Source organism: Schistocerca americana, chromosome 6, assembly GCF_021461395.2.
Source record: "Schistocerca americana isolate TAMUIC-IGC-003095 chromosome 6, iqSchAmer2.1, whole genome shotgun sequence".
NCBI lineage: Eukaryota > Metazoa > Arthropoda > Insecta > Orthoptera > Acrididae > Schistocerca > Schistocerca americana.
The window spans coordinates 269,882,971-269,955,059 of record NC_060124.1 but is presented as its reverse complement, the minus strand read 5'-3'; positions in this window follow the sequence as shown (position 1 = coordinate 269,955,059).

Sequence of the window (72,089 nt, the reverse complement as noted above, 5' to 3'; positions counted from 1 at the left end):
ATAGTGACATCAAAACTTGTAGGCTTTTGTGGATAGCGAGGTGATGTTTACCGTTGTGATAAGTAACTGTGAAATCTAGGAAACTGATGATCATATGGAGCTCATGTTCAACGGTGAAACGCAAATCTGGTTGAATGTTGTTCAGAATAACTGTCAGGAATTCAATTTCTTCTTAGATCTCATAAAGGATGAGCGTATCATCTACATACCTTTTGTAATAGATGCTTTTATCAGTGTTGTTTTTAGAAAAAATGTGCTTCTATTTAATTAACAAATACATCTGCAATTGCGCCTGTTAGGGCCGTTGCGGGACTAGCACTCCTGGAAGAAAGAACACTGCGGAAACATGCCCTCAGTCACTGCCTGGAGAATCTATCCACAATACATTTTTCACTCTGCAGTGGAGTGTGCGCTGATTTGCAACTTCGAGACAGATTAAAACTGTGTGCCAGACCGAGACTTGAACTCGGGAAATATTCTGGTAACATCTCCCAGGCTGTGATTAAGCCATGCCTCCACAATATCCTTTCTTCCAGGAGTGCAAGTATCGCAGGAGAATTTCTGCGAAGTTTGGAATGCGGGAAGTAAGGTTTGGTGGAAGTTAAGTTGTAAAGACGGGTCGTGAGTCGTGCTTAGCTTGGTTGGTGGAGCACTTGCCCACGAAAGGCAAAGGAGTTCGAGTCTCGGCCCGCCACACAGTTGCAACCTACCATGAAATCCGTTATTCACATTGGTCACATTACTGCACTGAGTATGTGCAGAAGTCTGGTTTTGCGTGATACTCACGTTTTCTATTCAATGCCATTGAAAGACCTGGCTACCAATAGATCCCTTAGACTCCTCTTAAACTGAACTTTATTAGTAGTTAAATTTTTTATTTCTGCTTACAAGTTACTCAAAATTTGTGTTCCTTCATAATGAACATCTTTGTGCAAAAAAGTAAGGGACTTTAAATCTTTGTGGAGATTATTCTTATAGATAGCATTTATTCCTTGAACTGATTTACTCGTATTAATTTGGAAAAGAGATGTATTGTTTATGTATCTTGACTACCTAACGTAGTGAATGGTGGGAATGCAACAGTGTGTGATTAGCGGTCATAAATACCATGGTTTGTGGCTGAAATGATGATTTTTTAATTTTTTATAACATTATCTATTTCGGCTCTGCCAGTCCCATCTTCAGATATAGCTGTGCCCATAGTAAAATGTTCGAAACACAATATTACATCAATGCATATACAACATTACAGCGTTTCTCGTAAAGTGTGTGTTACAAGTTGTTAAGCCTTCCAGTATAGCAACAGGTTAAGGCTTCTGGGCTTAAGTTAGAATATACACGAAATTACAACTACTCAGCCAAGATGAAGCGAATGATACTTTCGGTCTTTGGAATGTTAACGTTATTACACATTATTGGTAACCAGTTTATCGTTGAATTAAAACGAGTTACAGTGCGAGTGTGTAACTGCTTTCTATAAGCTATAAACTTTTATGACGTTAATAAAAAACCTCTATACTGAACGCGATTGACTATTAATGTGAAGGGACACTGAGATATAATGAAATACGTTTCTTTCCCCGTAGGTTACATAGTGAGAGAGTGAAATTAGGTGAATTTTCACCTGTAAGAACGTCATACTATCGAAATTGCCAAATCACTAGAATTATCTTGTTTGAGTCATGGTGCAATTGTTCATAATCATCGAAAAATATTAATACAATAATATTTTCTACCTTATGTGTTAAGGAACATCATGTAAGGGTTTAAACTAAAGGAACACTAAAAGCGGAACTATCATCTTCCAAGATATAAACCATTTTTGTCACTGAAAACCATTACGATACAACGGAATAAATAGTATTCTGAAATTGCACCGGGACACAATAAAATACTATTGTATTAAATACTAGGCCACTTAATCATATGCTAAAAAGTATGTAATTTGCGAGAACGTCAGTGCAAGATCATAGGTACTAGAATAACAAGGAACTTTTTTTTTTAATACACGGTGCAGTTGTCTTACGCCATCTATTCAGTCTATTCCACTGTAGGTTGATTTGCACTTAAACAGCTGTGAGTCATTACACCACTGAGGCGTCGTCAAGGTGCTGGTTTTTCGCGTACATAGATAGCCGCACTGATATGTCAAAGTAGAAGAACTGGATTTGGGTACCCACTGAAGGCAAATATTGTACTTTACTTCCACCAAACCTATCTGACGACCTAATAAGCCGTGATATACAAGTACTATCCAGGTGAACGAAAACTTTTGTATCTGTATTATATATGGGTGTTAAAGGCCCAGTCTCCTATCGGATTGTGAAATAATACATCTGACAGTGCTATGAATGCATCGTTTTTTAATTGTTATTCACCCGCTCGCCCCATATTGGTGGGTATGTCCTATCGTGAAGGTAACGTCTTAGATCTCCTGGCAACAAACAGACTTGAACTTACCGAATCAGTTAGTGTAGAGAATAGTATCAGCGATCATAACGCTGTAATAGCATCTATGACAACGGATCTTACAAAGAATGTTAAGAAAGGTTGGAAGATTTTTTGCTTCCCAAGAGTGACAGGATACAAATTTCAGGGTAGCTCAGCAGTCCGCTTCAGATAATCAGTGATGAGGACGAGGATTTGGAAAACAAATGGGAAAAATTCAAAGGAATAGAGCAATATGGCCTAGACAAATATGTTGCGAGTAAGGCCTTAAGGGATGGGAAAGACCCACCATGGCTTAACTGCCCTGCTAGAAAACTGCTAAGTAAAAAAAGATAACTTCGTCTCAAGACTCAAGAGAAGTAAAAACCTAGCTGACAAACAAAAGCTGAACGAAATGAAATTGAACGGAAGGAGAACAATGAGAGAAGGGTTCAATGACTTTGAAAGTAAAACTTTGTCAACCGATCTGGTTAACACCCTAAAAGGTTTTGGTCGTAAGTAAAATCAGTAAGTGGATCAAAATCATGTATTCATTCACTCAGTGACCATACTGGCACCGAAACGGAAGATAACAGAGAGAAGGCCGAAATACTGAATTCGGTCTTCCCAAATTGTTTCACCGCAGAAGATCGTAACACACGGTCCCTCCTTTCGATCGTCGTACGAATATTGAGAATCGATCATCTGTCTGGGATCCCTATCAGGTAGGACTGATAGAGGAGATAGAGAAGATCCTATGAAGAGCGGCACGTTTCATCACGGCATCATTTAGCTGGCGAGATAGCTTTACGGAGATACCCAACAAACTCCACTGGCAGACGTTACAAGGCGTTGTGCATCACGGAGGGATTTAAAAATGGTTCAAATTTCTCTAAGCACTATGGGACTTAACATCTGAGGTCATCAGTCCCCTATACTTAGAACTACGTAAACCTAACTAACCTAAGGACATCACTCACATCCATGCCCGAGGTAGGATTCGAACCTGCGACCGTAGCAGCCGGGTGGTTCCAGACTGAAGCGCCTAGAACCGCTGGACCACAGCGTCCGACACGGAGGGATTTACTACTGAAATTTGGAGAGAGCATTCTCCGGGAAGAGTCGGACCACATATTACTTCCCCCCACACACGTCTCGCGTAAGGACCATGAGGAGAAACTTTGTAGGAATTAGAGCCAATACAGAGGCTTACCTACAATCATGCTTCCCTCGCGCTATTGGAGAGTGGAACAGGGTTAGAGGGCGGAATTAGTGGTACAAAAAGTACCCTCCGCCACACACCATCAGGTGGCTTGCGCAGTATGATGTAGATGTCAAGCTTACATACAACCTGCTCCTCAGCCAAATAACAAATAAAACTAACAAAGATGAAGAAAACACTAAAATGTTGGTATTATTCAGAAATGAATTGAAAAAATTAAGGCGAAATTTACAGAAGTTTTTATGTATAAGAAACATAACTTCCGTCGTTTTTCGTTAAAAACAGTAGTAATAAAAGAATAAGAGTCCTTAAAATATTTAAAACATGTCGCAAAACTCTGATCTTAAAAAGAAGCACTTCACTGTCACTAAAACTGAAAGAACTACTTTGCGATACGTAACCTGTTGTTGAAAGGGAAGGGAAAAGGGGAAGGGGGAAATCTCTTGTGATTATTGTAGCCTACAGCCATTAAACCAACTTGGTAAGCGTCTCAAACTATCTATGAAATTTTTTTTTTTGTCGCAACAAACCACGGTAATCCTAAACATGTTACGTATGCGATTAATATTGATTGATTCGAAGACCAACCATAGCTGCCACCGTACTGAATATACCGCAGAACAAAAGGGAGATAAAAATTGTGGTGTCACCGCCAGACACCACACTTGCTAGGTGGTAGCTTTAAATCGGCCGCGGTCCATTAGTACATGTCGGACCCGCGTGTCGCCACTGTGTGATCGCAGACCGAGCGCCACCACAAGGCAGGTCTCGAGAGACTGACTAGCACTCGCCCCAGTTGTACGGACGACGTAGCTAGCGACTATACTGACGAATCCTCGCTCCTTTGCCGAGCCGACAGTTAGAATAGCCTTCAGCTAAGTCAATGGCTACGACCTAGCAAGGCGCCATTAGTAACATTGCATGTATCTAAAGAGTCTCACTTGTATCGCCACAATCTCCAGATGTACCAAAAGGATGGATTAAAGTTAAGTATTCCAGAAGCTACGTACTTTTCTTTATAGCATTCATTACATATCCTGTTTCAGACTTCACTCTGCGTGAGCGTAGCCTTTCGGCTTCCTCTCATTGTGTCTAGGCTGTCTTGTCTAGACACAACAAAAATGGTTCTGGATGTGCCTGCCACCACTGAGCCACTGCGCCACAAAAAGAAGACAGTGCAGTGCTTCAGGTGTCAGGGCCTAAATTATATCGCCGCACACTGCACCATGACAATAAGGTGCAGAAAGTGCGCCGAGGCCCATGACACGAGGTCGTGTACACTAAAGCCCTTGGTCCCACAAATAAGGTGGGTGCTGTGTGGCAAAAACCACACAGAGTTGTATGAGGTCCACAAGAGACACTCACAGCAGGCAAAGGGCGCAAAGGCCCCCCCCCCCCCCCCACACACACACACCACACAAACAAGACACCACCACCCCATCCAGACACACAAAGAAACAAAACACATCAACACACACGGACAAGGCTTGGGTAAAACCAAGACCAGACACACCAAGGGCAACATATGGGGAAGTGGTTTCTCCTTCGAGAAGACATGAAAACGTAGCCCTATCACCATAACACCAAACACAGTCACAAGAACAATACCGGAAAAGACACAACAACAACGACCAGGTCCACTAAGACAGAGGAAGCTCTAGGGAACCCCACACTCAGTCCACCTCATCGGATCAGTTGTTAGGCATTATGGTGCAGACCATGAACCTTGTCATGGAAATGATGAAGGAATTCAAGGAGTCCCAGAAGCAGAACACTCAGATCCTTATTGCCCTTCAGGCAGAAGTCCAGCAGTCGCTCCCCTCTGCGAATTCCTCAGTAGTTTCAAAACCCGATCATGGATAGATGACCAAATATCCAAGGCCTGACAATGTGCATCTTTAACGCAGATGGCATTGTTAATCAAGAGGTCGAGTTCAGAGGACTCATGAAGGAGTTCTCCATCGACATATGCATGGTGGGGGAAGCCCACCTAAAACTGGTAATAAAAGCGACAGTTCCCAATTACGTTAGCTACTGTAAAGACAGACCAACCCAAGGTGGAGGAGTGGCTATATACATAAAAAGAGGGATCTCACACCAGCAGGTATTCTTACCAGCTACCTATAAAATCGAAGCAGTGGCGGTGGAAGTAAACACTGTCACCGGACCTCTAAGAATTGTTGAAATCTACCGACCCCAACAAGATGAGATAGACGAGGGATACATAGCTGCTCTAGGGCAAATTGAAGGTAAACTCATATTAGGAGGCGGCTTCAATGCCAAACATCCCGATTGGAATTCTAGAGTAACCTCCAGAGCAGGCGCCAAACTGCAACGACTAGCGCGCACCCACCACTTCGAAACATGAGGTCTGGTCGAGCCCACACATTTTCCCCAAAATGGAGGTAGGCCCGACGTGTTAGACATAGCTCTGACTAGGAGGATGGCGGGGTTTGTGGCCTCAAGAACAATCAACAAAATGTCCTCCGACCACAACCCAGTGATTCTAGAGGTCGATGTGGGAGAATGGGTAGCACTCCCACGGTACCAGACGACTTACAAACGTACGGACTGGGAGCGATACCGAGAAACTGTCGCCTCTGATATTGCTCACGCTCCGCCACCTACTGCCGAAACAGTAGAACAAGCACTACAAGACCTAAAAGGTACCATCCTGCAAAGGGACGGGCCGCCCCGCAAATACAGCTCCTGGGATAGTTGGTAGCTCAAATTCGACGTAAGAACAGAGTGGCAAAAGAGTGGAAGATCACCAGAAATGAGGCCACCAAGAGGCTACTCAATCGTCTAGAGAGAGAGCTGAAGGTAGCTCTCAGTGAGCACAGAAACCAGCAATGGCAAAACCGCCTCACAGCTCTCAAAGCAGACGACACACTATGGCAAGTAACCAAGCAATTCACAAAAAGACGTGCTACGATGCCGCCACTGAACGGCGAGCGGGGTCTGGTCTACAGCCATGCTGAGAAGGCCAACACCCTCGCCGATTCCTCCGAGAAGCAGTTTCAAGCGGCAGAACCCCAAGACGAAGAAATGAAGAGGTAGTCCATCGTCAACTGGCTGTCTTTCTCAATGCTGCGGAGGACCCAGAGGACGAACCCCCACTTTTCGCCCACGAAGACATGACCAAAGTAATTAGGTCCCTCCCCACAAAAAAGGTGCCCAGACATGATAGCGTCACCAATCAGTTAGTTAAAACGGCGATCACATACGTCGCGAACCTCAACGAGATTACTCGTTCTCGCGAGTTCCCAGCTTGCTGGAAAGACGAGGAAGTGGTCGCGATACACAAGCCAGGAAAAGACTCTCTATTGCCGCAGCACTACAGGCCTATTAGCCTTTTGCCAACTCTCAGAAAGATCTATGAGCACCTCTTGCTAATACCCATACAGGGCCATATTACCAGAGAGCAACTTCTGCCAGATTTCCAATTCGGATTTCGGCAGAACCACTCTGCCCCACAACAGATCATGAGAGTGGTTGAAGCAGCCACAGAGGGCTTCAACCACAGAGGCTACTGCGAGATAGTGCTATTAGGCATAGCCAAAGCCTTCGACTCAGTACCAAATAGAGGGCTACTCTACGAGTTGTACACACAAGGGTTCCCTGGGAGAATAGTTAGGCAGATCAAAAGCCATCTCACGAATAGAACTTTCTCTGTCAAAGTAGAAACTGCCACCTCCATCAAAAGACGTATTCGTGCTGGGGTGCCACAGGGATCAGTCCTGGGGTCCGTTTTGCACAATCTGTACACTGCAGACACACCAACGGCCCCCTTGTTCACACCGCACAGTACGCAGATGACACAGCCCTCTACACACGAAATGCGAACAAGGACCTGGTCATCCGTAGGCTTCAAAGGGTCTTGGATGACACAGAAACTCGAGCCCGTCGCTGGCGCATCACCATCAACTCTGAAAAGACGCAGGCCATGCTGATCACCCAGAGGCTCGGGAGGCACGGCCCATCTCAACGCCTTGCCCCCCCCCCCCCCCCCCTACGCATCCACCGTCACCTAAACGGAACCCAACTCCCCTGCCGCAGAACCGCCAAGTACCATGTGGCAGAATATCTCCAGAGTGCATAGACTTCCTCCTATTAAAATACTGACATATGACATCATCGCTCCATCCAGCGCTGTAGAGCAGACATTAAGAAACCAATCACCTTCAACCGCCAATTTCGATTACATCTGGGGTGTAATGCTTCATACTAAAGTAATATGATGCATGGCCATAGGCAGCACTCAGTTTCTTTTTTTCCTACCCGTAATATACCCCAATAGAGAATCTAGGTGCTGCTAGCTTAGTGGAGTGTACATAACGTGAAGCGCTTGTTAACACGTCATATAGTGCTCTAGAGCACAGATTTTAACAATAGTACTCTGCTGGGGGAGGAAATTTTTTAACCCATGAGAGGCTGCATATGTCAACAGAACGGTGGTATTGTATGTCAGATCCATGCTTCTGGAAAATTACGATTTTTCAACACAGGTCAGGAGGTGTCAAGATCAGAGTTTAATCATAGTTACCATATTAAGAGCAGACCTAAGTGCGACAGATGTATGGAAAAAAAGAAAAGACAGCGTTTTCAAGATAATGCTTTATTTTTCACAATGTGTATTAACAAATCATAAAAAGTACATAATAAAATAGCAGTATCTCTTAAAAAATCGTTATTTTCGTCAAAAGTGCTCTTACCGTAGCTAAAACAGGTATCTGGTACAAAGCGCTTGAGGAAAGGATAGGTCCACATTTAATGAAAGCAGCAAAATGTCTGCAGGGAAAGAATGGCACTCCCACTTCGTCCTGGAAGAATATTACACTGGTGAGCTTTGTCAGAAACTCTAACAGTCACATAGTGTTCTCTTACTGCTTTTATATTGAGGTTTAATATTAGCTACAACCTTTGGAGTAAGTTTTGCATCTCTGTTCTGACAGATATTATTCACAATACCCCTGCCCCTCAGAAGAAGCACAAACAAGCTCTTGGAAAACCACGCAGCATTTTCAACGCATGGTTTATTCGATTCATCCCATTATTTCAACCCTCCACCAAAATGAAAACACACAGTTACGTCTCCATCACCAGTATAAAAGAATCCAGCTTCACTCAGACGTTGCTTAACAGCTAAAGGCTAACTTTTGAAAGGTGCCAGCTTCGCAGTATATATTCTATATTTAGGGTGAGATAATCTAACGTCCCTCACATCATGTCTTAAACTGCATAATGATGTTGATTCCGGAGATGAATGTAGGAGTATCTCCACTCTCTACAGGTTACAAGTATCGTACAAAATGAGCAGTCTGACACACCCAGTCCTCTTCTGAACCTACCCTATACCATGAGCATAGCATAACAATTCTTTAAAGTAAGTGGTAGGGGGATAATTTGGTGCGTTATGTCATGGTACAGGTCCTTCCATTTCGTCTACGTTGGTTTGGCTGCTTGTCTTGGTGGCAGGTATCGTGGCTTCTGGCACTGCCACAACAGCATGACAAGAAGTTATTCTTGCTGGTGTTGGAGGAAGGAAAGCGGTCAGTATAGGATAAGCTGGAAGTGGGGTATAGGCAATGGGAGTGGCAAAAGGCCTGGAAGGAATCATGGGAAGGGTAGGGTATGGATGTGGACGATACTGTGGGAATGGAAGGTTGAGCATACAGTGGTGTACTGGAGGAACTGCTCCACGTAGTGATTGTTGGGGCAGGGGGAGAGGTGATATATGTGACACAGGTAATATAAATATACACAGCGGGACCAGGAGACTGGAGTTAGCAAAGGCTGACTACCGATGATGTGTTGCCAAGACGGCGGAGAACGACATGGCATAGGCGAGTTAGAGAGGGCGAATTGATTGCTGGAGTGGTGACGCAGGGCTGAGACAGCGATTCGCAACGTGTCTTGGAGGAGATGATGACGAGACACATGTACATAAGAAACTGGAGATACAACCAAACTACACACACACACACACACACACACACACACACACACACACACTTGTATACAGTATTGATTGTGAAGTGTGTTCCTACCAGACTGCACTGGAAAGGAAATGAGCGAATGCACACTATTGATCTAGCACCAGTGAGTGTCCTCGCCAAACTAGCCAGTATAGTGAAATAGCTGCTGCCAATGAGGGATTCCAATCCCCGATGAATTCATCATCTCTAGAAGGCATGTATGTGTATATAAACAGATTAATTCATTATCTGTAGAAGGTACACTGAAGAGCCAGAGAATCTGTCACACCTGCCTAATATCGTGTAGGACCCCCGCGAGCACGCAGAAATGCTGCCACACGACGTGGCATGAACTCCATTAATGTCTGAAGTAGGGCTGGAGGAATTGACACCAAGAATCCTGCAGGGCTGTCCATAAATTCGTAAGGGTACAAGGGTCTGGGGATCTCTTCTGAACATCACGTTGCAAGGCAGCCCAAATATTCTCAATAATGTTCACATCTGGGCAGTTTGGTGGCCAGCGGAAGGTTTTAACCTCAGAAGAGTGTTCGTGGAGCCACTCTGTAGCAGTTCTGGACGTGTGGGGTGTCGCACTGTCCTGCTGGAATTGCCCAAGTCCGTCGCAATTCACAATGGACATGAATGGATGCTGGTTATCAGGCAGGATGCTTACGTACGTGTCACCTGTCAAAATTGTCTCTAGAAGTATCAGAGGTCCCATATCAATCCAACTGCACACGCCCCACGCCACCTTGAACCGTCCCCTACTGCCAGGCAGGGTTCACGGGTTCATGAGGTTCTCTCCATACTTGTACACATCTATCCGCTCAATATAATTTGAAACGAGACTCGACAGACCAGCCAACATATTTCCAGTCATCGACAGTCCAATGTCGCTGTTGACGGGCCCAGGCGAGGGGTAAAGATTTGTGTCGTGCAGTCATCAAGGGTACACGAGTGGGCCTTCGGCTCCGAAGGCCCACATCGATGATGTTTCGTTGAATGGTTCGCACGCTGACACTTGTTGATGGCCGAGAGTTGAAATCTGCATCAATTTGCGCAAGGGTTGCACTTCTGTCTCGTTGAACGATTCTCTTCAGTCGTCATTGGTCCCGTTCTTGCAGGATGTTTTTCCGGCCGCTGCGATGTCGGAGGTGTCATGTTTTACCGGATTCGTGACAGTCACGGTACACTCGTGAACTGATAGTACGGGAAAATACCCACTTCATCGCTACTTCGGAGATGCTGCGCCCCATCGTTCGTGAGCCGACTATAAGGCACGTTCAAACTCACTTAAATCTTGATAACCTGGCATTGTAGCTGCAGTCACCGATCTAACAACTGCGCCAAACATACACTCCTGGAAATGGAAAAAAGAACACATTGACACCGGTGTGTCAGACCCACCATACTTGCTCCGGACACTGCGAGAGGGCTGTACAAGCAATGATCACACGCACGGCACAGCGGACACACCAGGAACCGCGGTGTTGGCCGTCGAATGGCGCTAGCCGCGCAGCATTTGTGCACCGCCGCCGTCAGTGTCAGCCAGTTTGCCGTGGCATACGGAGCTCCATCGCAGTCTTTAACACTGGTAGCATGCCGCGACAGTGTGGACGTGAACCGTATGTGCAGTTGACGGACTTTGAGCGAGGGCGTATAGTGGGCATGCGGGAGGCCGAGTGGACGTACTGCCGAATTGCTCAACACGTGGGGCGTGAGGTCTCCACAGTACATCGATGTTGTCGCCAGTGGTCGGCGGAAGGTGCACGTGCCCGTCGACCTGGGACCGGACCGCAGCGACGCACGGATGCACGCCAAGACCGTAGGATCCTACGCAGTGCCGTAGGGGACCGCACCGCCACTTCCCAGCAAATTAGGGACACTGTTGCTCCTGGGGTATCGGCGAGGACCATTCGCAACCGTCTCCATGAAGCTGGGCTACGGTCCCGCACACCGTTAGGCCGTCTTCCGCTCACGCCCCAACATCGTGCAGCCCGCCTCCAGTGGTGTCGCGACAGGCGTGAATGGAGGGACGAATGGAGACGTGTCGTCTTCAGCGATGAGAGTCGCTTCTGCCTTGGTGCCAATGATGGTCGTATGCGTGTTTGGCGCCGTGCAGGTGAGCGCCACAATCAGGACTGCATACGACCGAGGCACACAGGGCCAACACTCGGCATCATGGTGTGGGGAGCGATCTCCTACACTGGCCGTACACCACTGGTGATCGTCGAGGGGACACTGAATAGTGCACGGTACATCCAAACCGTCATCCAACCCATCGTTCTACCATTCCTAGACCGGCAAGGGAACTTGCTGTTCCAACGGGACAATGCACGTCCGCATGTTTGGGACTGGATGAAGCGTCGTCTCACGCGGTCTGCACGTCCAGCACGAACGCTGGTCCAACTGAGGCGCCAGGTGGAAATGGCATGGCAAGCCGTTCCACAGGACTACATCCAGCATCTCTACGATCGTCTCCATGGGAGAATAGCAGCCTGCATTGCTGCGAAAGGTGGATATACACTGTACTAGTGCCGACATTGTGCATGCTCTGTTGCCTGTGTCTATGTGCCTGTGGTTCTGTCAGTGTGATCATGTGATATATCTGACCCCAGGAATGTGTCAATAAAGTTTCCCCTTCCTGGGACAATGAATTCAGGGTGTTCTTATTTCAATTTCCAGGAGTGTATGTTGTCTTATACAGGGTGTTACAAAAAGGTACGGCCAAACTTTCAGGAAACATTCCTCACAAACAAAGAAAGAAAATATGTTATGTGGACATGTGTCCTGAAACGCTTACTTTCCATGTTAGGGCTCATTTTATTACTTCTCTTCAAATCACATTAATCATGGAATGGAAACACACAGCAACAGAACGTACCAGCGTGACTTCAAACACTTTGTTACAGGAAATGTTCAAAATGTCCTCCGTTAGCGAGGATACATGCATTCACCCTCCGTCGCGTGGAATCCCTGATGCGCTGATGCAGCCCTGGAGAATGGCGTATTGTATCACAGCCTTCCACAATACGAGCACGAAGAGTCTCTACATTTGGTTGCGTAGACAAGAGCTTTCAAATACCCCCATAATTGAAAGTCAAGAGGGTTGAGGTCAGGAGAGCGTGGAGGCCATGTAATTGGTCCGCCTCTACCAATCCATCGGTCACCGAATCTGTTGTTGAGAAGCGTACGAACACTTCGACTGAAATGTGCAGGAGCTCCATCGTGCATGAACCACATGTAGTGTCGTACTAGTAAAGGCAGCCGGCCGCGGTGGTCTAGCGGTTCTGGCGCTGCAGTCCGGAACCGCGGGACTGCTACGGTCGCAGGTTCGAATCCTGCCTCGGGCATGGGTGTGTGTGATGTCCTTAGGTTAGGTAGGTTTAAGTAGTTCTAAGTTCTAGGGGACTTATGACCTAAGATGTTGAGTCCCATAGTGCTCAGAGCCATTTGAACCACTAGTAAAGGCACATGTTCTAGCAGCACAGGTAGAGTATCCCGTATGAAATCATGGCGGTGAATCGAGGAAGTACAGTACATACTGACGAAACCGAAATGAGCTCTAACATGGAAATTAAGCGTTTCCGAACATCTTTTCTTTATTCTTGTGTGAGGAATGTTTCCTGATAGTTTGGCCGTACCTTTTTGTAACACCCTGTATAGGAGTAGCCAACCGCATCGCCGTTATGCTCCACCCAAGCAACTGTCTAGAGCAACCGAAGTTAAAAACTAGATCATTCCGACCACTGGTTAACATCTGAAGGTAACCTTGCATGAGGCATCACTGTAATGTATGGACGACACTGATATCGGTTTTAGCAAAACTAAGACGAGTTTTTTGACATAAATTAGAGACGGTCAACTCTGTAATGATAAAGAAGGTAATTCCTGGAGCATTTAATAATTATCTACGTATTGGTTAAAAACAGTCTAGGTTGCAATTTTATTTTTTTATTTTTCAATGACGCGTTTTGCCTTATTTGGGAATCTTCAGCACTGGTTTGCTGTATGCCACTTATGGATTGCAAGTATTTCTAAAATTATCTACGTGGTATATTCTCCAACTTTATCTCCGCGAGAAATGGAGTCAAGGTGAAGCTACCATTTCTCCTATAAGGGAACAATATTTTTAAAATCTACTCCTTCAAGAGCTTACGCCGCAAGATAACAGAATATATGATAAATATTCTTTGAAACAGTCAAGTCTTTGACGTGCGTAGTATTATGAATCGAAAAAATATATAGGAATCACACACAAGTCATAATTAGATACGAATCTTTATAGACATTCCATAGGGTGTTTACTGAAAGTCTGTAGCACCATGTCATTTAGTACTGAGAGAACCATCTCTGAAGAGGCTTATGTTAATCTAGGAGCAGCAAGAAAGTGAAAACGACCTGGAAAACGGTGCACTCATCGTTGTGATGCCAATTGACAAGTTTGTTGCCGAGTTGTAGCAGCTCCAGATCACAAAAACCTGACAACAGTTGGGAGAGCTATGTGCTGAACCCGCACTGCATATCACATCTAATAAGGCTACGGATCGAGGATGGAACAGTAGTTGGCAAGTACCTGTACGCCCGCCAGGGTTTGTGCACGGAGGTTATGTTTTTATCTCGTAAAACATTTGACAGCCATCTTGGGTCATAAATTATCCTAACTGTGTTATAAATGTCAGCGATAAAGTACCATAAACACACACAACCAGTTCTAATGAGGTAATAAATTAAATTCTTTTCGTGTTTTGCGCGCTTGCGTAGTTTAATTTTTAAATTCAAAGTGTATTTTTATGTTTGACAGGTGTAGCATCACGTTTTAGCGACGGTAACGTGTACATTCGCTTAGCTGTAGCGCTGTAGTCATTTTTTCGTTTGTTTGTTTCGGATAGCTAGTGACTTTTGAGCACAGTTCAGTTAACTGCCAGTGTCCACCGGTGAAGTACAAGGTCACTAGCAAGCTATACACCTAGGTTTTTCTCTCTGTTTCCATAGTTTAGTTCTTAACATATTACAATGGACAGGGTGTGTACATGCTGCGTGGGGACACAGGAGGAGCTGGCCACAGCTGAAAACACTTACGTCCGCTGCAAACCATCTGCATGCTGCTGCCTCAGAGTGTGGGGCCAGGGGATACACTGGCGCGACGCATGGGGCACCTCAGGTGTCGCTTGTTTCGCCTGTGCGCTTTGAATTAGGGGCCTCTTCCAGCATACCCGACATGGGGGTGAGTGGCAGGTTGTTACGCAGTTGCGTCACTTGAGACGAAGGGTCAGTGTGGAGTCTGGCCGTCTGGCTTCATCCATTCATTTTGTGATGGCTGGTGTTGTTTTACATTTTATTCATACGGGGGGGGGGGGGGGGGGGGGGGGGGGTTTATCACACAATCTAAGGGTGGGAGTCTGGCATTCTCTTCCAAGCCTCCATTTTAACTCTTCCTCACTGCTGTTTGTTTGCCTTGGTGTTTTTCTTATCCCTATGCGTGTTCATCTCGGCTTCTCTTTCAGGTTGGAGATTTTAGTGGGTTGCACAGTGGCTGGCTCATCCTTTTTTATTCTTGTGATCAGCCAGCCTCGGCGGCCGGCTATATTATTTTAATACGTTCCACTACTTTTCCTTTTAGTGTACGTTTTTCCGTTTTGGTTAGCTAATTTCGTTTTTCCTTTCCGTGTGGTACCCCTTTAGATTTCCGCCCTTTTCCTTTCCCCGACTCCTTTTGGGGATTGTTTTAACTAGAGCCTTGTTTGCATGAAGGATGAGGTACTGATGACCCTGTAGTTTGGTCCCTTTATACACCAAACCAACCAACCAACCAACCATCCACAGTTCTCACGGGTGGCTGGCGGAAGTGGTGAAGACTGATGTCTTTGTACACAGGGTTCAAGCAGAGCTCACAATTTGTGGAATAATACCCAGAGCAGACACGGGTCCTGTGGATTGGAGCTGACTGAAGCGTCTCAACCAGAGGCTCTCTAGATTTTGTGACAATCATGGCTGCAGGTTTCTGGATCTGTACTACGGAATGTAGACTCCCCTTGACAGGCCGTGGATGCACTAGACAAAAGAAGCAGCTATTTCTGTAGAAGAGCAGTGGTGGACTGCAGGTGGGGTTTTTAGGCTAGGTGGCAGTTTGAGGTCTCTGATGAACGCTCAACAGTCTATATGCAAGGAGCAAAATCAGATCGCATACAAAGGAGAGTGACGCCGACTGCCAAAATATTAACAGTTAATTGTCGAAGTATTTGTAACAAAGTTCCTGAATTTATTCCTCTCTTGGAGAGTTGTCGTGCTGAAATTATTCTCGGAATCGAGAGCTGGCTGAAACCAGAAAGCAGAGAGCTCTACAATATTTAGCGAGTAATGGAACGTATATAGAAAGACAGATTAGGTGCCATAGAAGTGGGAGTGATCATTGGTGTCGACAAAAATATTGTGTCTATCGAAGTCGAAACTGAATCTGACTGTGAAGTTATCCAGACGCAATTAGCAGGTCTAGGTGAACTCAAGTTATTATCGGATGTTTTTACCAGCCACCTGATTCCGCCTTAACAGTTGTAGAATCATTCAAGGAAATTATACACCCAGTAGCACGGAAATACCCAGAACATACAATATTAGTTGAAGGCGGTTTACCTAGCGAGTACAGCGTGCGATTTCTATGGATTCACTTCAGGTAGTATGAACATTCTTCTGAAGTATTTTTGAACACGTTTTCCGAAAACAGCCTTGACCAACTAGTTAGATTACCCACACACAGTGGAATTGTTTTAGACATTTTAGCTACAAAGCGGTCGGTCCTTACCAACAGTGCCACTATAATGACACTAATCAGTGATCGCAATGTAAACGCCGCGACAACGGTTACTAAATTTAATATATTCTTCAAGGAGGACAGGAGAGTATTTATGCTAGAGAAAGCAGTTAAGCAGTTGTTAGCATCGCACTTAGACAATGAATGGACGTTACTTAGATCCGGTATGATAGATGAATTATCGTCAAAGTTCAAACTGATGGTAAAACACGCCCGGAAAACGTATGTGCCAAGTAACGGGATTGTGGGTGGAAAAGACCCTCGGTGGTTTAATGTCAAAGTCGGAAAATGATGGGGAAACGGAGATTGTTGCAGTCTCGTTCAAAGAAAAATGCAAAACTTAGTAGAAATTCGTGAGTCCGTAAGAAGATCAATGCACCAAGCATGCAGCAACTTCCACCGTCATACCTTAGCGAAAGATCTTACGAGGACCAGAGAAAATTCCGCTCATACGTACAATCAGTAAGCGGGTCAGAGGCTTATATCACGTCACTCGTCGATCAGTCTGGGGTGCCAGCAGAAGACAGTAATACGAAAGCTGGAGTTTTAAATTTCGCGTTTAAGAAATCATTCACGCAGGAGGCTCGTAAAAACATTCCGTCGTCCACCTGTTGCACAGACTCCCTCGTGAAGGACATAGCAGTCCTGGTGTAAAGAAGTAACTGAAAGAGTTGAAAACAAGTAAGTCTTCAGGTGTAGACTGAATCCCTATTGAGTTCTACTGGGCGTTACCTGCAGCACTCGCCGCTTGCTTAGCTTCCATGTCTCTCCTAGCGTATAACCTCAGGCGAACAGAAAAAGACGCAGGTGACTCTTGGATATAATAAAGGTAAAAGAATTGACCAGCATAATTACGGACCAATAGCCTTTACATCAGTTTGCTACAGAAGTCTTGAACACATTTTGCGTTTAAAATGTGACATTTCCTTGAGACAGAAAAGCTGCTGTCCAAAAATTACCACGGTTTTAGAAAGCCATTTTCTTGCCATTTTCTCACATGATATACTACAAACCATGAATGTAGAGCAACGGGCAGATTCTATATTCCTAGATTTCCGAAAAGCGTTTGACATTGTGCCCCGTGCAGACTGTCCACGTACATCCGAGCACACAGATTAGGTTTCACATATGTGAGTGGCTCGCTAACTAACAGAAGTAACAGAACCCAGTCCGTTCTCCTCGATGGTAAGTCTTCGTTAGAGACAGGGGTATGGTTATGAGTAGCCCAGGAAAGGGTGATAGGACCGCTCTTACTCTGTATGTATATAAATTATAGGACGAACAGGGTGAGCAGAAATTTTCGATTGTTTGCTGATGGCACTGTGGCGTACGGGAAGGTGTCGTCATTGTGCGACTGTAGAAGATACAAGACAACAAAGGCAGAATTTCTAGTTGCAGTGATGAATGGCAGCTTGCTCTAAGTGAGAACAATTTAAGTTAATGCGGATGAGTAGGAGAAAGTCACGTAACGTTCGAGTACAGCATTAGTAGCATGCCGCTTACCGTAGACAGATCGATTATTTATCTAGGCCTAACGTTGCAAAGTGATATGAAACCGAATGAGTGCGTAAGGTTGGTAGTACTGAAGGCGAATGCCCGACTTCATTTTATTGGTAGAATTTGGATAACATGCAGCTCATCTATACAGAAAACAGCGCATACAAAACCCTAGTGCGACATATTCTTGAATACTGATCGAACGTTTGGAATCTCCAACAGGTAGGGTTAAAGGAAAACATTGAAGCAATTCAAGGATGTGCTACTAGATTCGTTACCGGTAGCAGAGGTTGAAAATACTGCTTCAGTTGTAAAGTTCTTTTGTTATCACATGACCGGTTTCGGCCCCTTATAAGCCCATCTTCAGGTGTCGTAACTTGGTGCTGTGGCCACGGAGCGCCGCGATGCACGTGTATTAGGCGCGGTGTGCTACCTATGAGCTCTCACACGTCCACCGCGGCGCTCCGTGGCCACAGCACCAAGTTACGACACCTGAATATGGCGTATAAGAGCCCGAAACCGGTCGTGTGATAATAAAAGATCTTTACAACTGAAGTGGTATTTTCAACATCTGGTATAATGCTCAGTTGGGGATGTTCCTCCAACATGTTGTTTGTTACCGGTAGGTCCGATCAGCACACAAGCATTATGGAGACGCTCCTTAAGCTCAAGTTGGCATTCCTGGACGACGCTCACTTCATGAGACAGAAATTTAGGGAAGTGGCATTTGAGACCGACTGCAGATCGATTCTACTGCCGCCTATGTACTTTTTGCATTAGGACTATGAAGATGAAATGAGGGAAATTAATGCTCGCTTGGAGGCTTATAGGCAGTCATTTATTCCTCGCTCTACTTGCAAGAGGAAAGGAAATGAAATGATGTGAAGTGGTATGTGGTACCTCCGCCTTGTGGCGTACTGTGGCCTGCAAAGATGTATATAGATGTAGATATAGTGATAAGGGAAAGGGTAGCACTAATTCGATAATAAATTTTAATGTAAATAAACACCAGATGACAACCCAAATTGCCTAGAAAGGCGAGGGAGGAGAAGGGAGGACGGGAGACAGGAAGTGCCTAGCCATCCAGAGCCAGCAGCCCAACCAATAGCGTAGCACCACGCCATTTATAAGTTACCAAATTGGCGAAGATGGAAAGGGAGAGAGTTGAGAAGGCGGGCTGACTTTGAAAGTGACAGGTAGGGGAGGAGGATCATAAATCATTGTGCTCGGACCGGCTGGTTCTCATTAGTATGTACTTGGTTTTTTGGGAAGGTATTTGAAAGCCAACTCTTTTAGCGCACACTTTGAGAGTTTCCATGTGCTTAGCTGCTGTCGTCTCTTCTACTACTGCCAGATCATTTGCGAAATCTAGGCAAGAAATTTGGATGGCATTTTTAGGTCTTCCAAGTCGAATAGATTTCCAGTAGTTATGGTTTTTAGCTTCTTTTTCCCATCATGAGATCTCTTTATGCAAAACCAGGAGACACATTGCCGGGCTGCTGAACGCCGTTTTCGATCAGAAATGGTTCTCACATATCGCCCATTAATTTTACGTTGGTGGCTGTACTGGTGAATCTTTTTTTTTTTTTTTTTTAATGACAATTAGGGTTTTCGGGTCGCGATCTTTTTCTTCGTGGATGAAGATTAGCCGATTAGCAGAATCATTCTCCTTCTTGAAGTCCAGAAAGGAACATACAATCGGACCATTTCTGAGCGCTTTGTATTTTAATATTGTTTATAAATTAAGTACAATTTCGAACAGCCCGCAAGCAGCCTTGGTATTCTCCAATTCAGTAGTGATCGAGCTGCTCCTAAGGTCATTGAAGGGCGTGTGTTGACACAATTTTGCTAGGCAACGTGCAGAAGGGAGGTTTCTCAATGGTTATTTAAACCTGTTTTATTGCCTTTTTGTGCAGTGCATAAATTAGGGCGTATTTGCAGTCTTCCAAAAGTTTTTTTGCCTGCAAAATGTCTCCCGTGGTCTGTGTGCGTTCCTTTGGGGAATTTGGTCCAAAATTTTCTAGCAATTCTGCGGTGACACCATTTTCTCCCTCTGGTCAGTTATTTTTTAGTGTGAAGATATGTCTGCGAATATCTTCTTGTGAGTGTGCGAGGGATTCTTTGTGGGTGCATGTGAAGATCTCCTTAGCAAATGTTGAGGGAAGTTTTGACGCTGGTGATGTTCAGAGACGATGTTGAAACTGCCGGTTAAATTTTAGAGATGTTGCTGGCTCAAGGTTGCCTAAAACGCTCAAAGCAGGTTCACGTATACTGGCTGTAAATCCATAGAGGCCCAGCAAAGTCTTTAAAACGATATTCGTCACACGGCACTCTGAACACTGTCTCTGAACATCACAAGCGCCAAAACCATGATGGACCGATAGTGGGAAACGGCGCGCCTATTGTTGCAGTTTTAACAGCCAGCGGTGTATTTTCTAGTTACACGACGTGCCCTAATCCTTGTAATTGACAAGGAAGAAAAGAAGATATGCAATTAGTATAAAAATTCAGATCGACCAGATAATCTTTGCATCAAGGCTGGAATAAGCCTCTAGTGTCACGGGAGAGGTAACCTTTACCTCAGGCTCGATAAAATAAGTTCAGTTTGTTTTGGACCTCTGTACAGGTATTTTCCTGACGTACTGGACTATTTTAGACTAACCGTTCTCTTCAGGTCACATTAGAAAATTGTATATATTGCGTCGTCGCATTTTCTCACATTCTAATTCCTTGAACTAAGTAAAGTAAAATTGGTTAATTCATTCGAGTAATTGCTGTCCAGTTACATTAACGTGACCACCTATCAAAAACCTGAATAATTGCCTTTTGGAGCGCGGACCGCTGCGAGACGTGTAGGAAGAGAGACAGTGAGGTCCTGGAAGGTACCCACAAGGATGTGGAGCCTTATTGACTCCAGAGCCGTAGCCAGCTGCGCTGTGTTTCTCAGTTGACGGGTTGATGACGGTCAGGGGCGCGAACAGCCCTGCAGAGATAGTCCTACAGATTCCCGATTCGGTATGAATTTGGGAAGTTTGGCAAACTCGTACTGGTGCTCTTCGATCCACGCATCTGTGCGACGTGTTGTGTTGTGCTGTCGGTAGACGCTGTCATGCCGAGAAAAACCAACTGCATGTAGGGATGGACGCTATCCCCAGGAGTAGATGCAAACTTTTCTTGATACACTGTGCCATTCAGAACCACGAGATCACCCAGGCAATGCCACGAAAACATTCCCCAGACCACAACGCCCCTCCTCCGGCCGCTTTTCTTTCAGACGTTTCATGCCGTCCACGACAACGACCATCTACTACAATGGAGCTACAGACCTATATCACTGACGTCGGTTTGCAGTAGGGTTTTGGTGCATATACTGTATTCAAACATTATGAATCACCTCGAAGGGAACGATCTATTGATACGTAATCAGCATGGTTAGAGAAAATATCGTTCTTGTGCAACATAGCCTGCTATTTATTCGCACGAAGTAATAGCCGCTTTCGACAGGGGATCTCAAGTTGATTCCGTATTTCTATATTTCCGGAAAGCTTTTGACACCGTTCCTCACAAGCGACTTCTAATCAAGCAGCGGGCCTATGGGGTATCGTCTCAGTTGTGCGACTGGATTCGTGATGAAGGTCGCTGTTCGTAATAATAGACGGCAAATCATCGAGTAAAACTGAAGTGATATCAGGTGTTCCCCAGGGAAGCGTCCTGGGACCTCTGCTGTTCCTGATCTATATAAATGACCTGGGTGACAATCTGAGCACTTCTCTTAGGTTGTTCGCAGATGATGCTGTAATTTACCGTCTAGTAAGGTCATCCGAAGACCAGTATCAGTTGCAAAGCGATTTAGAAAAGATTGCTGTATGGTGTGGCAGGTGGCAGTTGACGCTAAATAACGAAGAGTGTGAGGTGATCCACATGAGTTCCAAAAGAAATCCGTTGGAATTCGATTACTCGATAAATAGTACAATTCTCAAGGCTGTTAATTCGACTAAGTACGTCGGTGTTAAAATTACGAAGAACTTCAGTTGGAAAGACCGCATAGATAATATTGTGGGGAAGACGATCCAAAGGTGCATTTCATTGGCAGGACACTTAGAAGATGCAACAAGTCCACTAAAGAGACAGCTTACACTACGCTCGTTCGTCCTCTGTTAGAATATTGCTGCGCGGTGTGGGATCCTTACCAGGTGGGATTGACGGAGGACATCGAAAGGGTGCAAAAAAGGGCAGCTCGTTTTGTATTATCACGTAATAGGGGAGAGAGTGTGGCAGATATGATACGCGAGTTGGGATGGAAGTCATTAAAGCAAAGACGTTTTTCGTCGCGGCGAGATCTATTTACGAAATTTCAGTCACCAACTTTCTCTTCCGAATGTGAACATATTTTGTTGAGCCCAACCTACATAGTTAGGAATGATCACCAAAATAAAATAAGATAAATCAGAGCTCGAACAGAAAGGTTTAGGTGTTCGTTTTTCCCGCGCGCTGTTCGGGAGTGGAATGGTAGGGCGAGAGTATGATTGTGGTTCGATTAACCCTCTGCCAAGCACTTAAATGTGAACTGCGGAGTAATCATGTAGATGTAGATGTAGATGTAGATGATTCATCTTAAAAGGCCGGCTGTCAGCACTCTGTGGACGTCCAGTTGCGGTGGTGGTGTGCAAATTCCAGCCTTCGTCGGCTATGAACAACAGTCGGTGAGGTTGCACGAATCAGGCGCTTGCTGCGGGGACCCGTAGGCAGCAACGTTCGCTGAACGGTCGTTGAAGAGATGCTGTTGGTAGCTCCTTGGTTCATCTGAGCGTATATTCGCCTGTACACATCTCCGCAGCTGTCCTTCAACCCCATCATCTGTGGCCTATCTCGCACCACAGCTGCCTCGTTGCCGGTTTTGCACAGTGCCATTTCGCAGTGCACGGTACACTTTAACTACAGCGGCAATGGAACACTTAACAAACTTCGCCGTTTCGAAATACTTCCACCTTGGCCCTGAAGCCAACGATCCGTTTCCGCATTACGACAACGGGTGCACTGTCTGTCCGCATTGTCCCTAACACACTTTATGTACGAGGGTTCCCAAGAAGGTAATGCACCGTATTTTTTTCTTCAACGATTGTTTATTGAACATAATGAGAATTATACACACGAGAGAGTAGTGTTTTATCTACACATTCTTCTTTTCCACGTAATTTCCATCCTATGGCCTTGCTCCAGTGCGAAACAAGTGCGTGTATGCCCCGTCGGTACCAATCCTTGTCCTGGTGGCGGAGCCACTGCTTCACTGTGTGAATCATCTCCTCATTGACAGATGAAGCGCCAACTGCCGAGTCGTAATGCGTCTTATAATATAATAAAAAATACATAATAAACGTTTAGATATATGGAAATCATGAGATTATTTTTCGGCGTGTCGGACAAGCACAATAAGCTGGGCTATACTTGTAAATAGGTAAAGAATCTATTCATACTAGTTCTACATAGACGAAATAGTCTTTCTCTTGTTGTAGATTTGTGCTCACCAATTAATAATACTATGTCCGATCGCCGTATTCATCTACAAAATCTTGTCCATGTCCATGATATTGTAATCTTGTCTTTGTGATAACTCAGAAATACACGGGTGGGCTTCTTGGATTTTTTATATTTTACAGTACTTTAGATTAATTATTCATTCCACAGACCCACAAAAGAGGGGATCATCCTGGGTGCGGAACATGTCAGATAACCACATTACAAAAAAGTAATTAAAAAAACTTGAGTTTCATTAATTTTAATGATCCTCAGTCAATAAACAGTAAAATTACGTACATGAATTAAAATTAAGCTTCTAATATTTACAGGCTTAATGGAAATGTCGTGTGACGAAGGCCTCCCGTCGGGTAGACCGTTCGCCTGGTGCAAGTCTTTCGATTTGACGCCACTTCGGCGACTTGCGCGTCGATGGGGATGAAATGATGATGATTAGGACAACACAACACCCAGCCCCTGAGCGGAGAAAAATCTTCGACCCAGCCGGGAATCGAACCCGGGCCCTTTGGATTGACAGTCTGTCGCGCTGACCACTTTATTTTTTTTTTTTTTTTTTTTTTTTTTTTTTTTTTTTTGCGGTTCAGGACTCTTTTTTTTATATAAGAAAACAAATAAAAACCTCTTGGGTATGAAAATAAAAGACGACGTTCTTCATAAATAACACAATGTCCTTTGAAAACGTAAAACATAAAAGGTAGCTATATTTCCGCAACGGCCTTCTTTTGTATTTGTATGTTTTTTTGGTAACATAAATGAGTGTACAGTCTCACCATCAGCAGCATTTCTTTTATTTTATTTTATTTTATTTCTTTTATTTTTTTATTTTTTTATTTTATTTATTTATTTATTTATTTTTTTTTTTTTTGGAGCACAAGAGAAAGAAAACAAATAGGCTGCAGATAGAGAGCTATGTGTGAAAGGGATAAACAAGTGTAAGGAGAAAAAAAAAACTTAGAAGAGGAGGAGGAAAGAGAACTGAAATAAAATAGGAATACTTTCCGCGCCATGCCCCACTTTGGCGCGCCAGCAGAACAAAATACATTCTATCATTGACCATTGAAGGGGAACGTGGGATCGTCCAGCCTTGGCTGGCACGGTTCGTTGAGATTCCAGCTTTGAGGCGGGTTGGTGAAAATGCTCTGTAAATAGTTCGCGAAAGTGGCCCGATAGTGTCGATGCCGGCGAAGGGTGTGGTGATACACTTGGAGGCGTGTCCAAAAGTCCGCCGGATCGACGATGTCGTCTCGGAAGAGGTAGTCGACAGCCATGCCACTGATCCATGTGATGGCGTGCCACTTAGCCGATGGAAAGTAGGTCGTGTCGGGATATATCATCATAGTGGGAGAAACGTGATGTGGTGGTACTCGGAGGTAGAAAGCCACAATCTTCTGTACGAGGGTCCAGACAGCTGCTGCTGGCCCACACTCAAAACGATGTAAATCTGTATCTTCGACATTGCACTTGAGGCACAGGGGTGAGTCCACCAGTGCGATGCGATGCAGTTTCTGTCTTGTAGTATACTTGCCGTTGACGAGAAGGTACCACATAGAGGTGGTGTCAGTGGTGTGATATGGTTGGTGGATCGTTTTCCAAACTGTAGGCCATGAAACCTGGGGGTGACGTGTTTCGACGGGGTTGCGGGGTGGAGACTTTCGGAGAAGGCGGTAGATGTCGCGGGTGGTCGTCTTCCTGGTCCTGGGGAGCTCGGTGCATATGTAGCTGTACTCCAAAAAGAAACGGCCGATATGTGACATCGGAGGTGGGATGTGTGCCAAAGACGTCGGTGGGCGTCTTGAAACAGGCGCGAGCTCGGTGGTCAACATTCCAGTGAAACTAGCATTTTGACTTTTCCATAACCGGAGCATAGTATTGGTGTAAAGTGCCGTTGTCCTGGCTCTCACATTAACCAGATCGAGGCCACCGTCTCGCTTCGGTAAGGTGAGAGCTTCATACTGGACTTTGAAGATGTGTCCAGAACAAATGAAATAGCCGAATGCCGCCTGTAACCTGGCCGCCATTGTCGCAGTGATGGGCAGAATCTGCGCTATATGGGGTATCCGAGCTGCCAGATGGGTATTGACGAACGTGACTCTCTGGCACATATTCAGCGGGCGTAGTATGTGATTTTGTATGTTGGCCCGGATGCGTTGCAGCAGCGCACGAAAATTGATCGCCGAGGTGCGGCGAATGTCTCGCGTGTACACCAATCCGAGACAACGAATGGTGTCTACCAGTTGAAATGGAGCTACGCTGTCTGCGGGAAGGCCGCGGCCGATCTTCATGGCGCATGATTTTGCCACGTTCATAGCGCTCCCTGCCCCTGCACTGTAACGGGTAATCCACTGCATCGCAGCTTGTACTTCAGCCGCTGAACGTACGACGAGGGCCAAGTCGTCCGCGTAAGCTCGGCAGCGGAACATATGATCCCGGAGTGGAATACCTGTCAAATGTCGCCGTAATCCGCAAATGAGTGGTTCCATCGCAATGGCATAAAGTACCGTCGACAAAGGGCAACCCTGCCGTACTGAGCGTTCAATCCGCATAGGTTCTGTAAGTCTGCCGTTGACGAGAAGTCTGGACGTTGCTCCACGAAGGAGCCGCATAATCACTTGCGTGAACGTCGGGGGTATTGCCATTCGGTCCATCACTGCGTTGAGGAATGCATGATTGACGCGGTCAAACGCTTGTTTGAAGTCGATGGAGATTAAAGCGCCTGGCAGTCGCGAGTGTGTTGCCACAGCGATCACATCTCGATATTCACTGAGGGCCGTCTGTATATTACGATCGCCGCCTAAGGATGTTTGTTCGTGGGAGACAATGTCCCGTAAGACACGTTTGAGTCGCACTGCCAGAAGGCGTGTGAAAATCTTGAAGTCCGAATTGAGTAACGTGATCGGCCGATAACTGTCGAGTCGTGTTCCTCCTGCGGGTTTCGGGTCTGGTACAAGTAAGCCTTCCATGAACATTGGTGGCGGGTTCGCCGCGCCGGACAAAAGTTCCCAGTACATGTCCCTCCATCGTGACATCATCAAATCTTGGAAGGTTCTGTAAAATTCGAGAGGTAAACCGTCCGGGCCGGGAGATCGATTCAGAGACCCCTTGGCCACAGCGCCCTGGACGTCGTCGGTGGTCACTTCAGCAGTCAGGAGGGTTGCAGCTGCTGCGTTTAGAGTACCAAGTGTCTCATGGGCAACCTCAGCAATGGCCTCTGCACCGGCAGGTACTTCTTGATAGAAAAGTCTATAGTGCGTTGTGAATGCATCCGCAATGGTAGCTTGCGAAGTCAGCCGCCGTCCATCAGGTAAGTCTATAGTTGTCATTAAAGCCTGTCGGCGTCGACGAACATTTTGAACAATATGATGCATAGAAGGTTCTTCACCATTAATCCTGTCTTGGCTGCGGGCTCGTACAATGGCTCCCTCTAGACGGCATCTGGTCAAGGATAGAATCTTTGCCTTGATGCGTTGAGCTTCTTTGAGGCGATCCGGGGATGGAGGATGATCCATGAGTTCACGTAGAGCGCTATAGTAGAAATCAGTGGTATGGTGATTCCACCTGGCTTTTGCTCTGCCATAGTGTGTCAATGTGCGTCGGATGGCCGGTTTGGCGCACAGCAACCACCACTGCAGTGTGGTCTCGTAACGCATAATGCGTTGAACACAGGTGTGCCACGTGTCGGTGACCTGTTGTCGACATTCAGGGTCCCGCAGGAGCGCGACATTGAGTTTCCAGGGTCCTGCACTGCGCCATATAGATTGTCGACGTAGGTTCATGGTACAGATATAGATGTCATGATCCGAAAAGGCAGACGGCCAACGTTCCGCGTCGAGGAGTACTGATTTTAGAGCGTTAGAGATGTATATTCTATCAAGTCGGCTGGCGGAGTGGCTCGTGATGTGTGTATACCCCGGGCGGTCGCCGTGTATCACTCGCCAAGTGTCGAGGAGACGAAGGCGGCGGACGAGGAAGCGAAGTTCGGGACATGTGGTGAAATGGGGGTATTGGTCTGTGCGCTCGAGAACACAGTTGAAATCTCCACCTACGATGAGATGATCGTATCGACCGAGGAATAAAGGCGTGATATCTTCTGCGTAGAACTGGGAGCGATCCCTCCGTTTATCAGTGCCCGATGGGGCGTAGAGATTTATGATTTTGAGTCCTTCAACTGTTATGGCCACCCCTCGCGCTGTTGGGAGGTATGCGACATCGGAAACTACAATTCCTTCTCGGAGGAGGATGGCTGCGCCTGTGTGTTCCATAGCTGCAGGGGCGGCGTACGTCTCATATCCATAACACCCAGTCCAAGTCGCTGTCCTCAGTTCTTGTAACAGGGCGATGTCGATGTCCGCTGCTCTTAGCGTGTCACGGAGCAGTTGAAGTTTAGCATGGGAGCCGATATTATTAGTATTGATAGTAGCTATTCGGTACGCCTGATGGGAGATCCGTGCTGTTGATAGGGTCGTAGCTGGTGAAGATTGTTGTTGTGGATGCTGGAAGTCCATAGAAGTCGCAGGATTCGCCGTAGAAACTTCCCCCATTTTAGTTTTGGTCGAACGGAGAAACAGATCTCATTTCCGCATCAGATGGAGGTGGGAAATCCGTGTCATCCGCCCATGAAAGGTGTCCGACAGGTTTGACATCGGCGAGAGGTGGCAGCGCTGGCCCAGTCGGCTCAATGGCGTCGGTGACAACAGGCGTGCTATGTTCCATGGCTTCTGGGCGCGGGGCTTGCGCACGATCTCTGTCGGACGGTTCACCGTCTTGTGGATGACGCGTCTCCGTGGCAGAGGAGAAAGTGTTATCGCGTTCTCCGTCGGAGTGATGTGGCATTTCTTCGTCCTGCGGAGGGGGCTCAATGGTCGATTCTGATGTCTTGCGGCGTTTTTTTCGTCGTTTGGGCGACTTCTGCTTTCGGCAATGAGTTTCGGTGTCTGAGGAAGGAAGAGATTCACGTCGTTCCGGTACAAAAGCCGCGGGTGCTATGATGCGGTCTTCATTCTCCAGAACACTCTCATTGGTATCCTTGTGATCTTCTAGCGTGGGTGTGCCCGGCTGTTGGACATGTTCACGGGCGGCATCGCCGGTGTCAAGGTGCTGGGACACCTCCGGGTGTATCGGACCAGAGAGACGCTCGTGAACGGCGCCTTGTGAGGGCTGGACGTGCAGTGTCGCCGCATAGGTGACTGGAAGGGTGGTCACGGTTCTGTCGGTGTTCGTATCGTCGGGCCTTAGTTGTGTGATGCGGCGTTGCAGGCATTCATTACGGACGTGGCCTTCTTGGCCACAACCGGAACATGTTCGAGGTTGTCCGTCGTAAATGACTACCGCACGGCAGCCGCCGATAGAAATGTATGATGGAACGTGCCGTTTGAGATCGATTCGGACTTGTCTCACACCGTTAAGCACCGGATACGTCGTAAACTGTGCCCATGTCTCGGCTACGTGGCTCTGGACTTTTCCGAACGGACTTAGCGCCGCGATGACTTCATCTTCAGCCACCTCGAAAGGCAGTTCGAATACACGGATCGTCCGAAGGCCAAGTCCTGCATGGTCGACATCCACAGGCCCGACGTTTCCGTCGGAGTGCCGAAATTTTAGTCCATGTCGCGTCCTTTGAATGATCTCGTTGCAGGCAGCGTCGGAAGTCATCTTAACATAAACGACGCTGCTAATGATCGATAGGTGTATGCCGATGAGTTCGTCACGCGGGATCTTCACGTCTTCGCGTAGGAAGCGTTCGACGGCCAGTGCTTTGGGTCGTGCGTATTCGTTTGAGAAGGTGAACTTAAGAGTGTTCTTCCTGTAAGAGTTGGCCATTACAGCTTGTTCGACTGAGAAGCGCTGTGACGAGGAAGTAAACAAAACACTCCGCGCGCGCAGCGGCGTGGACGGCCGAGCGCGGTGCGCACTGCTGCCCTGCCGAACGCAGATTGTCCACTCAGCTACCGGGGGCGGACACAGGATTAATATTTACATCTGCTTCCACTAAGTCCATCATTCACACAGTAGCTAGTTACTTGGCTATCAGAACCAAGTATTGTCAAAAATTAAAGTATAATAAGTTTTCATTAAAAATGGTCTACTGCACTTGTTGAGAAATTCGTGAATGGATAGAAGGAGTTGGCCACGAAAATTCTTTTAAATTGTGTTTGAATTGCACTACTTTGGATAATGACGCATACAACTTCACTTGTAAAATAATGCTATATTCTATAAAAAATACATTTTTTACTCATTCTGTCAATGGCTACCTCCGATTACGCTCTCAAATAACGTGCGTCTACTTCCGTTCATTAACAGAGAGCGAGTCCTTCCTCTTACCAAGCAAGAGGAAAAACAACTTATGTTTTTTAACATTTTAAAATCAAAAATACATGACGGTAGGCGCATGCTCTACGCTGGGCTACCGCTTCACCTTTTCTCTTTGGCTTTGAAGAAGACTAAAACATAAAATCAAGAAATGCAAAAGGTACATCACAAATGCCCCCCCTCTGTATACTGTAGGATATAAGTCTCTTTATTTAGGGAGACAGTATACAGTAGGCTTATTTACATTGGAGCTCATAGTTTGGTCACTTGGTGCAAGTCAATAGAGTTTTAATACCCTTATGCTACTACAAGTATATTTACAAAGCTTCATTACTTTGTCCATTGCAAATTCATACACGTAAATACATTCACATATATTTATTTTACATAGCTGCACGTCCATGTTGTGCTACACTCTTAGTTTGTTATTTATCCTTACATCTGTTAAGCTGTATGGTGTCAACAGGGGAAAAAATTTAAATTTCTTAAACTATCCTTTCACCATGTTTTAAAAATTGTTTTTCTCATTTGCTTTGGGCTCATTGGCAATTCTGAGAAGGTGTCCTATCGGCACACGTTGTCTCATTGTTCGCTGTCCATATCGCCAGCAGCAGGTCATTGTTTAACGCGCCGGTCGCAGTGACGCAAGTGCCACGTGAGTAGTAGCACTGCCCGCGAATCCGTTGTAATGTCGCTCCAGGCTTATGAAGTCGGTGTTGTGCATGCCCTCCACTCCGGAGACTGGATACGACGGATTCAGCTCCAACGCCCAACCCGAAGAACCCAATACCTCACGTAGCACCTGGACGAAGTTTTCTGCCAGTGAAATTGAAGGTATGGGCCGCACTGCATGCATTGTCTTCCGTTGTGCATTGTAGTTCGGCGATCATCACACATCAGTTAGTGGTTATACGGATTTCCCCTGATTTCTCCGTCGCACAAGCATCTCTCTCACTGTGTTCACTTCGCTAGACTGCAGCGTTTACTCTTATCACGGCTCAGCCGCTATTTTCACTATTAGCAGGCGTACACATACATTTTACATAGACATACACCTTGACAATAATAAAGTGAAAAATAAACGTACAATTCTCATTCAAATATCATATATGGACTCCATGACATCCATCATCTTACACACTAAAATGTAAAATAGAAGAAATCTGGCATTTATTCTGAATATTTGTATTTTTCCTTTCTTGTCGTGTAGGACCGACCTCCCGCATTTTCACCTTCACAACTACACATAGAAAGTACGTTCCAGCACTACTCATTACATGGAAAAAAGAGGATTTGTTAGAGCCTGCTTCAGAGATAAAGCTATTTCTAGGATTGCTACTTGTAGTGTAGCGTTAGTGTACTTATTCTATCCTTGGCTTTTGATAAATCTTCATACTATGTATAGTATTTACAAGTGCTCGTTTGTGAAAGAGTATGGGGAATGTTTTATCCCTTGACAATCCTGACTTCATCACTGCTTGTTAATCGTTGTAATATTTCACATTCATGTACACATATTTCAAACTGTATATCTGCCTTATTGATGAGACGACATATACATGTTTACCTTCGTAACGTGTGACCGGTTATTTTACTATATTTTGTCATGAGTAATTCCACTCAAAATTGATTCCAGCTATAGAAGAAGGTGCTTATGTGAAAGTACTGCTTTTGCTTCTGCGTGTGTCAAGAACTCAGTGCAAAAATATTGTTTCGTTGCATTTTATATTCATCCCTCGTACGAATTGTATATCATATTCTCATTTATATTCACATTATAGATGCTCAAGCTGTAAAAGTTAGTCGCTAAGGAAGTTGTCTTCATACTAAGTTGTTTTTCATTCTAAATGTATGTTTAGCAAATTACTGTGCTGTGGCGTACGCTAAATGTACCGCGTATCTTTGTTACTATTGATTTCACTGTCTCTTCTTTACTTTTCACTGCTTTTTCAAGATCTTCGTTTTCACAATTACTTACCGTACATGTATTATCGTACTTCGCTTCCCACACTCATACAGTCATTCATTTTAAGACTTAAAACTATATAATCTATTCCTTTTTACGTCGATTTCGTGGCCCTTTCCTAGGTACCCCTGTAATATTTATCTTCATATTTATCACCGTATACCCATATAATTATTCATTAAAAATCTTCCACATAAATGTCCATTTATACCCATATCCATATATTACCTGCGTGGTCCTCACACTAGCACCACCGCCCTATTTATTTCTTCCCACAAATATAAATAAACTCATATTACTCTAATGCACTTTCATTCCATTCCTAGTTTCACTCCATGTGTGATATGTCACCACAAGTAGTCTATCTTCGCGAATGGCATCAGCTCGCTGCAACATGTCAGGTGTGACAGCCGTGGATGGTCTCCCCTAGCTCTGCCAATCGCGGAACTGCGCCGAACCGCCTTCTGATGACCTCCCCCTCCGTGTCCAGCGACTAACTGTACTTCTGTTGACAGCAGATGCTCCATAGGCTTTGAACAAGCGTTTTTGAATATTCTCTATAGTTTCTTTCTCTGCAATAAGAAATGCAATGACGGCACGTTGCTTGTAACGTACATCACCTACAGACACCATTTTGAAACTGTCCTGCAGCCACGCTATCTGTCGAAAGTGGCGGAAACTTAACGCGCTTACTCAGAAGACTTCAAATAATATATTTGTAACGCTTCGTATTTGTAACATTGTTTTCGGCTGAGAAAAAAAGGGCAGTGCATCACCTTCTGGGCAACCCTCGTACTCTCCACTGCTATTTCTCCCACATGGCGTGTGTGAAAGATTATTGCGTGTTAGCGTCGAACATAGATGTGGCCACGTTATTGTGACTGGACAGGGTATAAGAGACCTTAGTTTCAGAGCCAGGCCATATTTGGCTTTAAGGGTTCCTTGGTTTTGTCTAAATTACTTCTTGCTAGCTTCAGAATAGTTTTTCTACGAAGGAACTGATAGGTTGTTCCCCTTGTCCGAGTGAATTATTCCCTCGGCTTTGATCATGACAAATATTAACTCGAGATGTAAATAATCTGACAATGTATGCAATTTCACTAACGTTCCGCTTACTATGTGATCGTGAAACAGAGAAATTGTCAGGTGTTGTTCTTACAGCACTGGATTACGTCCTCGTACAGTGAAGACGGCAGAACTACAGCTGGATTTCCCTGTGGCGCACTTACTGATGAAGACATTCGTATAATATATTCGAAAATATCTCCAGTCAGTGTCTGCCTCGATAACTTGTAAGGCATGTTAGCTGTGATTGAGAACAAGATGGAGCAACACAGGCAGCAGGTGGAACGTGGCCGCAACCAGCGCCGTGTCTCGAATAGCGTTTACAGCAAAGCTTTGTATGTCCACGTACCAACATCTCTGCAAGAAAAAAACTAACTAAACCGTTTTCATTGCTTAGCAGTATTGATCTCCGTTATGGTGAAGCAGCCAATTTGGAGACAACGTAACAACGTGCATCTTGTAAGAAAAAGAAAGTGGAAGGTGTTACGGTGATGTTATTCTCCTTCACACTCTGAATATTCGGCTTCTACGTTCCTCCCTCCCTCCATTCTTTAGTTCTTCCCCCCTACATCTTTATCTTCCTCCGCTCTCCCTCCCCTCCCCTCCCTCCTCCGACACAATCACGCGGAGGGAGAGGGGGAGAGAGAGAGAGAGAGAGAGAGAGAGAGAGAGAGAGAGAGAGAGGGGGGGGGGGGGAAGAAAAGAAAGAATTCTCGCTTACATACCGACTCCGTCTGCGCTGCACTACATGCAACTCGCTTTTAAAGAGTCTAATCAATCCAGCTATCTCGATAAACACACCTCGATGAACACACGTAGAATCGTCTTCCTGCGAATGTGTACTTTGTAACCACTATGACGATGCACCATCTCTGGCCTTGACGCTTGCACCTATGGGGTTGGGAAGGGTGTCATAAAACCGTTGTACGAGCGCTGTTTGGATAATAGGCTCCGATAGGCCGCGAAATGGAAACCACAGATAAAATCAGAAATTTTTTATTCGCAACAGGTAGTCTCACCTTCCAGTTACCTCTCTAAATAGTCGCCGCCCCGGATATTTGTCGCAGCGTCGTACAAACGTTCCAGTACCCTCGTTACAGAAAGCAGTCGCCTGTGCTTTCTGTCAATTCTCTACGCTGCTCTGCTGTTTGTGCCGAAATGTTGTCTTCGTAGCCAGCGGTTCACGTGAGCAGAAATGAACATCGGAGGGAGCCAACTAAGGGCTCTATTCTGATCAAACAATTCCCATCGAAAACGATGCAGGAGCGTCTTCATTGCCCGTGCAGAACGCCGCTGAGAATTTTCTTGAAGCAAGAAACGGATGATATTTATGTTATGTGGACTGCACAGCTTCTGGCGAAATCTCTCACCAGATCCACATACATGGCGGGAGACACTGTTGTTGTACGCATTTCTACGTGCTTACTGTGCGCCCTGAACTGAAAATAGCGACGGCCATCCTAGAGACACTGCCCACCACGTCTGTGTACAGCATCATCGGATCTTCACAGTGGTTTCCATTTCGCGCCGGATCGGACCTTACTTTCCGAATACGCCTCGTATACTCTCCTGAGCCAAGCTGGCCCATAACCGTTGTAACTAGACACCTGGCATAGTGGCGGAGTTGACAACTGAGGTAGTCCCACATACGCTAACTATGTGATCAAAAGCGTCCGAACACCCCCGATACCATATGTTTTTCACATTAGGTACATCGTGCTGCCACCTACTGCCAGGTACTCCATATCAGCGACCTCAGTAGTCATTAGACATCGTGAGAGAGCAGAATGGGGCGCTCAGCGGAACTCACGGACTTCGAACGTGGTCAGGTGATTGGGTGTCACTTGTGCCATACATCTGTACCCGAGATTTCCACATTTCTAAACGTCCCTAGGTCCACTGTGTCCGATGTGATAATGGAGTGGTAACGTGAAGGGACACGTACAGCACAAAAGAGTACAGGCCGACGTCGTCTGTTGCCTGACAGAGACCGCCGACAGTTGAAGAGGGTCGTAATGTGTAATAGGCAGACATCTATCCAGACCATCAGACAGGAATTCAAAACTGCGCCAGGATCCACTGCAAGTACTATGGCAGTTAGGCGGGAGGTGAGACAAATTGGATTTCATGGTCGAGCGGCGCTCATAAGACACACATCACGGCGGTAAATGGCAAACGACGCCTCGCTTGGTTAAGGAGCGTAAGCATTAGACGATTGAACAGCGGGAAAATGTTGTGTGGAGTGACGAATCATGGTACAGAGTGTGGCCATCCGACAGGAGGGTGTGGGTATGGCGGATGCCCGGTGAATGTCATCCGCCAGCGAGTATAGTGCTAACAGTAAAATTAGGAGGCGGAGGCGCTATGGCGTGGTCGTGTTTTTCATGGAGAGGCTTGCCCCCCATGTTGTTTTGCGTGGCACCATCACAGTACAGGCCTGTGTCTCACTGGAAGAATGAAGAATGGAACCCCTTCCGTGTCTACATGGTTTATTCAGCAATGTAGATGTAGATACATTGATGTTTTAAGCGCCTTCTTGCTTCCCAGTGTTAAAAAGCAATTCGGGGACAGCGATCGCATCTTTCAACGCGATCGAGCACCTGTTCAAATGCACGACATTAACATCCCTGTAATGGACGGCCTGCACAGAGTCCTGACGTGAACCCTATAGAGCACCTTTGGGATGTTTTGGAGCGCGGACTTCGTGCCAGGCCTCACCGACCGACATTGATACCTCTCCTCCGTGGAGCACTCCGTGAAGAATGGGCTGCCATTCCCCAAGAAACCTTCCAGCACCTGATTGAAAGTATGCCTGCGAGAGTGGAAACTGTCATCAAGGCTAAGGGTGGGCCAACACCATATTGAATTCCATTCGGTCGCAGGTTCGAATCCTGCCTCGGGCATGGATGTGTGTGATGTCCTTAGGTTAGTTAGGTTTAAGTAGTTCTAAGTTCTAGGGGACTGATGACCACAGCAGTTGAGTCCCATAGTGCTCAGAGCCATTTGAACCATTTTTTTGAATTCCATTATTACCGATGGAGGGCGCCACGAACTTGTAAGTCATTTTCATCCAGGAGTCCGGATACGTTTGATCACATAATTCATGTTCTATTGGGGACAGAGTGGAAGATTTTGCTGCCCACGGGAGTAGTTCAGCGTCAAGTGGAAAGTTTATACAGACACGTGTCACGTATAAATGAGCGATGCCCTGGTGACTGCATGGGGGCTTAATTAAATATATTTTTTGAAAATACTTTTAATTTTACTAACTGTCTGTCCGATTACGTAGTGTCTCGTAAACGGTTGGCCCTGACTAGAATTATTACGCTATCTGACTGCAAAGAACAATGTAAGAAAATTTTCGTAAATACAGTTAATTAATTAAGTCCCCAGCAACTATAAAACCTACAAAATCCAAGCACAAATGTAACTGTTCTGTATGTGGGAGTGTGACTCAACGTCCACATCTGGCACGGTTCTTTTCCAACAAGACAAGAATTTTTTTAAATACCAACTATGCTGACGTGACAAAAGAAATTTAGAAAAACTGTAATTGCGTAAGAAAACCAGAATTCACTCTAATACAAGAACACAAGCCAGATGCTTTGTTGACTGAACCTGTAGTGACGCATTATTTCAGATACACAATTAATAAAAGAGCATTGTAAGTTTTACCTTCATATATATTGACGAAATGCACACAATAACATCTGCTATCTCTCCCATCAAATAACTGCATAAAACATGGAACAACACTCTTTACTACAACATCTTACTCCAACTTCACGACAACCACCAGCTCTTAACACACACTGTCCTCTACGAACTCTCAACAACCACTGACTGCTACGAACTCTTAACAAGCACTGTGGAGGCGGTTTAATAGTACTCTTTGGCGCAATCTCTGGCGCAGTGGCACAGTGTAGCCACCTTTCATATGCCCCTCCTCCACAGGCCAGAATTTGATGGTATTTTTGCCAGCATTGGTGGTGAAAATACCACCAAATTCGTCCAGAAAAATACAGACAAAAATAAAAGATAATATTACTACCTAAACATCACATAATTAGTTAAAATTTTGGCTTTGCACTGACCTTTTACTAACCTAATATATGAAATACAGTAAGCAATACAACTTCTTTTCATGCATGTGGCTTTACATAATAGTTTACACAATATACAAAAAAATCAGTTTATACAAATGTTCACATAAAATGCCTTCAATGATTAGTTTATACAAAAAAAAGATACTAACAGGTGACATCTTTTCAGTAGAAGCAGTCCATCAGTTGCACCCAGTAGAGTTTAGCAGGTACACCCAGCAACAAGTCACATTAATTCAGTAGAAGCAGTTCATCAGTGGCACCCAGCAATGTTGAGTAGGTGCAGACACCAACAAGTGACACCATTTCAGTAGAAGCAGTCCATTAGTGGCATCAGCAATGTTGATCTGGTGCACACAGCAACAGGGGACATCTTTTCAGTAGAAGCAGTCCATCAGTGGCACCCAGCAATGTTGAGCGCAGGTGCAGACACCAACAAGCGACACCATTTCAGTAGGAGTAGTCCATCAGTTGCACCCAGCAATGTTGAGCAGGTGCAGACAGCAACAAGTGACATTATTTCAGTAGAAGCAGTCCATCAGAGGCACCCAGCAATGTTGAGTAGGTGCAGACAGCAAAAAGTCACCTCTCTCAGCAGAAGCAGTTCGATAAAATTCACTAGCACTGATCACACTGTTCATCAGAGTTTATGAGCAGAAATTAAACATGTCCTGCTGGCACCAATCATGTAGAAAAGGTACAAGTAACAGTCCATAATTTTTTTTTACAATCACTGATCACACAGTTCATCAGCAGAAATTAAACACGACCAAATGTCACACATCATGTTGAAAAGTGCAGGTAACAGTTCAGAATATTTATCTTCACTAATCAGTCAGTTTAGGCATGAACAATAGTTTGAATGCACATACAAATGCTTTTACAGTGACATACAAATCATAACAAACACACAAATGATGTCAGATAATTGTCCTATTAACTATTACAATACACAAATACCAGTAAACCTATAATATTCATGGGTGTCAGTGCAAGCCACTACCAACAAATAAAATAATATTTAGGAGATAGGTGGTTAGGATTAGTAAAGGAAAACACACAAAACACACTCACTCATCTTTCATCCACATTAGTGCTACTGTGTAATTGAATAGTGTTAATTGTGTAAATGTAATTCTGTCAAAATCTGATGTTCATCATGTGTATCAAGTAGTACTGGCAGCAATGTATAACAGTCAATAATAGTTAGTCAACGTCATAGTCATCATGTCAAGACCAATGTTTGCCAAGCCAGATCAAAATGTACTGTTGTTGAACAACTGTCAGCGAGCCAAGATATACAATTACTTCCTCTCTCCAAAAAAAAGTATATACTGCTTAGTTATTTAACAAAGTGTGTGTATAGACTATCTTCCTTCTATTTTAGTGTTCTAGTCTGCTCTCTTCATCCTCCTTGTTCCATAAGACCAACAAAAAAAATATGCTCCTCACTTACTTTACCTCTTATACACCAAAACTCCAATAATCATCAACTTAATCTCAATACGTCACTAATACTTCTTCAATACGTCGATACATATAACTCTTATCATCAATATCATTTACCTTACCTCTTGTCCACAAAAACTCCAATAATCATCAACTTCATATACTCTCAATACCTATAATAATACGTCGATAAATATAAACCTCAGCACCAATATCATTTCACTTCCATAACAACTCTTTCCTCTAGTCAGTCTCCTCGAACAAGTACAGATAAAATCCTAATGCAACTTCAATTCAGCATCCCATACAATCCGAAGACACAGTGTCAACACACAACCTCTGTGTAATCCATCTGACCCAAATCTTCTACTCATTATGAATTATAAGATACATTTTGGTTCCTTGTCCATCATTAAATAAAAGAAATGCATACCTGACCTCTAACAGACTTAGTTCGAATAACTCTCAGTAATTAAGTACGATTACGGAGTGTGAATGATCATAATATTTCACAGTGTGTACACCACTTCAAGAATCATAGCAGAAGCAAACATGTGGAGTATTTCTTGTGTCAAGTGTCACTTCCTATTTCAATTGCTCACGAAAAATGCAGTGTAATAATAACTGTCAATGGTCTAAACCTATTTTTGGTATGTCATGTCGTCAGCCTCCTTCTTATTAGCATACATTTATACAGTTTCCATAAAACCTCAGCTCATGTCACTTCTATGAAGTTTCTTGTACCAATGTCGTTCGTCGAATTATAGCAGTTAATTTTCTTATCTTAAAAATGTAAGGCACTGAGCGTAAGCAAAACAAGCAATAGCGAGTAAATATACCAGTAGAGAACAGAATGTCAACAAGTGGATGCAGCTCAAATCCTACAACGAGGCTCTGCCAAGTGAACAATCTATAATTAATACCATAGTGTGACCTAAACTCTATGTTTGTACACCTTATATCAGCATTTCTATATACCAAATTAAAGAGTAGTTATGGCAACAAAACAGAAATGTGTAAATATGTAATCCATACAAAAAGCAGCAAACATATATCTTACGTAATAAACAGGTCATTATCATCATATCAGCCTAAGCAAATAAATGTTCATATGTCATCTTAGCAAGTAAACATGAAGGCGCAAGCAGATAAATCACAAAGTATAACCTACATACATAACCACAGTCAGCACAATTAATCAGGTTACCATTATAATTTAAATAAATAAGCACAGCAGGCACATAATTAAATAAATGACATCAGTGAAAAAGCAGTGCAGCCAAGCGATGCATAATATATACAAGTCACAACCCAGTTCATTAATAATCATTGTCAAAATCAGTTAACGTACGCAAGCGCGTCGCTTCACAAGTAAATTCATAGAACATGAAAGTAGCACATCACGTAATCGCGAGCAGCAAATTACGTCTAAAGTACGTACCTAAGTGGAAATATGTTACCTGAAAAATAAACTCCATTAATAGTTACCTTTTTAGTTTATTAGTTTCTTCTTCGAAATTACATTCTTCCTGAAATTTTCTCGATAGCAAGTCGTCTTAACGTCGGACACGCACAGAATTTACCTGAAGTTCTTAAATACTTTATAGAACCGTATCCTGAAAAATACTGAATGTTAATAACAGAATTCATCAAGTCACTATAGCTTTATACTGAATTTAATCGGAGAAATTAAACTGTGTAATTGTTTACGGCTGTCAGTGCATTCGCACTGAGCGCTCGATCAGCTGTAGGCGCGTGACGTAGGAAGCAATTGTTCGCGGTCAACGACTGCCTTGTGCGGCGCGCAGACTTGACTGTTGCTTTGAGTATGTGCCGCCGCCAAAACACAGCGCGGTATCCTTGAACTCTCCGCATGTTTACATCTAGCTGTTAGTTTCTCAAAAGTATGTCATTCCACAAAAATTTTTTAAAAGTATATCATTCCACAAAAATGTTGGAAACTAGGAACCTCACGCCTTGCGGTAGGAACAGCACAACTACGAATACCGTCCAATTTTTCCGGATCAGGAAGAACACCGAGAAATTTCACCAGAGAACGACCAAATTCAGATTTTTCTAAGTGCACTGTAATGCCAACTTTTGCAAAAATACGTAATGATGAATCCAAAGTTTTGTTGTGCTCACTACACGAATGTTTAGCAATAAGAATGTCGTCAACATATGAAATAAATTTGTCACGAATATAAACAGGTAAAATTTCGTTTAAGCTAAGAATGAATGCTGCTGACGGTACAGTAAGTCCAATCGGTAATTTCCAAAGTCACTTTTGGGTACATTAGTCAAATCCGGTTATTGTTTAATTACTCACTAGATAGATTGATAGTCGAAGAGCTGGTTTGACAGATGCAAAGAATAGAAAAAGAGTAGGCAGCGGTCCAGAAAACTAAAAGAGAAATAGCACCACTACAGCTCGGGGCCCTATGCTCGCTACGGCACATATTCACTTAGAGTAGTGAATCCCCTGAGGACATTAATAACTGCACATAATTTCCAGTTTGTGACTTAATGGCAACTTTGGCGGAAGTGCGTACGTAAATTGATCTAACCATGCACATGGATGTATGTCATTCTCAGAATTGCGGAAGATCTTAAATTTCCGGACAGTCAAAAAGTGTTTATAGTCAAAGTTTTCGCCTCGTGGCGACAAAGACCTACCGCGTCTGTCCCAGTCCGAACGTCGATTATTGTAAAGTTCGCGCGCCTGGCGCTCTCTTGTTGCATCCCGTAAATGAAACAAATTACTTTCTTTACACCCTACTGCTAAACTAACACTTGTCAATTTATCTGAGATCATCTCAACTCTTTCCGATGAGTCACTTAATTGTTCTTTCTGTTTATTTACGTCTTCTGTAAATGTCGCGACTCGGGTTTCGGTGTTGTCACATTTAGTAGTTAACTGTTCACACTGTTGCGTTAAGTTATTTATTCTGTCATTTGGTACGAATTCCTCGATTCTTTCAATTATTTCTTCCTTATCGTGTGCACATTGTAAATTTAACTCTGCAAATTTTTGTACTATCACGCGATCTTTTTCTTCCTGTTCCCTGCCCTGTTCCCTTTGTCTGATTTCTACTGCAATTAATCTATTATTGTGAGAATTCAGAATCGGTTGTACTTCCTCTCTGATTTCTTTCTTTAATTCATCTTTCATATTTTTGAAACATGTCCCTATTCGTGAATCTATCCGTGTTTCCAAAGTTCCCATCTCTGTTTTAAATTCAGATCGAAACTGCTCCATTATTCCCCTATCTGTTTTTATTTCAGATCCCAAAGTTTCCATTCGTGTTTCCATTGTCCCTATTCTTGATCCCACTGAGTCTAACTTTGTTCCCATTGTTCCCATTTGTGATCCCAGATTTAATATTGCACTCATCAACTGCTCCATATTAAATTGTTCAGAATTCTTTTCGCCCCTAACATCTCCCGCAAAACTAACTTCCTTCGTCACAGCTGTAAGGCTATCTGTGTTCGATACTATTTCAGAATCTTCTGTCGTTAATCTCAGATTCTGTGAATTTTCCGATTGAGAAAAGTTTTGAAATGGTTCCGGACTATTTACCCGACTTATTAAATTATTTTCAACTCCATTATTCATCATACAGTTGTCCTGTGTTGGCGAGTTCGCCATGTCAACAATTTCGTTCTCACTATTCATCATTTTTGTCTTTTTCATCGATCGCGTAATCATTTACAAAATATACGAAAGATTCGTCACTGTACGAAAATTACACACCGTGACTTATCTCCAACAATACTATTCACACTAGATGTTTCCCTCAAACACGATCAATCGAACAATTGAAATAATCGCACTAAATTGTCAAACCGTTGACAAGACAACAAATTTAATTCTGAGAAAAAAAAAAAATACCATTAGAAGAATGACAATTACCAAATCTACACATGCAAAATAGACTACAATTACTAACTACAAATTACTACAACAATACTACAGTCTACAATTTTCACAATCAGAAGAATCCAAGGGACGATCCGAAGCAGCGGTCGCCACGTGCATGGGGGCTTAATTAAATATATTTTTTGAAAATACTTTTAATTTTACTAACTGTCTGTCCGATTACGTAGTGTCTCGTAAACGGTTGGCCCTGACTAGAATTATTACGCTATCTGACTGCAAAGAACAATGTAAGAAAATTTTCGTAAATACAGTTAATTAATTAAGTCCCCAGCAACTATAAAACCTACAAAATCCAAGCACAAATGTAACTGTTCTGTATGTGGGAGTGTGACTCAACGTCCACATCTGGCACGGTTCTTTTCCAACAAGACAAGAATTTTTTTAAATACCAACTATGCTGACGTGACAAAAGAAATTTAGAAAAACTGTAATTGCGTAAGAAAACCAGAATTCACTCTAATACAAGAACACAAGCCAGATGCTTTGTTGACTGAACCTGTAGTGACGCATTATTTCAGATACACAATTAATAAAAGAGCATTGTAAGTTTTACCTTCATATATATTGACGAAATGCACACAATAACATCTGCTATCTCTCCCATCAAATAACTGCATAAAACATGGAACAACACTCTTTACTACAACATCTTACTCCAACTTCACGACAACCACCAGCTCTTAACACACACTGTCCTCTACGAACTCTCAACAACCACTGACTGCTACGAACTCTTAACAAGCACTGTGGAGGCGGTTTAATAGTACTCTTTGGCGCAATCTCTGGCGCAGTGGCACAGTGTAGCCACCTTTCATGACAAATAGCACTACGATACTGTCGTATCAGAGGTAACACAGGAGGAAGTAGGATGTACAGTTGTGCCGTCGGTGTTACCTCAGTTACTATCAGCCATGAGCTGAAGTCAAACCGATGGCTTACCCCCCTCCCCCCCCCCCCCCCCCCCCCGCCCATGACGCCAGCAGTAACACCGCTGTGTCTCACTGGAAGAATGAAGAATGGAACCCCTTCCATGTCTACATGGTTTATTCCGCAATTCACACTTAAGTGCGTGGCAGAGGGTTCATCGAACCATTTTCATACTATTTCTCTACCAGTCCACTCTCAAATAGCGCATGGGAAAAAAAGAACACTTAAATCTTTCCGTTCGAGCTCTGGTTTCTCTTTTATTATGATGATCATTTCTCCCTGCGTAGGTTGGTGTCAACAAAATATTTTCGCATTCGGAAGAGAAAGTTGGTGACTGAAATTTCATAAATAGATCTCGCCGCAAAGAGAGCCGCTTTTGTTTCAGTGACTGCCACCCCAACTCGCGTATCATATCAGTGACACTCTCACCCCTATTGCGCGATAACACGAAACGAGCTGCCCTTCTTTGCACTTTTTCGATGTCCTCCGTCAATCCTACCTGGTAAGGATCCCACACCGCGCAGCAATATTCCAGCAAAGGACGGACGAGTGCAATGTAGGCTGTCTCTTTAGTGGGTTTGTCGCATCTAAGTGTTCTGCAAACAAGGCGCAGTCTTTGCCTCGCCTTCCCCACAATATTATCTAGTTGGTCTTTCCAATTTAAGTTGCTCGTAATTGTAATTCCTAGGTATTTAGACGAGTTGACAGCCCTTAGATTTGTGCGATTTATCGTTTACCAAAAATTTATCGGATTTCTTTTAGTACCCATGTGGATGACCTCGCTCTTTTCTTTGTTTAGTGCCAATTGCCAATTTTCGCACCATACAGAATTTATCTCTAGATCATTTTGTAATTGTAATTGATCGTCTGATGATTTTACTAGACGGTAAATTACAGCGTCATTTGCAAACAATCTAAGGGGGCTGCTCAGATTATCACCTAGATCATTTACGTAAATCACGAACAGCAGAGGGCCTATGACAGTACCTTGCGGAATGCCAGATATCACTTCTGTTCTACTCGATGATTTACCGTCTACCACAACGAACTGTGACCTCTGAGAGGAAATCAACAACTGAGACGATACTCCATATGCACGCAGTTTGATTAATAGTCGCTTGTGAGGAACGGTATCAAAAGCTTTCTGGAAATCTAGGAATATGGAATCTGAGATCCCTTGTAGACAGCACTCATTACTTCATGGGAATAAAGAGCTAGCTCAGTTGCACAAGAACGATATTTTCTGAATCCGTGTTGGTTATGTATCGATAAGTCATTTTCTTCAAGGTGATTCATAATGTTCGAGTACAGTATATGCTCCAAAATCCTACTGCAAATTGAGGTCAGTGATATGGGGCTGTAATTCAATGGGTTACTCCTATTTCCTTTCTTGAATATTGGTGTGACCTTTGCTACTTTCCAGTCTTTAGGAACAGACCTGTCGTCAAGATTGCTAAGAAAGGCGCTGTTGTGTCTGCATACTCTGAAAGGAACCTGATTGGTATACCATCTGGACCGGGAGACTTGCCTTTCTTAAGTGATTTGAATTGTTTCACAACACCTATTTACTTTTATGTCAATCATGCTAACAGCTGTTCTGGTTTCGAATTCTGGAATATTTACGTCGTCGTCTTTCGTGAAGGAATTACAGAAAATTGTATTTAGCTGTCATAGTTCCATTTGCATGACCAAACTACCTGGAACAGAGGAGGTGGTTTTGCTGTCAACGTGATCAGAATGCGACGATGGTTCGATTCCACGGAGATTTTTAAGACTCTTATACCGTAGGAGAGATCATAAATAGACGAAAATACCGGTAATGTCAAGTAGTAAAGGACCGGAGAGAGTCGACAACAACACAAGAGTCAGAAAACATTCGTGCAAAATTGTGTGAAATTATATTTTTCGCCAAAACCACAGTCTATAAATGACAGAGCCGAGAGCGTATGACATAAGAAGGCCGTGAGAAACAGGTTTCTGCAAGAAACCAACATTAACAAGTAAGGTGCAAGTGTACAGAGTACAGGTTTCCATATTGGGGAAAATAACTAGAAACAAAAAGAAGGCTTTGTTCAATTCTGCGATAACTGTAGCCAACGTAAGGTTTTACAAGCACAGATGGGGCTAGCACACTTAAAAAAAAAGAGATACAGTAAGAAATGGATGGACCTTGTTATGGTTAAACAGTACACGGAAAGGAAGTATGGCTTGAGTATAAAGTCGTGGACTTTCGATTCGAAAAAAATATTCGACATGGTCAGTTACACCCTACATCCTCACTTATTTGTCGGGTATATTCCAATCTCTGTCGTGCTCTGCAGTTTGTAACTACTGCATCTCTCTCTACATCCTGATGTGGTAACATATATTCCGTCCCTTCTTGTGAGTGTTTTCCACATGATCCTCTCCGCACCGATTGAGTAGTGAACTTTCACATTTCTCATCTTATCAGTTCGTACCGTTTCCAAAATCATCTCCAAAGCTTCTGTTCTCTTCTTTTCCATTTTTGTCACCAGTCCATGATATACTTTCTCACAATGCAGTGCTACAGGTGAACTTTCTCAAAAATGCCTTCCTCAAAGTAGGGCCAGTTTTTGATACCAGTAGACTTCTTTTCGCCAGTAATGCCCTCTTTACCTCTGCTACTCCGCTTGTTGTGTTCTCCTTGCTTCATCAGTCATTCGTTATTTTGCTTCCAAGGTAACAGAATTCCTTCGCTTCATCTACCTCGTTGCCCTGATTTTGGAGGTAAGATTTCCGCTGTTCTCATTTCTGCTACTTCTCGTTACTTTCGTCTTTCTCCGGCTTACTGTCAATCCATAATCCATATTCTGTGCTCAGTAGACCGTTCATTCCATTTACTATGTTCCGTAACTCTTTCTCGCAATGACTGAGGATATTTACATCTAAGAGAGTAGCAATGTTGTCAGAGAACCATGTCATTGATAAACTTTCGCCCCGAATTTCAGTCCTACTCTTGAAACTTCCCTTATTTCCGTTATTGCTTCTTCAGTGTGCAGATTGAACAGTAGGGGAGTAAGTCTGTCTCTTATTTTTCTTGTTTTTAATCCTTAAATTTCATTATTATCGTTCAGTATCATTGTTGCTTGTTGGTTCGTACACACATCATATAATACCTATCTTTCCCTACAAGCTTGCAGCCGTTTTTCTGAGAATTTCGAATATCTTGGATAATTTTACACTGTCTAACGCTTTTCGCACGTTGACAAATCCTATAGCGTGTCATGATTTTTCTTGAGTGTTGCTTCGATTAGTATCCGGAACATCAGAACAGCGTCTCTAGCGCGCCTCTAACTTCCCTACAACTAAGCGCATCGTCACCTATGTGAGGCTCCATTTTATTTTTCGTTCTTCTGTATATCACTCTCGTCCATAAGTGTAATGCATGAGCTACTAAGTGGACTATTAGATAATTTTCGCATTTGTTTACCCTTGCTATCTTCGGGACTGCGTGAATATTTTTACGATAGTCTGAGAGTACATCTCCAGTCTCATAAATGGTACGTACCGACTTGGATAATCTGTTGGTTGCCAAATAACCCAACGATTTCAGAAATGCCGAAGGAATCTTATCTAGCCTTATTTGATCTAACTTCCCTACCACAGACAAACATCTGACATTCGACGCTCTGACCCTTTAGTTGGATATTCATTCTTTTTCTCGTGGTTACATCCAACTTGACTGCCCCCCCGACCCCCCCTACACACCTGATCAATCTTGGTGAAGTGGTGCTAACAACCTTACCAAAGCCGCACAGACGTGGCTGATGCCGACCCATCATATAAACCCGATCTTGCATCATGCGAATTCCACTTCCTCGGCAAGCTGAAAGAATGTTTGAGAGGGAAAGATAATTTTCAAAGATGATAATGTTCACAAGGCAGTTCTCGAATCGCTAAGTAGCAGACGTCTGTCGTTGAGTAACTGAAAGATTGGTAGAACGTTTAGACCGCTGTTTACAGAGTCTGTGAGGTTATGTTCAGAAAAGTATCATTTATTTGTATCACTTTGAACTGTAGTGTAGCATCCGGCAGAAGTTACTTGGCTTGCCATTACGCTGCGTAACTTACTTTCCCTCGAGTAAGAAAAGATTACGCAGCTGGCATTTCATTCAGAAAGCACATTTGAATATTGTCTGTTTGTTTCAATAGAAGTTCGCGTTATGGCTCGTATAAGAAGAAGAAGCAGTTACCAGCACGGGTCGATATATTAGAGAGCAGCAGGATCGTGGCCTATCGAAGATGCGGTTTATCGTTGTACAATAATGCTGCATCGCCTTGGTGTTGATCCCACTGCTGTTCGAATATGGAGTCAATGGCCTCAGGAGGACCACAACGCAATGCTGCATCTCAACGGTCCCTCTATTTAGCGCCTGCGATGAAAGGTACCGGGTAGTTATAATAATTAAAGTGCTGCTACACACGGAGGACGAGAGTGGGCTTTAATTATGGAATGGCAGCGCAACTTGGAAGATATGCTAATGCGTTAATGTGGAACCGATTTACACTGGAGAAAACATTAGTTCCTATTGTGGCCATCAGGTGCAAATCTTGCGCTCTACACTGTATAACATGCACGATGCACATGAGAAGCCATAATGTGAGGTGAGTGAACAGTTTGGATATCGAGAAGAGAGGGCGTGCACTATTAGTGAAAGAGTTTTGTGTGGACGGCAGCAGTTACGGTGTTGCATTGGGAGAGTAACACCGACTGGAAGGTCTGATGAGAGGCCAGATATCATTAAATGGATTAAAGAAGATGATAATGAAATGTGAAAACGCGAGCGAGATTGGTGTGGGACCTGGAACAGGACGGCGTCCTAGCCCGGTGGAACTTACTGAAGGGGTTGTTGTTGCTGTAACTGACCGCGCAGCACGTGCCCCGAGTAGTTCTAGCGCTAGTGCAGTGTCACGAGAATTGTCCGTCCCATAGTCAACAGTACGGCAACATTTGCAGTCTATTTTACGCCGGTACCCACACAAGACACAGACTGTGGAGCAACTCAAACCTCATGATCCGCAGCAACGTTCTGAATTTCCGCTTCGGTTCCCGGCGGGGATCGAAGTTGATAACACGTGGCCGGGCGATAATCTATGCGAGTGGAGTGTCGGATGGGATATCTGTATCCCTCGTTTGTGATTCGAAGGACCGGGACTGCTCGAGCCTATACCTTCTGTCGGATAATAATAGGTTCGAAATGATGGGTTTGGGAGAATCGTGAATGGTGTTTCTTTGGTTGTTGGTAGGATTATATAGGAAGGATAATTCTGGTATGATTTAGGGTGTGGATTGAACTGAGATTGGGATAGGTTCGGATATCGACGTCTTCTTGGCTTCTCTGGCCCCAACGCGCCGACTGCGTTGTGGCTCGGCGATCGAGCTCCCCCCCTCGAGGAGGATGGCGAGATCGTTCCCGGCGTCTCGTGGTACGGTCTGGACGGCTGTTGGCTGTCGTGAAACAGCCTTCTTCTGATAATCTATGGCGTGACGAGGCACATTTTATACCACAGGGCGCGGTGAGTACACAGAACTGTTGAATTTGGGGCACTCTTAAACCACGAAGAGGGATTGCACTCGTCGTATGTGACTGTGTTGTGTATTGACAAGCACCTTTATTCTCGGGGTGTTCCTTTTTGAAGAGAGAACACCCAGAGGGCCCGTCAGAAGTACCGTCACGTCTGCACGTTATCGAGACCACCCTGGACAGTACGTGATTCCTGCTTTGGAAGAGCACAACTCTGTGGAAACCACTGATTTCATACAAGATAGGGCAGCACCTCATGCAGCTCGCCCAGTGTAGGATCTGCTGAAGGCAACCTTCCACAAACTTGTTGTATCTAGAGGTTTTCCAGACGCATGGCCTGCAAGATCATCTGATCTCAATCCATGTGAATTTTGTCCCTAGGGATATCTAAAACAACGCGTTTTCCAGGGACACGTTCAGTCTCTGCCTGATATGACGGCCAGTGTATGCGAACACATTGCTGAGATTGCACCGGAACTGCTACGAGCAATAACTCTTGATCACTCGTTTCACGGATGCAGCACCTCGTCGACGTCTCCGGTGCTCTTGAGCCAATTGTGTAAACGGCGGTTTATAAAAAAATTGTCATTAGGGTTTTCGCATTTGTTTCACCTTACCTGCCACGTCCCGTTCCTAACCCATTAGACACAGGAACATTTGTATACGCCTTTCTTGCACCAACAGTATCAGATTTGCACCTGGTGGCCAAATATGAAAGTAATTTGTTTTCCAGCATTAGCGCGTTAGCATGTCTACCGCGTTCGGCTGCCATACGATAACTGCAGCCCACGCTGGGACTATGTGAGTGGCTACTCTTTAATTATAACCATCCGGTATATTGTACGCTCGGACGTGCAGTATCTTACTACCACGTAATTTGAGGTAGATGGTGGGCTTGCTCACATGTTAATAAACAGCAACGCTAATGGGACAATGACGTCTGAGCCACTTCGCAATCTCAAGGCAATACCATCGATGCGGCTTCCTTTTGAGAGGAATAGATTGGATCGTAACTGGTACTAATCATTCAGCAACTAGGACTTGTAGTCCGGGGTGATATGTTACAATTCAGCATCACCGGTCTATTGCGGTCTAACTGTGTTGATGAGGCGGTAAATTTCCACAGGGCAGTGACTGCATCACTGCAATTCACTTTGGAGGTGTGGCGGTGGGACTTGTAGTCCCGTGGGGGTAATGGCGTGAGTTGCGGCGAATTATTAATGCCAAGAATAGTATAAACTGCCTGCGAGAATTGGACGTTCCGTGCTACTGACGCATGTACCTGAAATAAGTAACCCAAGATGTGTGAAGCGATTACAGAGATCGGACATGTTTTATGTTGGAGAGATTTTGCTGTTGTTCTGCGATGGTATTAAGCTCCATTGTGAATGTTTAGTTAGTCGATGGCACAACAAACAAATTCAAGAAAATAATACCCATTCAAGGTGCGTATTTATCAATTTATTTGTCAAACAATCTTCAGAAATCACGCGACGTAGATCGATCGGAGGTGCACTGTGGAATGATAGTGTGAGCCTGCATCTTTTCACGGTCAATATTCTTCTAGAGCATATCTCAGAAGCAATAAACTTTTCGTTGATAAAAAAAAGATGGAGACCAATCCATACGCATCATACAACATAGCACCTAGTTGTGCCGAACGATCTTCGTAGCGAAATAAACATTTTAGAGATTTCAGGCGGAGCAGTTCAGACGAGGAGAATCAGCGATATCGACGCTGGGGGACATATATCTAGCTCTCCTATGGTGTTTAAAACCAAAGACTTACATTCTTTAGCTTTTAAAAGACTGAAGCTAAAAACCTAAATAAAACCACCGGAAATCATAACTAAAAATACCAAAAATAAATAAAAAGCAGATATTTTTTTAAACAAATTTCTTAAATTAATTAATTAATTAATTAAAATATAATAAAGGTAGAACACAAATGTACGCCGAATGTAGTGTGTCCAACGACGGTACTGGACACAGCCAACAGTGGCACCGCACTGAGATCTCAAATGGGGCCTGTTTCTGTATAGAGCATCTCGACAGAGGTACCCACGTTTGGAGGCTCCGTGGAGAATGAAATCATGGAATGAAGTGCTGTTGAGTATGTAACTCAGTAACCTCTGTCTGACATAGCCGGTAAGTTGGGTAACTGCTCTTATAATAAGGGCTGTAGCTGTGCCTGTTTTCGGCGTCTCTATGAAGTTACTTTCAAAAAGATAATACAAGTCGCCCGCCTTATCTTGATCGACCTCGGTACAATAGTGTTCGACCGTGCGTTGCCAGTATATTCGCCATTTCTCTCACCCCGTCATGGCTGCTGGGATAGCAATGCTGGGATGGTAATGTTAAGACAACGGACAAGCATGGTGTCGCGTGGGCACCAGGAAGCAGATCAGAGCTCCGTATGAGATATGATATGCTGACAGCCAGCCGAGGAAGTGGCCGTGCTCCCAAAGGTAGGTTGGAGACGCCAAGGCGACTGTAACCAGCAGAACAGTAGATTCGAACCAGCCAGAACATTCTGGAAAAATTTCGGTCCTGAGGAAGACCTCTGGAAGAGTCAGAGGAAGGCGACGCTGCAAGAGAGAGACTCGTCCGAGAAGCCGTTTCAGGATTACTTGTGCCAAGCAACCCAGGAGACTTATACCCTTTCACTCCGTTAAAGGTGACTTAGTGGACATCACCTCATGATAAACTTAGTCCTGATTGTTCTGTGGAGGCCACATAGGCATCTGTAACCAGATGCTACAGCCCATTAAAAACATCCGACCACGAGTGACCGCGAGAGAAGCACACCATCACTCGCCAGCCACTACGAGTGACAAATGGCTCAGAGTTGTTGCAGAATGGAATGACGTTTACATAGACTGTCATCCAACCTCGATCAACTCGATGCCCAGCTCTGTTAGGGCCATTGTTTCTGCCGGAGGTGGTAGCTCTAAGTTTTGCGTATATCTTCAAATCACCTACAAACTTCATTATGTACCTTTCTAATCGTACTGTGTTTGTACAATAAGTAAAGTTTCTTTACTTACTATGATCCATGGTGTAATTTTAATGATCATCAGCGTATGAAATTGGAGACTCCACAAACGTTTTGTCAAGGTACTAAAGAATGACTAGAATGGTAAGTGACAATCTCTTATTACTGCTGTTAAAAATTAAAACATTCTGGCTTAGTGTGAAGTGGAATAAAGTCGTGTCATTCGTAAGTGGAACATCGTAAAGTACCAGTCCCTTATAGAAAAGACAACTAACTAAATAATTGAAAACATAAAGCGGCGAATAGATATCATTAAATTTTCACAATGGTCAGTATATACAATGAAATACTTCACACAGAACTCCAGCTGTTGCAAAAACAGTGTACTCAGGAAACGAATGATAAAAAGTAGAAAATTCTATGGTTCTGGGACTGCAGATTGAGCACATCCTTACTTGTATAGCCCATACCCTACAATTAAGGAAGTGCCTCAGTTCAGTTACTTTTGCTGTACGCATGTCTGCTGCAATAGGTGATTCAGAAATGAAGAACCAGCCTCCATTCCCCAAGGTGTTATGGAACCACTTTCTGTGCAAGCGCATCTTGCTGGAAAATATTTTTCGGAGTGCAGAAGTGTGTTATAATAATTAGATTCTAGAACATCCAGCAGAAATGCCTTAAAGAAAATATACATCCGAAAATGTCGTTATCACTGTTCCTACTTTCTCAAAAATATTACGAAGCATTAATGTAACACTAGGACTATAATCAACCTCCAGAAAGACCTAAGGAGGTAACATTATTTCAGAAAGGAAGCACATTCATGGGTACACATGCTTCCAACAGCCTGCGAGTGCTTATTAAATATCTTGCATGTATCGCGGTGAAGTTTAAGATTAAACTGAAAAACTTCCTGATGGGTAAATCCTTCTGTTCCGCTGAAGACATTTTTCACAGAAATTCCTAAACATGGCGTTTCGAGTTATTTTATAATTATCGTTAGCACAGTAATACAACAATACTCCTGAGCGATATGTCTGCTTCATTGTATAGCCCACACATGAAACGTTTATTTTTGAGTTTCTTCCTCGTCACAGATAATTTATTTCTGTAGGAGTTACGTAAGAAAAAGCATAAAATAACTTCGCCTAGCCCCATACGGATTCCTAATCCAATAGTCCCGAAAATCTGCGACACTGAATTTTTAATAACTATGAAAATCCCCGTTTCGATTAAAACGAAAAACGTGAGGCGGATGCGCGAGATAGTAGTAAGCAGGTGAACTATTCATGCATCAATTATGTATCGCAGCTTTCCACATTTTTCGTTTAAACGTTACGAGAATTCCATAGCTATTCACGATCACAGATTTTCAGGATCTCTTTGCGATTACGAATCAGTATGGAGTAGGAGAAATATTTTTATGCTTTTTAGTCCAATTTATAAAGTAGTATATGAAACATTTGTTTTACTTAAAACAATTATTCCCTGCTTTCCAGTCTTATGTGTGTGAAATTTTTCAATGGATTTTGAGTACATTGATGAAATTAGAAGACAAAGGTGTATTAAATGTCATGTTTATTTCAGTGTCTATTCAGTTGATAATATCTGAAATAGAATAGTGTCATACCTACCTCCTAATAACGTATAAATTTGTTTCATCAGTATTTCCACAAAAGTAAAAAAAGAAGCAAGCAAAATTAATTTTAAATAATTATTTACAAGATTTGTGTTTCAATACTAACTACATATCCTCAGCTTCGCCCTTGTGTGCGTTTGTCACATATATTGCACGCATCTCCTGCTGCTCTTCCTCTCTCTGTCCATCTCTCCCTCCCTCCCTCTCTGTCCCCCCCCCCCCCCCCCCCCGCTTCCATTCATCTCATCCTTCTCCCTGTTACTATTCATCTTCTCCTCCTTCTCTCCGCTCAGCTGTGCCAGTCTACTCATATATCCCCTGAAATGTATTCTGCTACTACCCACATTACACACCAGTCACGCAGGGCAGCCTAGATGCCAGATAGTACCAATCTTTTTCACCCCTACTGAGCAGATCGATGACAAAGTGAGTTAACACTACATTTGTTCTCTGTTTCTTTGAGAAATAGGTTTAAAATCAAATATAAAATTTGTACCAAACATATATACAGACAGGGAAATGACTTGATAAAAACACAGTAAAAATGTACTGTCACACTTAATAGTTTTTATGTTCTTGGGAAATCATCACAACTTAAAGTATGGAATGAAAACTGTTAAACTGATTATGTGGGGCAGTTTTTGCAAAATTTCTATTGTGGTAAATCAAAACACACCAAAAGTGATGGATTTTAGCACTAGTACAACGAATAGCTAGGTAAAAATCAGAATGATTTACAGGACAGAAAGTTAAAAATTCTGCTGAGGAGCAAGGTTACTCATGATGGAAATACTGAAGACATCAAGACCAGATTAATGTAGATGAAGAAGTAATCTTTGAAAAATTATTTACTAAGCTTTATTTAAATTAAGGCATTGGCGTCACCTATCTCTGGCTGCCTTGTTGAAACTCTCACCCTACACGCTACTATCCTTAACTGAATAGCGATAGCTCTTTGCTGTCTCTTCAGTGGATTTGTGCAGTCTGCAAATTATTGATCCTGACATCTGCACTACGAATAATAAGCCCAATTTGTATGTGCCTGCTGCAGTGCGTGAATAGCATGAATCAATTATTTATTTGTTAATTACCATTTTCAAAGATGCCCATTTCTTGTAAGTTCACGGACATTTGTTTCGATTATGCCACATTGCGATTGCAGAAACTGATTCTGAAACACCTAGAGATATCATGACACTATATAAAATTTCTGGTGAAGGCACGGACCATAATTTAAAAGAAAGTCTTAAAAAAGTGTCACATATTCGTACAGGAGGGAGTATTGATGGGAACGAGAGGACAGATTGGCCCATTTCTCAAGAGGGATTGGTTTCCGGACATATTATTATAGGAACTTTTATTCTAGTTTTGCCCAAAGCTGCCCCTGGTAGGAAAATATGAAACCTTTTTTAACATCATGTATATAGTGCCGCTGTGAAACAAAAGTTGAGTTTTTGTTCTCTGGTTGGCAATGTGATTAAATTAAAGTCAGTTCCTATGAGACTCAAACTGCTGACGTCATCGGGCCCTAGGCTTACAGACTACTTAACCTAAGTTAAAGTAACTTACACTAATGACAACACACACAGCCATGCCCGAGTGAGGACTCGAACCTCCGAGGAGCAGGCGCGAACCGTGGTAAGGTGCCCTAGAGCGCGCGGCTAGTCCGCACGGCATTCTTTCAGAAAACGAGGTCCTACACATCTTAATATGTTGCCTACATGAAGTACATCTCTCACGAAACTAAGTAACGCAAGCAATAGCGATAATTTTACTCCGTATAAAACATCACTTTAATTCTATGTTCAGCGACGCAACGAACTTCTCAAAGACAGAGTTCTACTGCGTGTCTCACACTGAAAATTTACCAAGTCCCGAGGCCGAACCCTAGTTGTCTACACTGACATATTTTGCGGTAATTCAAGCCAGAGGACTTTTAGACAACAAGGCGCAGGATACGCTACCTTTAAAAAGCTCGCTTCCTCGCCGACACTAACATGAACTGTTTTCCTTCAGAGGTTAGCGTGCGACTTAGAAATCAGCAACTGAAATTTAGACAGCAATTACATTAACATTACTGCAAAAGACAAAATAACGAGGCGCCAAGAAAGAATTACGGAAATCGGACGAAAATCGGTACATGTGATGTACATGTGCAGACAAACAAATGACTACAATTTCAGAAGAATTGGATGATTTATTCATGAGAAACACCTTTACAAACTGAGCAAGTCAACAACAGATTTGTCCACCTCTGGCTCTTATACAAGTAGTTATTCGGCTTGGCCTTGATTGACAGAGTTGTTGGATGTCCTCCATAGGGATGTCGTGCCATATGATGTCCAATTGGCACGTTGGATCGTCAGAGTCCCGAGCTGGTTGGAGGTCCCTGCACATAACGCTGCAAACGTTCTCAGTTGTGGAGACGTCCGGCGATCTTGTTGGCTAAGATGGTTCAAATGGCTCTAAGCACTATGGGACTTAACATTTGAGGTCATCGGTGCCTAGACTTAGAACAACTTAAACCTAACTAACCTAAGGAAATCACACATATTCATGCCCGAGACAGGATTCGAACCAGCGACCGTAGCAGCAGTGCGGTTCCAGACTGAAGTGCCTAGAACTGCTCGGCCACAGCGACCGGTTGTTGGCTGAGAGGCGAATTCAGGGTTTGGGAAAACACGAAGACAAGCATAGGAATTCTCGCCGTGTACGGGCGTACATTACCTTGCTGAAACCGCGCGACTGCTACGGTCGCAGGTTCGAATCCTGCTTCGGGCATGGATGTGTGTGATGTCCTTAGGTTAGTTAGGTTTAAGTAGTTCTAAGTTCTAGGGGACTGATGACCACAGATGTTAAGTCCCATAGTGCTCAGAGCCCTTGCTGAAACGCAAGCCCAGGATGAATCGCCGTGAAGGGCAACAAAACCGGGCGTAGAATATCGTAATGTAACGCTGTGCTGTTAAATGTGCCGGGAATGTCAACCAAAGGGGTCCTGCTGTGAAAAGAAGTGGCGTCCCAGACCATCACTCCTGACTGTCGGGCAGAATGGCGGATGACAGTCAAGTCGGTCTCCCATCGCTGGAGCGGTCGTCTCCAGACAGGTCTCTGCTGGTCATCGGGGCTCAGTTCCAAGCGGGACTCATCACTGGAGACAGCCGGGATTCCAGGTCCCGGTGCTCAGCAAGGACTTGGCCTAGACATTCTGGACAGTGGCAGGATACCACTATGTCTGACCTTGGAAATGAGCTCCGTCTGTTCATAAAATGTTCCATGACCACTCATTGTCCACACTCCTGTGAACAAGAAATTCAAGAGCGAACGTTTGACTTGCTGACAGGTCAGCAGGAAGCAACTCGTGAACATGGGTGATTTTGCGTGGATAGCTATGCAGGACGTTTCGTAGTATTTTATGCACCGTGCTCGCAGGCATGCCCAACGTTAGGCCAATTGTCCGTGCACTGCTTGTTTACACACCACTGCTCGACCCCTCCTGCGATGCTGTGGCCACATCTTCGACAGACGTCAGATCAACTGCTTTCCTCCCTCTGCTACATTTTACTTCAGAAGAACCCGCCTTTTCGAATTTTGTAACGTTTTTCTGCAGACCCTTAGTAGAAATCAGACCAAAGCGTTTTTGCATGCTCTTGAATGTTCGGACCTTCTGCAGAGCTACTGGCAGCAGTCGCCATTCTGGTAAGAGAGCTTCGCCGGCAGCGTGAGATCCCTTCATAGACAGTCATTCTGGGCCCACGGACGCGAACTGACAAACAACCATGTGTCGCGCATCTGTTGATGATGTGCGTACTCTGACGTTTACATCGCCATATAGCGCCATCTATTGGTCAAATTTTATATATGTATATATGACGCCAGCCCCCTTCTTTCTACATCGTTTTGAAACAGGAACTTCAATTATCGACACCGTTTATTTACATATAAGTGATGATGAGAAAAGTTTGAAGACAACAATCAAAGGTTTGCTCATGAATGATAGATAAATAATGAGTTGACGATCTATTTATCTATTGAAGTTATAACGAAAGTATATGTACCTGACTTGAGAAGTAAGAGTTCTGGCACCAACATTTCACATTCTGAATCTTATGTCAGAATCACACGAAGGTATTTACTAATCTGTTGAGACTAATAATAACTGCAGGATAACAGTAACTATTCTATCATAGAGTAAAATAACCATTTATTCTAAAACAATTTTATGGTGGACACATTAGCTTTATTTGTGGGTGTAGTCACGTAAGACATGTTTAGAGAAATAAGTCAGCGTCTATATTTTTGACTGATCTAATAAAAAGTAAAAAATTGTCATATAGTTGTATAATTTGATGCATTGGAATTATTTTTTGTTTTTCATATTTCATATCGATAGTTGGGTAGAGAGAAGAGTAGATTAATTATTAATTTGTGGTAATTCTTCTCTCTCTTTCATGTGTGGTGCCTGAGGTGAACTGAAATTATGGTGGTAGTATGGACGGCAAAGGTGCTGCCGAAATGTCGGCACACCAAAGAGGTACCTGAAATAAGTTAGTGTTTTTGTGCTGTGCTGCTAAAAAGGAACCAGCGACAGCTGTGTGTGACGGCCCACACAAGGGACTGAAAGGAAAGATCGTTTGTAGTTCAATGTAAGCCACACTTCTGAAAATATCTACCATTTTTCATTAAGATATATTGAATTTTTGTATGATAATTCTGTAGAGGCAGTTTTTTACCGGAGCCTGAGGGGAATTTATCCATGATAAATTGTAACTTTTACTATTGGCTCTTGAATGTAATGTTCTTTATTTCTTCTACTGTGCCCTGAAGAACTTTTTCTATTTATTTTTTTCGCTTGATTTCTGTGGCTTCAAAGATATCTTTTAGGGTGGGGATGTCTCTTACTCAGGTATATCCGTATTTTGCTCATACGGTTCGAGGGTGAGCCAGAAATCGATTCACAAGCTTCTAGTGCGCCGCGTGAGTGACACTGATGTCGAAGTCAGAGGCAGTTGAGTCAGTGAGTAGTGTGGTTTTAATGGCGTAGCGAGAGAAGGTATGCCGTATCGGTTGAGCGGATGTCCCCATCACCTTGGGTTGACCCCCAGAAAACCGTAAGGAGTATACCGAACGGTATATCGCTTGACTTAATGCAAATTTTCACGACATTTGTTTCTGCAAAACTTCTTTTCTTTGAATATAGCATTACTGAGCAGCCAAAATCCGACTGAAACCATCCCCGTAGCGGTTAAAAACGATCACCCCTTATCCATTATGTCATGGTAATTAAATTAATGTTTAGGCTGCTACATTACTTGAACGGTGACAGTACCAAAATTTAATCGGGCTTGTTTCACACTTTAATATTGGACGGTTAGTTCGAAAATAAAATCTTTGTAGGTATAAGGTAAACTCCAGCCCAAGTCTGTACATTCATTCATGTAGATGACGTAGTCTTGTCAAATCTGGTGTCTCTTTTTGTTACTCTGAAAGAAGCCTGAAGTACAGATTATTGTTTCGTCTACCTCCGAAGTCTTAGGGTTACACATTAAACTCTCACTCCAGTTCGCTCAGGTTTCGACTTAGGTCTGCTAGTCCTACGTGCTTACCAGAAACAGTACAGTGACCTTCTCCGCCAATCATGGTAAAGCTGGAGTTCTTGGATTCAGGACAATGTCCATGACAAGATTAGTGGGAGGCCAGAGGAGCTTATCAAGTCGTCTAAATATTGTAACCTCCCCACCGCAATTTTAAAAGAAAATAAAGCAATACTTAATACAAATGGGAGCCGAGTGTAACCTCCCCACAAAATTTTAAAAGAAAAGGACGATACTAATTAGAAATGCTGATGGACATTGCTCTATGCGTAACCTGCCCACAATGAAATGTACTGACAATGGCAACAAAAATGTGAAATTCGCAATCTGACTCAAATATAATTTCTTCACAAAAATTAAAGTCCGTTCAGTGACAAGAAAATACAATTAAACCGAAATATCGGTCTTTGGCCCTGTGTAAAACAATCAGAATTAAAGTCTTACCTCAGAATAAATGGATGTCACATATCTGCTCTTGTTGTTGCGCACCGCTTGGAGGAACTGCATTGCAAATAATAATATTCTCTTTTTTTGTGATTTTAGTGGAATTTTTCTTCAAAAGAAGTGGAATGAAATGGGAAGTGCAACGAAATCTTGAGTTCAATAAAAAATTAAATTTTTGAGAAAATGCTTTTGAAATAAAAAATTATTATTGTTGGGAGACTTGTTGGATAATAATTACCATAAATAAAATTTTTCATTATCTAATGATTATATTAATTAACAGTATACCTTATTCCTCATCTTGACCAGTGTTGCCGACCGCCTACATCACACAACCGCACTGGGCTGCTACTACTGACCGACCGCTCTGCATGACGACTAAACCGAGCTACCGACTCGCAACGACTAAACTGACAGACTCGCAACGACAGACTGACAGACTCGCAACGACAGACTACTGCTACTGACTGAGAACCGCTCGCAACACTCGCGCGGTCAAGCGCATACTCTCTGGTCACAGATGCTACAATGCCTCGCCATCGCTGCTATGTTACATACGTGTTTCATAACCCTCCACTGGGGGGGCAAAAATTTGGCAGCGATGGTGAGTCATTTGGACTTGCCAAGCGCGGCAAAATTTTTCTTTAATTAACAAAATTCTACAACTTACAGAATATTTAAATGTTGTGCACACGCACTAAGTACAAAATATATCAGACAAAGACAAAATGTGAGTACAAAACATAGTAGCAAATCAGAAAAGTATATACAAATTATTTGACAGATAAAGTGCACAGGCACTGAAAAAATTCTTTAGCATATGCAGAACAATAAACAGACTGGCAAGAATAATTAGATGTAGTACATAAAGTAAATGTTGTGCACACGCACTAAGTACAAAATATATCAGACAAAGACAAAATGTGAGTACAAAACATAGTAGCAAATCAGAAAAGTATATACAAATTATTTGACAGATAAAGTGCACAGGCACTGAAAAAATTCTTTAGCATATTCAGAACAAATAAACAGACTGGCAAAAAATATTATGTTGACAAGTGACATAAGTGTACTCGCATTGGAGTTCAGCGAATCGAAAAATGTATAACCTATGAACATAAATGATGTTACCAAAAAATTTTTTCTTTATGTGACAAGAATCAGGATAGGAAAGGGAAGGATTGCATCATGGTTGTAGCACTTTAGATTGCACACAGCTGCTCTGAAAGTCCATATCTTTCCACAGAAGTACAACACCAAGTGACACAACTTGAAGTTCTTTTCCCATCAGAATTTATCAGTGTAGCCAAGACACTGAACTGTCGTAGTAATGTTCCATGTTTTCATTTTGGCAGTACATTACGTACACCAAATAGTGGGACCATAATAATGTCTTCATCGCTCATGGTGGTGGACAGCATGTCGTGTCAACACCACACTCTTACAAGGCACACCAACGTAGAATTAGTGCAAAACCAAATATAGTGCTCCATGATCACTGGGATAAACAGGACAAATGGACATTGCAGTAATTCAGGGTAGTCAGCTTATGAGGTGAAGGACATCAAGTCACATAATATTGACAATTACAGACTTAATTAGTAGTTTGTGGCATTCATAGCCCAGTTATTGAACATTTCTGTACCAAGTATGTAGTATTACAGAAAAACGTTCATTAATTGTTGTACATAGAATCAGTAGCCTTCTTTTCCTGGTTACAAAGCATTATGAAATAATCGCATTCTTTTCAGTTACAGAGTATAATTAAGAATCATTAACCTTCTCCTAATTACAGTTAATTAATCATTTGTCATTCCAATAATCATTAGCCTTTGCCTAATTACAGTTAATTAATCATTTGTCGTTAATTAATCATTTGTCTAATTACAGTTAATTAATCATTTGTCTAATTACAGTTAATTAATCATTTGTCGTTAATTAATCATTTGTCTAATTACAGTTAATTAATTAATCATTTGTCATTTCAATATAGTAAGAATTATTAGCCTTAATTAATTACAAAGCATTATTAAACAGTCACATAGTTAATTAATTATGTCTCATTCCAATCTATTAAGAATCATTAGTCTTTTCCTAATTACAAAGCATTATGAAACAGTCACATTCATTTCAAATTACAAAGTATCAACATTGGAAACAAGAGCTAATCAATGGCATAATTAATAACAATTCGTGGAGTGACATTAATTATTGGCACTCAGTGGCCAGCAAGTATTGAATAAAATCATCATTCAGTATTATTCAGATTATTACGAAGTCATTATTAAAAATCAGTTAATTACAGTCATAGCATTAATAATCATGGGCATTACAAGTACTCATTACAATAAACAGTGTTCCTCATTCAGTAGTATTCAGATCATTACAAAGGCATTATTAAAATCAGTTAATTACAGTCAAATCATTAGTAATCACAAGCATTATAAGTGGTAACATTACAACAAACAGTGTTCCTCCTTCAGTAGTATTCAGACCATTACAAAGTCATTATTAAAATCAGTTAATTACAGGCAAATCATTAATAATCACAGGCATTATACGTAGTATCATTATAATAGACAGTGGCAGTTATTAGCTAGTGACAAAGCATTATTTTGAATATAGTCTCATTAAGAGGTCATTACTCAAGTGACATGCTATTCAGAGTTGATCAGTATTATTCAGAATTTTCTCAAACTGGTATCACTATTTGGGACTGTTAATACATTTTATATTTTTGTTAGCAATGCATTGCTTTGGGATCGATAATTAATTGCTGAAACATAACACTATTTGCTTTTGACCTATTGCAGCAAATGAGGATAGGTAACGTCATTCGTCATGAGTCAGCTGTAGCAAGATTATGTAACAAGGCAGTACATGTGATCACATTTATAAATGATAAACACAAATGGGTAAAAAAGTAAAATGCAAGTACTAGAACAGGTATAATAAGTAACAGGTTTAGTAAGTATCATGAAAAACTTATCCTGGAAAAATTACAAAATGGATTATTAACCTGAAAGAAGAAACGCACACTATGCTGAAAAGTAGTGAACTTCGAATTAACAGGTAGTGAAATGTGTATAAAATGTGTTCCATAGCTGTCCTTTCCAAAACTTTCTGTCATCCTACTATGCAATGTAACACTTGCTGTCAAAGCAAACTGCAACAAATACTTAAATAACTACGTAGCATAAATACATAACTTCAACATTATCCTCATCTGTAAAAAAAAAAAAAAACTTCATTATCCATATCATCATAACTTCATTATTATCATCACCTGTAAAGAAAAACTTCATTATTCATAACATCATATCCTTCATCATTATTCATCAGTATTCATTATCATCTGCAAAAAATCACTTCATTACTCATTACATAACTATTCCTTATCTCTAGCATATTTCATCACTAAAACTAAGATATGTAGTTCAGTCTGACAGCCTGCATCAATCACCTTGTATTCTGAAAGAAAAAATTAGTTAAGACTGCTATTCTGTGATGAGTATAGTATAGTCTTGTTAATGCTTGTTAATCCTGATCCCTTTACTCTTCCTCATAAAGTTATTGCATCTCCTTTCGTTTATTCCGTAGGTGAAATTCCCATTTATGTTAAATTTATTTCTTAGAATCATCATTCCTTTCTGAAATTGATGAACAAAGATTAATGTCCTGCATTTAAATCATATACCCTCTAGATAATGACTGGTTTATGGTAACATAATTAACCCTACAGCATAACATGACAGAAAACGTAATATGTCAAAAACATTGACAGTGTTCAAAAACAAAATTATACACAGAATAATACAATGCAGCAGCAAAAAAAAATGTGAAACAGTCACGATGTTGAGATGTCATAAGGCAAAAAAAATGTCAAAGTCGACTGGTGTGTGTTATATCTTAACTATTTCATAGTCCATACAAACAAAACTGGAGTACAGTCACATACACCAAAAAATGGAAAATGTGCACGGTCTGATGTGTAACGACAAGAAAAGCGACCTGCTAACCTTACCTTGCCGGGCACTTGCCAAGAAAAAATACGATAATCATCAATAAGTAGTCACATAAATATAATTGCTTTAGTAAATGGCATCATAGTGTGTTGAATCATACAGTGGTTTCACTCAATAAACGGTTTAATGTTTGAGATATGGTGATTGCCTTTCGATTTTCTGGTTCTCAAAGTTTCGACGTGTACAACATTGGGGTGAGGGATGCTGCGAATCCGATATGGACCTGCGTATAGAAGTTCAAATTTACTGCACTTACCTTTTAATTTACTGGATAAATAGTGTGTACGTACTAGTATCTTCTGTCCAACGTGAAAGTCGCGGCGTGTACAAACCTGTTTTTGCTGTCTTCTCCGGCGCTCTGCGGCACGTTTGATGTTGTTCAGCGCAATGTCAATTATTTCGTGGTGTCGTAGGCGACGACTTTTGGGAAATTCTATTAATTCTTTAATTTTGTTCGGTGGTTCAACGTTTTTCAGTATAACAGTCGGAGATAGCATAGTGGATTCATTTGGTATGGAATTAATTACATCTTGGAATGAGAGTATGTATATATCCCAATCAATATGTCTTTTGTGGCAGTATATTCGGCACAGCTTACCAATTTCTTTCATTAATCTTTCACAAGGGTTCGAAGAAGCATGGTACTTGGATATATAAATCGGAGAAATGTTTCTGGCTCGTAACATGCGTGTCCATACGCTACTACGAAATTGAGATCCATTGTCAGAAATTACTTTCATTACATGCCCTACATGAAATAGAAAATGTTTTACAAATGCATTTGAAACAGTTTTGGCAGTAGCTTTGCGTAACGGAGTGAAAGTAACAAATTTTGAAGTGAGCTCAACAGCGACAAAGATGTAGCAAAAACATGGTAGTGAGGTCGGACATGTTCTTTTGTGTTCCGATTCTACTTTGTTACTATCCGTAATAGTTTGCACGTGTCAAAATTAATCATTTGCTGAAAAACATTTGTTTGTGTTTTGTGAGTGTCGTAAATTGGTAGTGACAGCAGAAGACAACACAGCTGACGGACAGAAGCATTAGCTCGCGCAGCTGACCAAAGCATGTGAAAGAAAAAAAAAAAAATACTATGTCTCGTAATGACGACGAAATGAAATTTTCAAATGCAACTTGTTGAATGTACATGACGCTGAAATTTGCTTTGCAGAAGTGGGTTGCTACGTCTTGCTGATTGTTGCTGAGAGAACGCGATAGTGCGTCTGCTATAACATTTTGTGTGCCGGGAATGTGAACAATCGTAAAATTAAATTCTTGCAAATAAAGTTTCCATCTGCTTAATCTATCGTGAGTAAATTTAGCTGAAAGCAAAAATTGTATCGCTCTGTGGTCTGTGTAGACGGTGGTGTGTCTGCCATAAAGAAAGTGCCGAAATCTCGTAAAAGCCCATACAACACATAATGTTTCCAATTCTGTAACAGAGTAATTTCGTTCAGCAGGTGACAAAATGCGGCTTGCAAATACGATGTTTTTAATTACTGTAGGACTATCTTCTTTGATTTCCTGGAAAATGTGTACGCCTAAAGCGGTGTTGGAACTGTCGGTGGCAATGGAAAAATTTCTAGTAAGATCTGGGTGCGATAAAAGTGGAGCATTCAACAAAGCATGTTTCAAATAACATTCTCGTGAACAAAATTCTGCGTGTCAAAAGTAATGTTTGCGTTACTGTAATATGCAATCTGTGCTGTATCTGGTTAAAATCTATCGTACGTGTTATTATTTACGGGAGAATGTTGTGGCATATCCATTATATGAACTGTTCTGTTATTTCTTACTGACGTGTTACGCTATAGATGACACCTATTGTCTGTTTCATTCATCATAATATGTTGTTGCTGATGTTCTTGCTGCTGAAAAGATCGACTGCTATTAAATGTACGCTGAAAATTGTGCTCGTTATTTTTACGTCTGTCATGATAGTAATTTCTATACTGCGCATTGCGATACGAATTGAAATGAAGTGTGTTGTCTGTACGTAGTTATTTCTTTGCTGCTGTGCGTTACTATTTGTTGTAGCTGAGACTATACATGCACGCGGCGAAACATTAAAGTTTGGTTGACCTTGTAGACTGCATTGTTGGTTAGGTATGCTAAGCGGCTGACTTTCATGCTATTGTGGTGAAAAACATCTATTGTTACAAAAATATGGTTCCGACTGCTCAAAATTTTATACATACTGATGATTACGATTTTATCTGTTATTTAAGTTCTCGTGATTCTGGAGTGCCTAATGAAAATTGTCACATTCGGTAAAAGATTTGTCGTATCCGGTTTTCATTACATACGTTTCTTAATACTAGGTAGAGCAATAGTTAAAGAGCAATTTTGATAGATATAAAGGATAGTAGAAGAAAAGGCAGCAGTGCAGAAAACTAAAGATGAAACAGCACTACTACAGCTCGGGGCCCTATGCTCGCTACGGCACATATTCATTAAAGCGTAATGAATCCCCTGAGGTCTATTACGCACTGCAAATAAATTTTAGCTTTAGCGTTGCAGGCAATGGCGGTAAAATTCCAAAACCAAATTGTTGTAACCATGTTAATTCAGATTTCTGCATAATAGATAATGCTGATGAAAATACAATAGCAAATTGTCGCCTCAGATTCAAAGCTAGCTTCTGCATTACAGGTAATAGCGGTGCATGTACAAAGATAAATTGTCGTATACTGTGTAAATCGTTTATCTGTGTTCTGTCATTATTAAATTCCTTACATTTTCTTGCGGATAAAAATTGCTCATAATCTATGTTCTCGTCACCGAATTTGAGAACACGTTCAGGTTTGTGTGTGAATCTGTTCGTCTGTGTCATTTCGTATTTCAAGTTACATAGCTTTTCAGATTTTAAGTCGCGTGATTTTTCGGATTTTACGTCTCGTAGTCTCTGTAAATTGCTCACATTATACACGCTGCGTGAGTCTGGCACATGTTCATAAAGTGGCGGTTTCTGTGACGTATTGTTAACTGAAATAGTCTTTAATTCTGTTACTTTAATGCTTTCGACATTTTGGTTGTTCTGTCGTGCAAATTTCTCGTCAACTGCCGTGTTCGGAGTGTGTGAAACTTCCACTGACTCTAAATTAACCTCGTCGCGTATCTGTACTGCGTTTTTAGGGCATTGTTCAGTAATGGCATTAACTTCGTGTATCTGTGTTGAGTTTGCTGAATATTGTTCAGTGACTGCATTAATCTTGTCTTTATGTGATTCTGTTGTGCTTACACGTGTGCTACTTAATTCTTGTGCAACAGTGCCAACTTCTTCATTACTGTTATTAGCACAAGTCTTAGTATCTACACGTAATTGTTCTTTAATGTCCTGGCATTGAACGGTAATAGCTGTATTCTGTTCACTAACTTGTCTGCTCCGTTCGTTAAGGTTGTCTTGTTTTTCGTTCGTCAGTTTGAAACTTTCATTAATTAGTTCGCGAAATTGTTTGTTCCGTTCATCAAGTTTTTCATGAAGTTGTTTATACTGTTCATTAAGTTGTTTGAAACCATCATCCATTATTTCCTTCCGCTGTTTGTACTGTTCATCAAGTTCGTTCCTAAACTGTAGCATTATTGCCATAAATTGATCCAAAGTAATATTACCCACTCTATCAACTGTGCTGTTTGATTGTGTACCTGCAACTGTCGCGCTAAATGAATCCGTCGAATTTTCAGTACACTGACCATTTTCATTCGAAAAACTTGTCTGCACATTATTTGAATTTTCTAAATCGGGTGTGTTAAGCTCGGCAGCGCTCATTACAATAGAGCGTCCCGCGTCATCGATTGTCGACAAATCAACAGAGGACATAACCGAGTTCGTTTGTTCATCATTAGGGTAAAAGTCATCATTAGTGGTTGGAATACACTGATTGTTAGTGAACGCAGGATTGTCATCATTACACTGCGTGTCACAATTACTATCGGTCACGCTGTTTAAGTCGGTAATTTCATTCAAAATACCTCGCGATACACTATTCACAGTCTTTCGCGGCATTTTTGCAACAGTCACAAATATTCACAAAACAATAAGCACAAATGCAAAAGCAACACACAAATACAATAGAGCAACGAATTGCCGTTGACCTGTAGAAAAAAAAGTTACAAGTTAATAAAAGCGTTGCGCCAAATCCTAATTATATCTAAGCAAACAAGAGCAGATATCTGACTGTTGTTCAAAAGACTCTCAACGAAATACGATCCTGGACTGGGTGTCGCCAAGTGTAACCTCCCCACCGCAATTTTAAAAGAAAATAAAGCAATACTTAATACAAATGGGAGCCGAGTGTAACCTCCCCACAAAATTTTAAAAGAAAAGGACGATACTAATTAGAAATGCTGATGGACATTGCTCTATGCGTAACCTGCCCACAATGAAATGTACTGACAATGGCAACAAAAATGTGAAATTCGCAATCTGACTCAAATATAATTTCTTCACAAAAATTAAAGTCCGTTCAGTGACAAGAAAATACAATTAAACCGAAATATCGGTCTTTGGCCCTGTGTAAAACAATCAGAATTAAAGTCTTACCTCAGAATAAATGGATGTCACATATCTGCTCTTGTTGTTGCGCACCGCTTGGAGGAACTGCATTGCAAATAATAATATTCTCTTTTTTTGTGATTTTAGTGGAATTTTTCTTCAAAAGAAGTGGAATGAAATGGGAAGTGCAACGAAATCTTGAGTTCAATAAAAAATTAAATTTTTGAGAAAATGCTTTTGAAATAAAAAATTATTATTGTTGGGAGACTTGTTGGATAATAATTACCATAAATAAAATTTTTCATTATCTAATGATTATATTAATTAACAGTATACCTTATTCCTCATCTTGACCAGTGTTGCCGACCGCCTACATCACACAACCGCACTGGGCTGCTACTACTGACCGACCGCTCTGCATGACGACTAAACCGAGCTACCGACTCGCAACGACTAAACTGACAGACTCGCAACGACAGACTGACAGACTCGCAACGACAGACTACTGCTACTGACTGAGAACCGCTCGCAATACTCGCGCGGTCAAGCGCATACTCTCTGGTCACAGATGCTACAATGCCTCGCCATCGCTGCAATGTTACATACGTGTTTCAATATCTAGTGACTTTGCTACGAAGCGGTGTCACATACACTTGGCACAGACAAGAGGCCTAACAGACGCTCTGCAGTGGAGGGCCTTAGGAAGAATGGAAGCACGACAGTCGCAAACTGATGTGGTCCGATGGCTTAATGTGAATCGTTCTGTTGGTTCTCGGTTTTGGCCACAAGCGTCTTCTAACCAAACTGCGTGCCTATGGAATATCGCCTCACTTGTGCGACTAGATTCGTGATTTCCTATCAGAAAGGTCACAGTTCATAGTAATAAACGTGAAGTCGTCGAGTAAAACAGAAGTAATATCCGGCTTTACCCAAGGAAGTGTTACAGGCCCTCTACTGTTCCTGATCTATATTAACGACATAGGAGACAATCTGACTAGCCCTCTTAGATTCTTTGCAGATGCTGCTGTCATTTACCGTCTTGTAAAGTCGATGACGAAAATGAATTGTAAAATGATTTAGATAAGATATCTGTATGGTGCGAAAAGTGCCAATTGACCCTGAATAAAGAAAAGTGTGATGTTATCCACATGAGTACTAAAAGAAATCCGCTAAATTTCGATTACGCGATAAGTCACACAAATTTTAAGGCTTTAAATTCGACTAAATACTTACGGATTACAATTACAAAAAACCTAAGTTGGAACGATCACATAGACAATGTTGTGAGTAGAGCAAACCAAAGACTGCGATTCATTGGCAGAATACTTAGAAGGTGCAACAGCTCTACTAACTCTACTAAAGAGACTGCTTACACCATACTTGTACGCGCTATTTTGGAGTATTGTTGTGCGGTGTGAAGACTGACGGATGACATCGAAAAAGTACAAAGAAGGGCAGTTCGTTTTGTATTATCGCTACAGATATGATACGTGAATTGGTGTGGCAATGAAACTTCCTGGCAGATTAAAACTGTGTGCCCGACCGAGACTCGAACTCGGGACCTTTGCCTTTCGCGGGCAAGTGCTCTACCATCTGAGCTATCGAAGCACGACTCACGCCCGGTCTCACAGCTTTACTTCTGCCAGTATCTTGTCTCCTACCTTCCAAACTTTACAGAAGCTCTCCCGCGAACCTTGCAGAACTAGCACTCCTGAAAGAAAGGATACTGCGGAGACATGGCTTAGCCACAGCCTGGGCGATGTTTCCAGAATGAGATTTTCACTCTGCAGCGGAGTGTGCGCTGATATGAAACTTCCTGGCAGATTAAAACTGTGTGCCCGACCGAGACTCGAACTCGGGACCTTTGCCTTTCGCGGGCAAGTGTTCTACCATCTGAGCTACCGAAGCACGACTCACGCCCCGTCTCACAGCTTCACTTCTGCCAGTATCTCGTCTCCTACCTTCCAAACTTTACAGAAGCTCTCCCGCGAACCTTGCAGAACTAGCAGTCCTGAAAGAAAGGATACTGCGGAGACATGGCTTAGCCACAGCCTGGGGGATGTTTCCAGAATGAGATTTTCACTCTGCAGCGGAGTGTGCGCTGATATGAAACTTCCTGGCAGATTTAAACAGGCTGTGGCTAAGCCATGTCTCCGCAGTATCCTTTCTTTCAGAAGTCTGACAGCCGATCAGTTCCAGTCATTTCACTAGGAAGTAGGTACATGGCTAGTGTTGTCTGTAGTTGAACTATGCCTAGACAGTGAGTACGCCGGTTCGATAGCGTCTGCATTGTTACTTCGTGCTAGGAAAGGCTCTCAACAAGGGAATTATCCAGGCGTCTCGGAGTGAACCAAAGCGATGTCGTTCAGACATGGAGGGGATACAGAGAGACATAAAATGCCGTTGACATGCCTCGCTCAGGCCGCCCAAGGGCTACCACTGCAGTGGATGACCGCTACTTACGGATTATGGTTTGGAGGAACCGTGACAGCAACGTCACCATGTTGAATAACGCCTTTTATCCATCCACAGGATGTCGTGTCGCGACTCAAACTGAACACAATAGGCTGCATGATGCGCAACTTCACTTTCGGCGTCTATCGCAAGGTCCATCTTTGCGACCACGACACCATGCAGCGCGGTACAGATGGGTCCAATAACGTGCCGAATGGACCGCTCAGGATTGGCATCACGTTCTCTCCACCGATGAGTGTCGCATATGCCTTCAACCAGACAATCGTCGGAGACTTGTTTGGAGGCAACCCGGTCAGGCTGAACGCCCTAGACACACTGTCCAGCGAGTGCAGCAGTGGAGGTTCCCTGCTGTTTTGACGAGGCATTATGTGGAGCCGACGTACGCCGCCGGTCATGGAAGGAGCCGTAACGGCTGTACGATATGTGAATGCATTCTCCGACCGATGGTGCAACCATATCGGCAGCATATTGGCGAGGCATTCGTCTTCGTGGACGACAATTTGCGCCCCCATCGTGCACATCTTGTGAATGACTTCCTCCAGGATAACGACATCGCTGGACTAGAGTGGCCAGCATATTCTCCGGACACGAACTCTGTCGAACATGCCTGGGATAGACTGAAAAGGGCTGTTTTGGACGTCGTGACCCACCAACCTGTCTGGGGCATCTACGCCGAATCGCCATCGAGAGTGAGACAATCTGGCCCAAAAGTGCCTTGATGAGCTTGTGGATAGTATTCCACGACGATTACAGGCTTGCATCAAGAGGACGTGCTACTGGGTACTAGAGGTACCAGTGTGTAAAGAAATCTGGACCACCACCTCTGAAGGTCTCGCTGTATGGAGGTACAGCATGCAATGTGTGGTTTTTATGAGCAATAAAAAGGGCGGAAATGATGTTTATGTTGATCTGTATTCCAGTTTTCTGTACAGGTTCCGGAACTTTCGGAACCGAGGTGATGCAAAACTTTTTTTGATGTGTGTATGATACAGCAGATTCCTAAAAATGATACAGTGTCGCCTGGGGCTCAGCCACGCGCCTCACAGAGGTATCCCGCTGGTTGCCGCCCTTCCCACACAACCAGGGGAGGCCATACCTCCAGTTGCAAACTCATTACTTTCTCCAGACAAAAAAGAAGTAGACCAAAGCAGAAGAGCCAGAAAGCTATGCTTGTGATAAAAGCTGTGGCAAGCATGGAGTTAAAAAAGGAAACTGAGTAGACTAATTGTGATATCTCTTTGAAGAATAATGACAGTACAGATAAATGTCAATCCCTTTGGAGAATTCACATCAGTTCTTGGATAAATTTCGAGGAGGAAAGTTGAATAATTCATACAGCTACAGACATGTCTGCTGCAAACAAAAAGTGCTGGAAAATTACCTAAGCTCTAGAGTTTGTGGACAAAGACTTAAATGAAAAAGACATTTCTCTTGCCAATAAGAGTGTAGTTATAGGGAAACTGGCCATCCCTCATGTTAATATTGGAGTGGGAAATATTCCAGGAGCAATTTTATTTGTGTTTACTGGACGTGCTGGTGATCATGGAAAAAATAAGACAGTAATCTTCTTTTGTGTATATTTTATTTTTGCATGCGTGTCAATATATTAAAAATAATCGTTAACAGTTCGAACCCATTGGTGGTTGACTT